At 35.1% G+C, this 53054-nt stretch overlaps 3 protein-coding genes across 4 annotated transcripts; 2 read left to right on the top strand and 1 right to left on the bottom strand.

Annotated features, from left to right (window-relative positions):
• The first annotated feature begins 6559 nt into the window (after positions 1–6559).
• Positions 6560–8314, top strand: LOC132553317 (kelch-like protein 24). Its single transcript, XM_060217551.1, has one exon. It carries the CDS (start codon positions 6560–6562, stop codon positions 8312–8314), a length of 1755 nt encoding a protein of 584 aa, XP_060073534.1.
• A 5846-nt stretch (positions 8315–14160) lies between these two features.
• LOC132553311 (nuclear hormone receptor FTZ-F1 beta-like) lies at positions 14161–26909 on the top strand. Of its 2 annotated transcripts, none has more exons than XM_060217542.1 (6): positions 14161–14240; positions 16527–17483; positions 18837–19016; positions 19218–19696; positions 21363–21621; positions 22298–26909. In XM_060217542.1, exons 2-6 carry the CDS (start codon positions 16529–16531, stop codon positions 22552–22554), a joined length of 2130 nt encoding a protein of 709 aa, XP_060073525.1. In that variant the 5' UTR covers positions 14161–14240; positions 16527–16528; the 3' UTR covers positions 22555–26909. The 2 variants fall into 2 exon arrangements, with proteins under 2 accessions (XP_060073525.1, XP_060073526.1); XM_060217543.1 differs by lacking the exon at positions 14161–14240 and adding an exon at positions 14395–14456.
• Positions 26910–29023: 2114 nt separating this feature from the next.
• Positions 29024–44909, bottom strand: LOC132553306 (dopamine beta-hydroxylase-like). Its single transcript, XM_060217537.1, has 12 exons — positions 44634–44909; positions 34559–34705; positions 34232–34405; positions 33763–33846; positions 32918–33097; positions 32404–32506; positions 31768–31934; positions 31104–31286; positions 30666–30725; positions 30111–30238; positions 29485–29638; positions 29024–29113 (listed from the first exon to the last, which is right to left on the bottom strand). The coding sequence occupies exons 1-12, from the start codon at positions 44907–44909 to the stop codon at positions 29024–29026; spliced, it is 1746 nt and encodes a 581-aa protein (XP_060073520.1).
• Between the last annotated feature and the right edge of the window lie 8145 nt (positions 44910–53054).

The following is a 53054-nucleotide window of genomic DNA, read 5'->3' as shown; positions in this document are numbered from 1 at the left end:
ATCCAATGTGATCGAAGTATCAATCAGATCTAGAAAGTGAGGTGTGCTAGCCCCTAGTTTAATGAATTTCCTAGTTTTCTCACATCTGGCAATTTCTAAAGATTGTCAATGAAGTATATGCGTATATTCTGAATCATGTCGTAATTCGTATGAATTAATACGTGACATGAAAGTTATGACAACCTCGGGGACCCACAATGTTTACTACCTTCAATCCCGAAGATTGTACAAACCACACATTCAGAGAAAATAATCACCGGAAGGATTTAATGTGTTGATACATTAGCGTGATGATTTCTATTCCCTCCTTGTGAATGTTCCACGCAGGATAGCACAACTCCAGTATACCCAACCTACGGTATTTACATGTTTACATCAATATGATTTTGTGTCAGTAGTCGTCAACTGACTGACAAACTCGTAACACATTGTTTCGAAAGATACATGTTGATGAAAGCTCTGGTGAGGTTTTACGGCCGTTGTGGCAATTTCATCGAAAACTATTCTATTTCCTCGAGCAATATATAGCTGGAGATGTTTGGTGCCCGTTAGATTTGACTACATTGTTGTATACCTTGTTCTCATTGAGATAGTAACATAACTTACTTTGATAAGCCAAAATATGCATGGCAGGTGTCGCCGATAATGCGGAAGACGCTTATTATTCTTGAACATCAGGTCTTTGACACCATTTACTTTGTTTCAGAAGTATCCGTGTAAATCTTTCTTTAGTTCGTACTTTGTTCTAGTTTTATTGAATTTGCGTTTGGATTATGACTATGTTAACATGTTGGTATGTTTTAAGTACAAGGTTGTTTTGGAACCAATGAACAGAGAAATGAATACATGTTCTCGAAAACATGACATATTGATGTAACAATGTATCCTATTTAATCCTGATTTGCTGAGAAGTTTCGTAATAAGGTTAGCGGCACAGGTTTATCATATAGTCTTGGTGGTTAAAGCGTTCATTACTGATAATTTGTCGCACGTGTATGTGTTATTTTCTATTCTTTCATTCTTTCAGATAATATAATTTTGTCCAGAACTACAAACTGTATTTTTGAATACACAATAACATATACAAATATATGACATTAAGGATATTTTTTATATAACTGGCATTCAGCCAGATATCCAGTACACAGGTACCCATTTTAAATGCATCAATAGAATAAGTTCATCAGCAGGATTTCCATAATACCCCTAGGAAAAGGAGTTAAATTGTTAATGTAACGACATTGTTGGTGTTTATGCAACCTTGAGGCAAATACTGAATTGTTAGTGGCTGTGTAGACTGTATAAACATGGGATTTCCATCTTTCAAAAACTGCTGTTCGGCGATACGCCCGTCAAAATTCTCCTAACCTGTTTCATTCGAGATGATGACGTAAATAATCCCTGTGTCATTTCCGGAAGGCATATTACATTAACATCGAATGACGTCCATTAAACTCATATAACAAATACGATTTATGTATATCGATTTTTCCTCAAGCCTTTTAGGTAAATCACTGACAATGATTTACCATGAGTAATCTGCATTATGATCATTTTTGTAAGGTATGCTGGTTATTCTTGAAACCATTGATTAGTTCTGATACATAAGTCAAGTATGGTCCAGATTAAACATGATTGTAGACTGTTATAGAAGGTGTGGGAGAGAAACATTCTATTTCAAAGATTTTATTACATCCTTAAGATACTTCAGAAGGTGTTAATTACCTTGTTATATATTAGCTTTTTTCATAATTTTGACACGTGAACTTACTTCCTGACATCACTGTCTCGTTTGGTAACAATATTTCTTTCTGAACAAGAAAGGTCAAAGCTCAAGAAAACACTAAACAAAATATACAAATATATATATATATAACAAATACATATGAAAAGTCCATGAAAAATGCAAAGATAATTAGACCAGGTCGTCTTAAAGTTCCCCGATTTACATATATATATATATTTCTAATCCTAAATTTTCATTTAAAGTTGCTTGTCATTTATACACTTTTGTACAAGACTTTGTAGCGATAGACTTTAAATGATGATTCCAGACACGTTTCGCAATATCCTTCTTTTGACCAGGTTACGAAGCGGCGTGAAAACAAATCGAATATTGATCCATGTACATGCAAACCATGACATCAATAACACATCTATTATTGACATACAAGCCAGGTAAACGGGGCAAATCCGCGCCAATTTGCCTCCCTTCACTATACCATCGAAATAAGCCCACTACGTCCCAAACAGCACACGAAAACAGCAAAATGTGAGTACATATACTTTAACCTTAAAGGACTAATACATTCATTTGAATATCAATAATATCTACTAAAATGTGTTTTTGATGCTAGTTATTTGAGATTTTTTCATTAATAAACATTCGTATCTAGACATGTACTTATGATATATGCACCAAAACAGTAGCAGTTGTAAAATTGTCAACACTCGTTTTCTGTAAAACCTAACTGTATTAATGATAATTTTGAACGCCCAATGTTGGAACAACAACTTCTCCAGAAACTTACTGAAATGAAAAGGAAATCAGTTCATCATTTGAAGAACAACATAAATGTAACAAATGATAAGGTCCGTTTCTCTTTGGATAACATATCATTTTCATTTGTCCAAAGTCTCCGCGTTACAACTACTAAAGCAGTGTACTGCCAGCAGCCTAGAAATTCAATATATGTTATCAACATGAGTCTGCTCTGTAATGAATAGAGGTGATATACGTTAAGTAAATACTCTCCTAACATACTTCAGGTGAATGTAAATATCCCAGTTTCCAATCAATTTACCGTATTAAGCGGGATCTAAGTCTCATCACCTGAAATAATTTTCTCTATACGATTGTTGTGCTGAAAAAGGTGCATATTATATTTGGGTACATTTTGGTATTCTAGTCGTCGGTATATTTCAATATTTTTGAGCATCGATACCATCGAAAAAAAACTAAAAAAGGGAACAGAAATAGAGGACAGAATAGCCCAGTTCATGGAATCCTAACTGTGTCACGGTTTGGTTAAACTGCAAAAATTTGAACCAGTGAGAACACAACCATTTACTGTATTTGATTTATATTATGATGTTGTCATTAATTCAAAACAAAAAGTAAAATGGAAGGTTTCCTGTCCGAATTTTAAAGTTTTGTATGTAGACTAATCATAGATTCAATCGAAAGTAATTTCAAAAACATCTGGTTTTTGTTTTAAGCTGAAATTCATATTTCAAATCGTTTTTAAGTTACATGAATCAATTAAGATAATCTACGTAATACAGTCTCGAACAGAGATTAAGTACAAACTAGTAGTTAAATAAGACCAAGATTCCCATGAAGGTTGTTGTCGTTGAGACATAAAACGCTTACCCTTCCGGGACATCTGTTCTTATTCTCCTTATGTTGTTTCAGGAGTTTCCCTTTGTTCATATCCTGCCCCAGTTCAATCAAATTTGAGACTGAATTAATATATTCTTGCCATGTCGGAATTTCTGCGTTCTTATTGTACAAGAAAATGTAAAGAAAAGACAATGAAAATAGCTGAACGTATATCAATGAGACAATGTTAATAATGGACGGTATCTGATGTTAATTACTTATAATAGAAACATCTAATAACGAGATATCATTACACTATTTTCAGTAAATGTATGAAAGGAAAAGTTTATGATGGTTAACGTAAGATTATTTCTAAAATAAAATGGAAAGTAAATGTACCAGAGGTACGACACAATACATCAAATGCCACGTATTGTAGACAATGGTTTCTCATAGATTTACTCCATAGATTTCCATGGATGTGTGGTATCAGTTTTCAAAAATTATCTAGATGTAGTAAGTCGTGTTTGTCATATCCTCTGTTACATCTTAAGAATCATATTTGTATGATTGGCGATTTATCTCTAGCATTCATCAAAGTAAGTGTATAAAGTTGAATATGTCGACTTGTGGGGGTGTTAAGGCTATGTGAGAATTACCATAATAACAACCCTTTAATTTGAACTCGTGCTTGTGATCAAATCAACCGCAATAACATTGAAAGCAAGCTGTATCTAATGCATTTTAGCACAGATGAAATAAATTGTCTGGGTCGAGACAAAATCTATTTATCGATTACACTGACAATATTGTGTGGCTAATTAAAATAATGGTAACCACCGTGCAATTGTATCAGTAAATTTAATGTTGTACATATATAAATGCCAACGCTGATGTAGGCACCTGTGGGTGCACTTACACACGTCATCCCATATCTCTTAATTGCAATTTGTACTACAATAATACTGTGTCATGATACACCTATAGATCCAATGTTAACAATACTGCGTGTGGTGGTGTAATTGCCGGTTGTTTATCTGCCACTACTTTAACAAGTGGTCCTTTTTTTCTCTCCTTCATTCTCTATTTCATCTTATCACTGAATAAACGTTAATACTGTGTTTAAAACAAGTGTATTTGCATCGCATCTTGTACTAAAACACATGCAATCAATTATCGCTGAAGTTATACAGGCACCTATTCTCTTATCAATACCTTTTTTTTCTTTAAATCTATACGCATTATCCGTTTACGTTTGATCCATCGTTTACAAAAAATGATGAAATTGGTTTGCTTCCCATGTTAATTATATTTTAAATGATTCATAAGTCTAACTTTGTTTGCGGAAACTGTGTCAATGAGTTTGGCGCAATACATGTACATCATACTAAAGTCAGATCTGTAAGCAGGCGTTCCGAATGTTGCTCTGTAAATCATCAAACTACTGAACCAATACTGCTTAGATTAATTATTTAGAAATCAGGTATCTGTTCTCCACCAATCAGAGCATTGACAGTCACCTTTCTTAATCATGTAGATTAGTGAGTTATTCAAAAATTCACTTGCATGTATACTATCAATATTAAATGTCTTTCTACATTAGTCGCCTGCCTGGGTTCAAAATTCAAGCGTTTGGCATCACTGACGAGTCGTAGAAGATGGAACAGCCGTGAGATGCAATTTCATTAATTATTTAACTCTAGCGTAGCTAATGCTAATTGTTCTCTGTTAAAATGTGCATTCCGTACCGTTTCTTTCTTTCTTTCTTTTTTTGTGGAATGTTTGTTTTGAGAGGCGTTCTCTCGGGAATTCGATTTTTTACTATCGATTCATAGTTATTCTGTCTGTTCAGGAACACTTTCCAAAAACTGTTTTGCCAAATTGTCTCAAGACACGAAAATGCGTAATAAGATTCACTTTAGAAAAACAGCCTTTCTGCGTGTATCATCTGTTTTGGATTTTAGGTTTTTCGAACGGCAACCTTTGTCATGCTATTTGTTGGACTTGATGACTGGACGTGAAACCAGCTATTATTTTGAAGCCGTTGTGCTGATTGTGACAAAATGCGACTTTTTGTGTGTTGTCCCTGTATCAGAAGGACAGATAATAGATTTCATATAACCAATATCATCAACAATTATCAATACTTACATTTTAATTATTTCTTAGTATCATACACATCTATCTAAAAGTTTCGTGTATTGTATAAATACAATCACAATTTCTGATACTTAATCGTACATATGTTAGACCTAAACTTATTTTCAGCACCTTTCATGCTGCGGAACTAATTGTATTTTCTTTGTATTGTTTAAATAAATTCTTTATTACATGATTTTTTAAAACATGATAACGAAATAAATTTGAAAAAATGGGTAAATATTGTATTTCATATAAATGTTTTCCCTTGTTTTTCATTATGTTCATAGTTATAATTTCATTTGTAATATTAATTTGAGGTGCAATGTGTAGGTACAACGATTTAACAGTTATCAAAGATCAAAACAAATCGAAGTCGAGAAATTTGTAATTTTTCAAATATTATTAATGAATATTTACTTTATATGTATTGTATATAAATATGATTTATTCGTGCGAGACATCAGTTTCGTGGGCCTTGATAAATACGATTTGTGAAATAGACCCTGTAGATAACACAATGATTTTGAAAATAAAAGCCTATATTGAAAATAGCCGTTAATATGTCATATGAAGTATACATGTGTTAGCTATTAAAAAGATGTGATGTTCGTGACAGATTCCTTATTTTTCCAGTCGCAAATTTCCGTATGTTGATCATCCTTTTGAATAATTGACGTCTCTTTATATATAAAAGCTCTCTTAAAAATTCTGTTTGTAGATGGAACAAACAAAGCTTGTCTAAATGATGACGTAGTTAACCTTCTTCATTGTGTTAGGCATTTCACAGTCATTTGGAGATTTCACGAAGTGAAATAGACGGACAGATTTTAGGTGGAAAGTATGAGTCATTTTAAAGACATTTCAAGGGTTTGTGTTGCTCTGCCCTATGGATTCGCATGCCAGGTTCCACCTTTCAGTTGGTTTTTCAGTTTCAGGCATCCTGATCAGCAGAATCATCCTGCGTGTTTATGTCAAAATCTCTTCATTGGAACTTGAGGCGTAGATTTAATGTGAGATTGAATATCATTTCCTTTACTCTTCCGAGTGACAATTCATTTCTAAACGTTTTCTTATTTTCAATGTTCCAGAGTCGACATGCCCGCTAACTGGAAGCAAGACCTTGCCATGTTTATCCACGCGTCTTTTGAGGACATGTACAAAAGCGGACGGCACACCGACGTGGAAATAACAGTAGAAGATAAAACATTCAATTGTCACAAGACTGTGTTAGCAGCTGTCTCGCCTTACTTTGACGCTATGTTTTCTTCTGGTATGCGTGAGTCTTTGGACGGTGTTGTCATTTTACATAACATAGATAAGAACATTTTTGAGCATATCCTAGATTTCATCTACTGTGGGAAGAAAGTGGTTACAGTAGAAAATGCACAGGAATTGATTAAGGCAGCCGCGATATTTCAAGTGCAGTATCTTCATGAAAAGTGTGAACAATTTCTTTTGGAAAAAATATGTGCCGAAAATTGCATCGGTGCCTGGAAACTAGCCAAGTCACATGAATGTCCTGAACTTTCACGGAAGGCTTGGTCGCTCATTATGGAACATTTCAATGACATATGCCGGTCGGAGGACTTCATGTGGCTTGATGTCGACGATATTGTATCTATTATTGTTGATGACCATTTAATGGTAGCAAACGAAGAGGTAGTTTGTGATGCTGTGTTTCGTTGGTATAATGCAAACCCACAAGAACGAAAAGAAGAAACAATTCGTCTATTCGAACACCTTCGGCTTCCTCTGTTAGGATCGGAATATCTGTTGCATGAAATTGAACCAATGCAGATCGTAACGGACAGTCCACGATGCAGGGAAATCGTCAAAGAAGCCATTAGTTACCAAATGCTTTTGGCTCGACGACCCGAATTCAATTCCCCAAGGATTGCTTTTCGACAATTTTCAAATCTGGAAGAAGTGCTTGTCATTATAGGTGGATATAATGCCGTAGGCGACAAAGTGGCAGATCTGCTAGCTTACAGCTTTCAACAACAGCGCTGGTGTACGCTCACTCAGCTCCCTATAGTCCTGGGTCGCGAGTTTGCGACCTGTGCATACGGAAATGACATTTTTGTGTCAGGTGGCTCTCAGAGACTGGACATACTTCTTCGTTACAGGTCAGAAAATAACGACTGGTATCGATGTACATCGATGATTCAAGGAAGGCGACGTCACGCCATGGTAGCAGTGGGTGGGTCCATCTACGTCATCGGTGGCTATGACGACAATGTTAAAGAAGAAACCCATCGAACATTGTCATCTATCGACGGATACAATATTCAAACACGTTCCTGGTCATCTGCAGGAAGCCTTCAGGTAGCTGTTCGGTCTATGACAGCAGCAGTATCAAAGGAGAAGATTCTTGTCTTTGGTGGGATCCTTTCTGAAGACAAAGAAACTGATGCAGTCCAATGTTTTGATACACGACTCGGTGTGTCAAGCTTTTTATCAGGAATGCCTTCGAAATGCAAAATGGCGAAAGCAATTGTGTTGGAGAAACAGTTATATGTCGTGTGTACGGACGGAAGTGTTGTAGAAATGTCTGATGACGGAAAATGTCGGACTATTGAAACACTTAGTGATTTCAACAGACGGCGGTTTGGGCTGGTCCACCACAACGGCTCAATACTGATCATTGGTGGGGAGAGTTCTGGTAATGTGCACCAAGACATTATATCATTTAACCCGGAACGGAAGCAGATTCGGGCCCTCGCGTCTCCCACTCTTCCATCCAGAGCGAACTTCGGTGGGCTCAAGATAGTAATTCAGAAAAAGTTCCTTACCAGGGATCATAAGCGTGAAAGAGAACCTACTCCTCGGACCCCAGCAAACGACAATTAGGAGAATCCAGAGAGCAAGGCAATTAGTGTCTTCGCCAGCAGCTGACTAAGTGCAATAGTAAACTGGTTGATTTAACAATACACAGCTCTTACGAAGAGAAGAGGTACAATCATATCCCTGTGATAATGAACACATAAACATTATACATATATCAAAAGGAAATAAACTACATTTGTTCAAAATCTCAATTATTTTCAAAGCGTCAGACTTTTCTAGTCAATAACATAAAAGGAATCATATTGTATGATATTGCTTATAAAAATGCATGTTATTGGAAATGTACTATAAACATATCCTTCGTGGTGTTTTCTGCCATGATTACTCTATATTAAAAGAAATATACTGATTGAGACGTTCTTTTATGATATTTCTCAGTATGTCGTAGGTTTAACATATCGCCGTTTATCTAGTCATAACATTGATGACCCTTATAATCACTTAGGCGTGACACTGATAGATTGTATAGGTAAGTTATTTACATCAATACTTCATACGAGGTTAATGGAATAAAAAAATACGATGTAATAATAGATGCTCAGTTCAAGTGTAGACCTAGATTTTTTGAACTTGAGATGTTTTTTTAATAATGCATTAAGGATGAAGAAGGGGTCGACACTTTATAGATTACAAAACAAAACAAACAAAACAACAAGATGTGTTTATGAAACACTATGCCCCCGGTTGCAACAAAATTCTGAAGTGGGACATTAACACTGTACTGTGTAAGACATGTGCTAATTGCATACACACTTAGTGAAACACTTAGGTCTTCATTGTAGTAATGATTTTTTTTTACTTTCAAGTGTAGCTCAAAAGTCACGGTAGAGGTCATATGGTCATATTACCACCGGAAACGCCTTGTTACAAGGAGGACGAATGTCAAATATGGAAGTCCCACCTCTTACGGTGTAATAGTTATGGACAAAGCTACAATCAACGACAGACAAACAGACAGACAAACAGACACCACAAAAACAATATACCCCGATCTTTCAATCCGACGGCAGAAAAAAACACGTGTGATTCAACTGATAAAGATTATTTATGTTAAAATTAATTAAATAAATAATAAGCTTATTGAATATTAAACAAGGTACTGGTGAGTAGCAATTGTTGTGATTAGCACGTTTTTAATTGTGAGTGCAGATGATATTGTTTTGGTTACAGGATCACCTTAGTCTCTGTATGTTACATGCGTTGTTTATATACGATAGTGTTTGGAAGCTTAAACTTAACAAATTAGGGTTTTTTTTTATCGGAATGAAGGTACATAACGCGAAAATGAAAAAAAAAGTTTAATATAATGCTGATGTAGAAGCCTTTAATGAGTTTGATTATCTGGAAATGTTATTTATTTACGACGGGAAATAATCGAGGCAGGAAACTGATTTTACTCTCAATAAAATATGTTAATAAATTATTTCTTTTGATACAAGACACGTTACTCTGCGTTAGATGATATGCTAATATTACATTTTAAGGCTATACAAGTAAATATATCATAAAGCTCCTGACGTACAAAAGGTACTCACAATTTTTTTAGAAAAAATACACTACCGAAAATGATAATTTGTATTCTGAGTTGGAAGGCTCTCCGTTATATGTTACCTGGAGAATGAAAATTTAGAAGTATTGCCTAAAAATAGAAATATTGCGAGATGGCGTGAATATTCATAAACCATGTCATAGGGCATAGGGCATAATCGTTCCAGCGCGTATGTACTCCAAGATATTCTGAACAACATACCAACATCTATCGTTTATGACTAATGATATACAAGTAAGAGAAAGGCTAGCATAGTCCGTGGAGAAACACTCTCTATCAGGATTTAAAATAGTTATCATGGTGTGTGTGTGTGTGGGGGGTCTTTTTAATTTTTACAAAACGTCAACATCAAAGAGCATAATACTGAAATGGTAATGAGTAACGAGACATGTGAAATAATTTCTTCGATCAAAAAGATTGGAGAATAAGTTTCCTAGTTAAGTTCCGCCGAGGAAGATACACCATGTGTATAAGGTGGTGTGTCGTTTATTTTGGTACAAAAAACTAACCGAAACGTATACCTTTGGTAGCGACGCTATTCATACTTTGAAGGTCATTATAAATTGTCCTTGACGTGAACTTGACAATGTCATCCACCCCGGGTGTCACTTGTCAACTTATCGACAGAGCATTTGGGTGATACACTTACATTAATTTACAAATGTACATAGTATATAGCTATAACCAGGATACAAGAAAACATATCTGGCAGGGTGGTGACACTTAAGAAGTGTGTATATATGAGAGATTAAAGGAACTCCGTCTTCAGGTAAGTCTATAATGTACCAGGTGAAGGGGGAGGGGCGGGGTCGTTAATAGTTCTGTGTAGTTTTGTAGATATAAACATGTGTCAGGTGTGTAATATCTTATATGAAATGCATGGTGATGTAAATTCATTATGTCAGATATACCACGATAAATGACACAGAGTCCGAAAATACCTGTCGATATTTCAGGTATTGGTGTGCCCTGAGGACACTGTGTGATATTAACTAGACAACAAGCGATGTCGTATTCAGCTAAAGAAAATTTTAAACATACTTTTGTGATGAAATGAGAAATATAACAGTCAAAATCTTAGAAGTTACAAGAGGTTGACTGTAGATATAACATAAATGTCTTGCTCTTACTTATTGATGTAATATACACCTAACATAAGTAATGGACTAATACATTGTTTAATTTCATTCCTTATATGGAAGAGTAACGTATTAATACAATGCATTTACACGTTATCGTAACATGTACCACAGATATAAAATCATTTATTACAATGTTTAACGACCAACATAAATGTAAACACGTAACTATGATAACAAGCTAACACTGAGGTAACAGTGGCTGTTATGTATACGGTAGACACGTCCGGTATACTGACAGTGCTAAGTAATTAGCATCAATATTACAATGAGGTCTGGCAATAATTCATTCAGACAACAAATAAAAAAAATCATTAAGATTTTATCTTCACCAATTTTTTGTCTCTGTTTAGAATTCAAATTGCTGCAATCATCATCATAGTCTTCACTTCAGTTATGTCGATTTCTTGTCGGGTTTTTTTCAATTATTTAAAAAGTCTCGCCAGCATCAGTTACTTCAGCATCGACAAACTCACTGATGTCTAGATTTTGGAAATGTGTATAAAACTCCTCTGTTGATATATACTGATAAAGCGCTATAGTACCTTACAATACCGTATGTTCTGAGTAAACCGAGATATATTGGATGATAACAACAAGATGATTTATTTCAAGATTAAAGCATTCTGATACAAAACATTTCAGTAGATAAAAGATTATCGTTTCCCTTGTCTGTATTTATCAATAACGTAAATTGTCTACGTTGTACGTACCTAGTCACGACCGTTGTCATGATCAATAATACATATCAGTAAATAGCATGTTTTGACAACTTTGTGTACAAGTAAGAAATTTTATTTCCCCTCCAATAGTCAGGGTCATTTTGAGTCGGGGTTTGTGGTTATTACCTCACTGAACAACGTGCGAGAGGTCCGCCGAATGCCATCCAAAGTAATTACTGTAAAATGAGCACAGACTGGTCCATTTCGCGACTTCTTGAGAAGCACAGACCACCACAGATAGAGAAATTCGAACCATGCACCTCTGGTTTTCAATTGAGATTACGTAAGCCTGCACTTTCGTTACCTTTACGCTAGATTATGTGTGATTAGTCGAGCTTAATTGGGTATCAAGAAATTACACAGACGTATCATGAAATTTGCATGAGTCAAACGGAAAATTACCCGAGTTTTAAAATTATATCTGTATAAATATCATTTCCTCCATATTTCGGGCTAAACATCCTCGTTCCGAAGTGGAAATCGCACTATCGCATATTTGCGCATAGTTCACTTTTCACTTGCAGCCGAGGATGGGGCTGGTAGTGCTATAGTGTATAAGGTGGTATATCTGGTTAAAAAATGTTAATGATGAATTTTGTTTTAAAAAATATCAAAAGAAATATCAACAGAAATCGTTTGTTTCAAAAGTTAGCACTATCAATTTGAAAATGAGTAAGTTCCTACAACTGTTTGTTCTGACATGATTAGTAATTAAAAACTGTTTATAAACACATCAAGAACCTCTTCACTGAAGCGTTAAAAAGAGATACGTGTAGAGGCAGTTTCTTATCCCTCTGTATAAATTTAGCATCAAAAACATCAGTACAAAAAATGTACTGTAAATAAAATTAAATGTGTGTCATTTTTTTTCTGTTTGGAATGAACTTATCATGGCGTCAATTTGTCATTATGATATAATGTCATACATCTTATCATTAATCAAGGACAACAGACTCCAACATGGAAGTTATTTTATAGGTAGTTTTAATAGATACGTTTCTGCACTTTTGTACCGTAGAGCCACCACAGTATAACTTTTGATTGTTAAATTTCTGACGCGAAGTGTCGCTACTCAAAGAGATGTGAAATAACTCTTCTCACTGTAGAGAATATAAAATTCATTTTTATATATGATAAAGAAAAACAATTCTTGAACAACAGTTTGGAGAGTTATTCTGTTTACTCTTCCTAAAAATAGTTTATTCAACAAATTTCTTATCAGTGCAGAAACTATACCAGCCTTTGTTACCCTTAAGTCATTGAAAGGTTTCAGTGCAACTTACTATCTCAAAATGTTGCATAATGTTATCGTCGAAATCATTGGTTCATCAGAACTCAGCATGATATGGATTTGCAACCTGATGTTGCATATCATGACTGTTCTTGACCTCGCCTATTCCTCCCATGGTAGTTGCTACAGTGGTTGAACTTCTAACGTCACAGTCGATAGAGTCCCATTCAGTGCGAGTTACGCTAATTGCTAATTACATGAAGTAACTGAAAAACAGACTGAAATCGTTCGCTTTGAAAATAACGTCAATATCTCGGTACTGGTCAGGTCGATTTTGATGCGGTTTTCAACCATTTTGGATCATATATAATGAAAATAATACATATATTATTTTATTTTCGTTCAAAGAACGCTCTAAACCCATTCTAAGAATATCTTTTATAGCATGTACCTTTTGTTTGAAAAATTTGTCTTCTCAGTTCTGCATATCTATAATAAAAAACATTGGTGATTTGCTATGCTATATTTGTTGTAATTACTCAGATGAGTTAATGTTCTTTGTTATATGTATACAGCAATAAAAAAGTTTTTTATCGATAATTTTAGAATGTACACAAAAGTCATTGAGTCTATTTTGTTAAAGAGAAAACAACAAATTTATGATCACTTCAAACATCTGATGACGTTACCTCAAACTGCGTGTAATTATTTACTATTTCACTTCTTGTGTTAATTGTCGTGCGCATTACTTTTCAAATTTGTTATTGGCTTTTTTCCTTATTCCATTGTTGCAATGCTGTTTCTAAATGTTTTAACATTTTGCTTCATTCTGTCAACGATCTGTGATTTGTAAGTCCATGTATCTTACCAACACTATGACCAAGTGATCAGAACCGGCGTATTTCGGTGTCTAAAATAATTTAATTCCTACCGAAGTTCCGATGAGTCATAAACTAAATCGATATAGTTTATCTTTTTCAGTGTCAGTCTAAAAAAAATACCGACTTATTTAATGTTCGCTATAGAAAAAATAAAAGAAACATTTAAAACTAAAATATGAAATGTGTTGTTCCAAATTTATTGAAGACCAGTTTCAAGCACAGCGCACTGTCAGATAACGTTATAAGGGAGGTAACTCGTTGTTCCAATAAATTACAACCTTCGCGGAGTAATACTCTCTACGTAAAAATTGATTTCAGTCATATGGCGTCCAAATACACATAAATGGCCGCCATTGTGAAAATCTGAAAAATCTGGAAAGAAAAATTGAAAATATCAATTGATTGTGGTAAGTAGTTAACTTAAACAATGTTAAATTTGTTGCCAAACTAGAGGGGCGTGGAGAACTGAAAGAATCAGTGAAGGACGTTTCAGAGGGTGCAAGGTCATGGCCGAAGAGCATCGAAACCAAGCACGGGTACCTAGGCCTAGAAGCCATCTATAAACTTACAAGCCATATGAGTAGCCTATACCTCACGGAATATTAACAGGGACATCTCAATCAGTATGTAGTGATTTCCTCGTTATTAAAGGATAATCGTGATGCCAATATTTTGGGGATTTAGAAATTTGCTACAGCTTTGTTTTCAAACAAAGACCACATGTGCGCGGTGATATTCTGACAACACAACGTGGGAGGGTCCATTTTTGTATGTCCCGTTTAGATACACAGGGAAGTACGTTTAATTGTCTGAACGCTTACGGGGTACGGTTGATTTCCTTAATTGCATATTGATGTGTGGATGTGACGCACACACTTCATCACGTGTCTGGAGTGTTTCGATGGTCAGTTTGGACACCGGCATCCCGACCTTGACAGCGACTCCGATATTCGGCCTTGTAATGAAAACAAACGATCACTCTCTTGTTTTACACGCTAGGAAAGTTCTAATAATCACCATAACGAACTCGGAAACTACTACCATGATTTGTAAACATGTTAAATGGCCTACATTGTTAAGGATTTTGTTTCTGCCTAATATCCGATGGCGATGTATTACAATAATGTCAAAATGTTATCAGAATATCGTCAATAACGTATGGTAATTTATCGACTAATTTTGCATTGAAAATCTTATATCCCTGAAAATTTCTTGTAGATGTTACACTGAATGAAGTTTGGTCACAACACTGTTTTTTCGTTTTGTGGTAAAATGTCACAATTTCCTGTGTGTAATACAATCATCTGTATTAACAAAGTGACCAGGGCAAATGCCGAATTTTATTTTTTGTTAATTGAATCGGTATTTATGTTGTAAATTTTTACACTAATATATTTGGAGTTTCAAGTTATTAGTTTGAAATTTCTACTTGATGCTTGTCAGAGCAGACAGTAGTCAGAAATGTTATAGCTATCCATGATTTTAGTTCTGTTTTGGTCCCCACAGACTCATAGTATTCAGAACCCTTCAGACTATTCAAACCACTTATGACATTCATGTATTGTAAAGCAAATAGTGACATTCATATTAATCATTATCATTAGGGATGTGAAATGTCCTGTAAAATATATTCCAAGTGTTTATGACAAACATTTAACTGATGGTGGGAGTCATTTGAATAGTTAGGACCTAAGTCTTTCATTGGTTAAGGGGAAAATGTACAATCTTTACTTGCAAACACATCAGTATTTATTTTGAACAGTTCCTTGGCATATTTTTGAACTCAAATAAAATTTTCAGAAAAAAAATAACAATTTTTTCAGACCCAGTTCACTGATCATGAGTGTCCAGTTACAGGTTGTGCATGTTTTTTTCACTTTCAGTTAAGTTTCTATGCTCTCCTGATATTCACAGTGGATTTTCAATGTCCAACTTGGCCACTTCTTTGGTTTGGGAAACCTTTATCAGGGTTTTCCATAAGAGCCGGTCGCCGGCCAATTTGACCGGCTACTTTGATCATTTGGCCGCCTACACCAATCCAGTTCAGTAATAATGTTCCGTACACGACTGCATGTACACGGCAGGCCACTGCCGCGTTGCGGCTCGGGTCGGCTGGCTTCGCCAGCCTCCTACTTTCACAACACAGTCTACTACTAACAAAATTATGGAAAACCCTGCTTTATAAAATTTAGCACTGATAACATTGTGCGATAGTTTTTAAAACTCGGCAGTTCATTTTGTAAACACGAATACATGATGGCGGGTAGAAATGACAGCCAAAGTAGTGATACAATAACTAAAATACTGTTATCAGCACAGGATTTTGTTACGGATGTTGCAAATGTTATTTGATAACTCTAAGTCAATTCAGAATTACATATTTTGTAACATTTATTACTAATATTCTACTGGCTGGTTCAGGCGGCTCGCCATTTTATGTATAAAGACGACAGTGTTTGTGTCCATGGGTTATCTTATATGACACAAAAATCTACATATCCAGATTGTTGATCAACAGATAAGGATTTCCATTTTGTAATTGTTAATTAACCTCATTATGTCTATATTTCAGCAAAAGTTTGTGAAGAACATTTGATCTAGTGCATTTTGTGCATTCATTCGTTGATCATTACTTTATTTTACATTCATTAATCTAGGAATACTGTAAGTAATACAAAGTATTTCTATTGCAGACATGAGTGGGCTTAATGAGGTGACCATTTCTCCAGTGCTCCTACAGGCCATATCACAGACTCTGACCTCCACCAAGGACCGACATACTGTCAGCATGCAACCCAACATCAATGTCAAACAGGAGATGATTGATGACCTCCAGGCCTCTGGAGGTCACTCTGTCAATCACATATTGCAGGGTATGAATGAACCTGTTGCTGATCATTCTCGTCTACATTCCAGATCAGTATCATCAGATCTAGAAAATACTGCTGAAAGTTCAGGCCAAGTGTTTCCTTCTGAAACCATCAACATCTCAACAGAAAACATTAAGAGCATGTTAAAATGGAAAATCGACCAGCTGCAGCAACAGAATGCATTAACCAGTGCTGTACATCAGGTGCAGGACGAGACCAGACTGCAGGACCAAGAGAACACATCTGACCGGGAAACCATCATCATAAGCTCAAACTCTGGAGGGGACTTAAGTATGGTCAATGTGTTATCTGCCCTTGCATCTCACCACTTGAAAACAGGTGGAGATAAAGAAAAAGAAAACAACACAGTGACAGAAACTGTTTCTCAAACTGCTGACATTACTCAAATGCACTCGAAAGGCACTGATGTGCAGGAGCAGGAAAAACAGATGATTCTTTGTTATCAGGACAACAATGGTCAGGTGAATGTGCCGTCACCAGTTAATGACGTGGTGGTGTCCGACGCTGGAGGCCAGCCAGTTGGCATGGTGATTGAGCAAGATGGACAACGAATTTACATGCCTAATACAGACAAATCCAGCAGTGTTGGTCTGGACCGTTCATCAATCATGAAACAGTTTCGTTATTCAGAGGATGGCAATTTTACAGTGATTAATGAAAACGCACCGGTGGAGGTGATATCTACTATGCCAAGGGAGTCGGGGCTACCTCCAGACCCCTCCATGGGACCATGTCCAATTTGTGGGGATGCAATTTCAGGTACAGTTGATAGAAATTTTTGGATTCAGTCCTTTGAGGGAGAGATAGGGGAATCACAATCTGATTGGGGAGGTTATTAGGTTGTAAAACATGAGTCTTGCCGAGTGTTCGTAACTTAATAATCTTTTCCTACTCATGCCCTCAAAGGGATTACATAAATGATTATTTTTCTCTTACTCTGCTGGCACTGTATCTCATTCTGAATGCGTGGCATTATTGAAATGATGTCAGTGTTATGAAAGGGGAATATTCCCATCTGGACCCTTAATCTCCTACAGACCACAGTCAGCTCATCCTTCCATATACTGAAGGAAATGGATACAACAAGTACATATCAGATTTCTGGGTGGAGGATCAGTTACTCTGCCAACGACAATCACCTACTTACAACAATTAAGTGGTTGTCATGGTCACCGTCATTGGTACAGTGTCAGCCTAACAAGCTACGGCCAGTATATAGTGATCGTAATTTACCTTTCAGTGAGCAATTACCGAAATAATAGTTATAACACTCTGAATACACGAGAAAGCATACTTGTAAACAAAGTGTATATGTGCCCTTATTAACCGGTCACACTATACATGCTTAAGCTGTTCTTGACCATTTAGAGGTTCTAGAGACATTATGAATTTACTATAATTATATAAACAATGACAAACAGGCAAAGTGATGAAGTAATATTGAGGTAAACTGGATAGAAATACTTGCCCTAATCTGTAATGTGAGGGTATTATTGAGCTTACCATCCACTGTTTGTTGTTTACTGGTCTGTCTCTACTGGCATTTACCAGTCCCACAATCACACTTGTAGACTAAACAGATTAGAAAAGGTGCATTAATTTAAAACTCCCTCAACAATACAAAAACACTAAATTACACAAACAATCATTAATACATACATGAAATGTGGTTCTGTTATCATTGAAAGGTAAATCCATGCTTTTTCTTGGTATGAGATTCCCTTGTGTCACCTTAGAGTTGACACAAGATACGTGAGCTCTCTGCACATTTAAAAACAATTTAGGTGATGTCCTATTACTAAAATTTGAACATATCTTTTGCTCTGCTGGCTTCATAAGGTATTTGTATGTCACAACTTTACATCAATGACATGAATTGTTACTGTGACAACATATAATACCCCCCCCCCCCCCCCCCCCCCCCCCCCCCCCCCCCCCCCCCCCCCACGACTCATTTTCCATGTCATTATATTTCTATTGTTCACCTTTCGTGACAACCTTCAGAAAATGCTTATTTATAAGATATAGATAACTTCTAATACTGGTCAGGAACTGTGAATTTTACACTGTGTTTTAATTAGTTGTACTTGATCTGACAATTTTTGTTGACAGGTTACCATTATGGGATATTTACATGTGAAAGTTGTAAAGGATTTTTTAAAAGAACTGTACAAAACAAGAAAACATTCGCTTGTCATCGAAAAGGAGATTGTGAAATAACAAAGCTAAGTAGAAAGAAGTGTCCAGCATGCCGGTTCGCTAAGTGTATTATCCATGGTATGAAACTTGAAGGTAAGCACAGATGTTAATTTATTTAGTTAAATATAATGATTCAATTTGAATGAAGATTGAACTGTTTAAAAAATAAACTTAATATTAAATAGATACCAGGTGATTGCTCTATTTCTGTAATGTATATATACTACACACAAATTGACAGATTGTCTTCAGAAAAAAAACGGGTTGTCTTACTGATTATATTTACTCTATTAGCAATCAGACATGACAGGATGAGGGGAGGAAGGAGCAGTTACGACGGCTGTTCACCACATGGACGTCCTAAAGTCTACCCACTGGAACTTGCATCTACACCTAAACCTCCCAGACGCACCCCAGGTTCTCAGCGTAAGGCAGCACCAAGTGCCAATAATCCCAACACTTCATTAGAAAATGTGCATGTGACTTTGCCGACCGGTGAAGATATTTCTGGGAGCCAGCTCATGGCAATTCTTAATCGCAATGGAAAATCTGTGCCAGAAGAAACTGTAAAGCCATTTGTTCCTCATTTACTGACAGAAATCATGAATGTTGAATCATATTTATGTGACGATGAAAACCAAGCAGATTTTCCAGCAGATCGTTTGTCAGAAAATGACCCAACATTTATGTTGTCCTTGCTACAATTAGCTGAGCTTCGACTGTACAAGCTGGTTCGTTGGGCTCGAAATCTTCCACAGTTCAGTGCAATAGCAGTAAGTATGGAACTGAAGCTGTTATATGATGTTGATTTCAGTATTTACTCAGGAAGAAAAAAAGGCACCTGCCATGACCTGGCATAGCTTTTAAAATGTATCTACAATGTTTGTATATGTATACTCCCATACTATTCAAATCACCCTGAATCTGTGGTCTGTCTTCCTTCTGTCCATTAACAAATTCTGTTATCCCTATTTCTTGAGAAGTAACTGGTGAATCTTTCTCGGATTTCTTGTGTAGGTTCCCCTTGGTCACTAGTTATGCACGTTTGATTTTGTGACTGATCAGAAAAACAAAATGGCTGACAGATGGCCATCTTGAATTTTTCAATGATTATTGACAATAACAGAGAAGAGAAAAGAAGGGAAAATATTCAACTTTCAAAGAGCAAATAAATATCAAACAGTTGTGAGCGTCAAGATCACTCTAGGTTTTCTTGCCTTCACAATATGTATATACCATGTTTTTCCCAGTTTATGCATATGTATACACCCATGTTTTCCCAGTGTATGTATGTATACACCCATGTTTTCCCAGTGTATGTATGTATACACCTATGTTTTCCCAGTGTATATATGTATACACCCATGTTTTCCCAGTGTATGTATGTATACACCCATGTTTTCCCAGTGTATGTATGTATACACCCATGTTTTCCCAGTGTATGTATGTATACACCTATGTTTTCCCAGTGTATATATGTATACACCCATGTTTTCCCAGTGTATGTATGTATACACCCATGTTTTCCCAGTGTATATCTGTATACAAAATGTTCTTCCAAGGCGAAGAGAATGTGTTGTTAGGGAACATGTATATAGCATATTGACTTATATAACAGCTATTTACATCAAATCATGGTGTTGTATAATGTACGTGTAGATAAATATGAAATGTGTCAGTTCAAATTGGATGTGACAGACAATAAACCATTCTTTGATTAGAAAATCCCTACCTTATTAATATCATCTGTTTGTTCTTATAATACTTTATATTTTCATTGAAATTTAATATCTGATGCTGCTAAAAGATTTGAAAGAATTTTAAAGTCTTTAATTCATGTACTGCCTTCTCGCTTTAATTCATGCACTGCCTTCTAGGTAATTCTTTTTATAAATTGCCTGAGTATGCATGTATTAGGTATGGCGTTATTTCCCATGTCTTACGTTGATTTTTGTAAATTTTTCCTTGTCCGGGCCATAACTTTGTGAGTCCTTGTTCTATTGTCACCATACTTTGTACACATATATATCTCAAGGTGACGGAGTGTCACATATAAAAATTGCCCGCCTCACATGCATCGTGTCTGAGTTATTCCCCCTTAGTTGATTCTTTGTAAACTTCCCTAGTTAGTATATAGCATATGTAAATCATAAATTCACATACTGTATTAGCAATTGGTGGTATGACATGGCTAAAACTTCCCCAATTGATATTTAAATTATTCCCAGACAACTTAATTATTCAATCAAATACTGCTTCTCCATCGAAGACTGGCGACGGGCATATATTGTGCCTCAGTTAGGCCCTTGTTAACAAACTTCACTTGCATATTAACAACATAAGGAGTGTGCACTTGAATTATATGCATTGAATGTACAATGTAAGTTTCACATTATTTTCTATACCCCTCATTCAGAAATGTATTAAATCCTTTCACAGACAGACGATCAGATCCTGCTGCTTCAGAACTGCTGGGCTGACTTGCTGCTCTTCAACTGTTGTATGCGTTCTATACAGAGTACAACAGAAATATTCCTACCAATGGGCAAATCCATTGACATGGAGAAGGCCATCAAATTAGGACACGGTGCTGACGATATTGTGTCCAGACTGCTAGCCATCACAGATCAGTTAAGACGTCTACAGGTTGACCAGTATGAGTTTGTGGCCCTGAAAGTTCTCATGCTTATCACACCAGGTATGTGTAACATTTAACATAACAAACAAATTTAAAGTACATTTTACACGTTTGCCATTTAATATTGGGATTGGAGGGCATATAGAGATACCATATGTCTAGTCTGTCCCATTTCATATATTCCCTTTGAAATCAGCATACCTGTCAGCAGAATTGGTGCATACATTCTACACCTGATTAAATTTGGGTTTGCATTGCATTGGGAACATTTATGTCTAGATATTTTCTGGTTTTGCACATGGTACTCTTATTGATCAGATACATTGCTGATATTACTTATAATTTTGTTTTCAGTTCAGAATTTGATAGATAACCACAATTTATTACTAACAGGACTTATAATTACCATGTGCACTCCTTTGATTTGTAGGCAGGGCTTTGTTTCCTATATAGAGTAATAATATATATTTATATATTTATAATTATATTTAAAGAAAGCATAATCTCCATAAAATTTCATCTTAATATTTCCTACAATGTTCAAGAGTTTTCAAAAATGGAAAATTCATTGAAAAATGTATTTTGTTTCAGTTTGGTATTTGACATAAATAACCTAGTAAGATTTCTGTTCTGTATTTGACATAAATGAACCCAGAAAATCTGTCTGAGATGTGTAGATAAGGTGCTGGGAATGTGCGTTTCACTCCTTTGGTATGTTGGTTATCTCTGTTTCTAGATGTGAAAGGTCTGAAAGAGCCAGGGAAAGCCCAGGAACACCAGGACTCCATCTGTGAAGCCTTAGGACTTTACACTAACTCTCATTATCCACAACACAACAACAAATTTGGTGAAATGCTGCTACGCCTCCCTGAGATCTCTCGTGTCAGTATGATTGGCAAAGAGATTCTCAACACAGTCATGCCGCCAGAATTCACCTCCTGCGGCCTCCTGTTTGAACTCCTCAAGGGAGATGGTCTGAAGGATGAAACATAAACTTGACTGGAGTTGAAACCTTTGTGGCCTCATGTTAAAACTTACATGTACCAGGTACATTACAAACTACACAGATTTTATATCAAATAGGATTTGCAAAGCTGCAAGAAAATCCAGATGGCAAGCCTTCTGGTTTAATTTCTTTTCTTTTTTTTTTTGTTATGAGGTCATATATGTTATATATTTAAGGCATTTCTTACAACAGCAAATCATTTTGTCATTGCGTCAGTATCAAAGAATTTTATCCACAAATTTACAGCGAGCGGGACTGAAAAATCAGTATGTATCACTATATAACATAAAAAGACACTTGTATTATGCTAAACAATTTAGAGGATATACTTCAAGATAACAAGACCAGATTAATTTTTCAATCATAATTTTTTCTTGGAACAGGCATATCTTATTCAGCCCATATCATCATTGTTCAATCATTTATTTGATACTGACAATTTATAATTACCAATCAGAATACGATACTACTATTAATTAATGCTCAATGTACGTGTGGAACTGCTGGCTGTTGAATAACTTAAAGAATAATGAAAACAAATTACATGATTTCCAATGTCAGTGAATTTCTTTTAAGTTTCATAGGAGACCCTGTATTAACTCGTTACTGATGTAAAAAATGTGAAGTGACCAGCTGATTATCTACTAGACGTCATATTCGTGTTAGATTCAGTTGTTTTGCGAAGAGAGCTATTTTTAATTCATTAAACGTCATTTTACAAAAATTACCAAACACGTTATTCCAACCTATATTTGTCACTCTTGTTGACTCAAGGGTTCTTACTCTGGGAGGAAGCAAGAGTATTATGCTGAAATGAACAATGACGTCTGTTACATTGATGCCCCTTTAGGAACTTGGGGATAATAGTGACCCTAAAATACTCGATGGACAAGATCTTTCCAATGTATTGCTCAGCTAAAGTGATGTTCCTTTAGCTTGATCTGCTCAGCGTCAGACTAATAAGATGGAGGTCCCAGTTTTGAATAGTATTTGAGGCGTTGAAATAAATGATGACCTCGGCTAAAAGAAATTTTTGCTATTATTCTTGGCTAAATCAAAACTGATTTTTGTTGCAATGCATTTTATGCAGCATCGTTTTTAGAGTACATCTTAAAGTCACATCATAAATATTAAATATTTCCATACAGATTTTGCAAAGTCTTGATTCAATCCCTCTAAAAACCTGATTTTGTTAGCCAACCATCATTAGATGGTGGGTTATTTAAATCACCTTAGCTCCATTGTTCGTTATTCATCAATAGGCAATTCTTGTTATCACAATTTCTTGAGAAGTACTCAATGAGCCTTTGTCAAATTAACATATGTAGGCTCCCCTTATTCCACAGTCGTACCAATTTGATTTAGGCTCCCCTTAGTCCACAGTCGTACCAATTTGATTTTAGTCTCCCCTTAGTCCACAGTCGTACCAATTTGATTTTAGTCTCCCCTTAGTCCACAGTCGTACCAATTTGATTTTAGGAATGAGCCAATGAACAACAGGGGTGACATGACCACCTTGGATTTGATTATAAAAGCTTGTTATTGCTATTTTCTGACAAACATTGGTTGGATCTTTTTTATATTTTATATGTAGGTACCCCTTGGTTGCTAGTTGTACCTATTTTGACTTTTGGACTCGTCAGAAATCGGCAACCATCTTAGATGTGACAGTTAAAGACTGTATAGCTATTTTTGAGGTATTTTTAAAATTTCATATAATTAACGGAAAGAGCACAGAAAAAAAACCCAGAAAACAAGGGAAAACTCTTAAAAGAAAATATAAAGACCAAACAATTGTGGACACAAAGATCTCACAAGGATCTTTTTTATCAAACAGCTGGTACAAGAATTATGCTTCAACAGAGCAGAACTTGATATTTGCATAAAATAACATTGAACTGGAATAAAAACTTTTATTCACTTGTTCATGATTGTTTTGAAAGACTCTGTCATCAGTTGGAAAGGATTAGTAAAAATTTTCTGTAAGATTTAACAGGAAATATCTCTAAGTTCTCTGTTTTGCTTATCTCATTTATACATGATGCAATTTTCTTTAAATTTTGTGCTTCTCGTATTAGTCCTAGAAAATGTTACTTTGTATAAAAATATTTGTAAATGTCACCAGATTTCTATTTTGTATGATATCACAGTGCCATGATACAGTCCCCTGGTGTCATCAGTGATCAAGTGACCTTTCATATCTGCTCTATTAAAACATGTCATGTGCTCAGGATATTCTGTATGTATAAAGCTCAGAAAAAAAATTACCAAATTTCGATGATGTGGTAATTGGAATGGAAAATGAGACAATGAAAACTCCCCATGTAAATCAAATCCCTATGGAAAACACTTTTACAGATAAAGTTAAGACATGCCTATGGATCAAGATTCTAACAGGAAAGGTCTCTTTCCCTTTTTGAAAAGGAAAGACGTTTATTGACTGCTCATTGTTGATCAGTGTAAGAGCTGTGGATTATTAATAGAATTTCTGTATTAAATCTTAAACTTTGATCTAGTATCACCATTTGTAATGAATTATTTCAATTTTCTGAACTTTACTGTTTTCTATATGTAACCGCCATCATCAGAACTTACTTGTAAAAAGTCTTATGTTCTTGTAATGATAAATCAAATTAAGCTCAAAGAGGAGGAAAGATGGAAGCTGTGTTGCTCAATAGCAAATTGTATGTTTCTGATTCATAGATGCCATGTACATCAGGTTATTATGATAATTTGTTGTTTAATCATGATTATAGTCTAATCATAAGGATCATGTTTCATCGTAATCTAGTTTAGCAGTATAAAGTTTTTTCCTGGCTTTGACATATTGCTCCAAAAGAAGAAATGAAAATAATATTGTAGTCTACATATATATACAAAATTATTTGATGGAAACTAGAGTCAAGCACAAATGAAGGTCCTTCATATGTACAAAATGTATAAAGACTTAGATGAATTTTAATATTAAAAACCGACCAGGTTTCAATGGCTGATTTTTTTAAGGTTAAATGAATTTGAAATGACTGATGCAGTAACACAATTTTTTATTGTTTAATTTTGTCAAATTTTCCTTGATTTATTTAGTGTTTGTTTTTGAGGTTATATTGAAAAAAAATAATGTTAAATACTTAAGAAAAGGAGGTTACAATAAGTTCATATATTTCAGAAAATGTTATGGTGTTTAGTACATGAAATAATGCCTTAAATTTTTAATTAAATGTTTTATATTTGAAAGAAAATTCTGGACTTTTGCATTTGGCACTATAGCTATTATCCTTCTCTTATCTAGAGCAAGGATGCATGTATTCATTATAGAGCAGTTACTTACCACTGCTACGATTTCAACAGATACACGAGAAAATAACTCGTCATGTAGGTGTATGGTACAGCATTGTTAATGTAAGAAATAAAAAGACAGAAAAGTGCTTTTAGTATAGAAAATTAGGCAACTGCTGAAACATGGTTTTATATGTTAATGTAATTTTGAATAACTCATCTTACTGATGTTGATTATTCTGTTCCTCGTCAATCAGATAATGAAAGAAAACACAACTTTTGTAGCCAGAATTGTACATCTATTCTGAGAACGTTTGAGTCCCAAGTTTTAGTTTGTTTCAAATAAAACTAGTAAACAGCCTGGCATTGGTGATATCAGCACTATTTTGCAGAATTTCTCTTGAAGGATGGCAAAAGTAGAGCTCTCTTTTTAATTAGAAAAGTGTAAAAGAAACATTTGGAGAAAATATGAGAAAAAATTTGGTTGTGATTTTTTTCTTATTTGTTATGAAGCCAGTAAATGATAATTTCCCACTGTTGTACATGTACATAATACAGTGTAGTATGTCTTGTAATTTTAACGGAACCCTTTCATTCTTACATCTTATTTCTAACTGGGGTAGACTTAGATACTGTTGATATATAGTGTAGGTTTTTGTCTACATATAGTATCGTTTGTACGTCATTCTATGAATCTTTCAGGGTTTCATAAACTTGATGCCTATTGCTTATAGATATATTATGTTTATACAGACCAATAATGTGCTTGAAAGCATTTAGATGTCTTGTACATTAAGAATTTGTGAAACACAATCTTCTATGTTGTGATTGTATGACCAATGTATTTTATTTTTTATTTATTAGGATCAATGTGTGGTACAAATTGTTGACTGTATGTCATTATACAGTAACTGTATATATATACAATGCACTACAAATCTCCTCCTTTTCACAGATATTTGAGGCGATTCAGTACCATTCGGAGAAAGTCCGTTTTATGTGGTATCATATTAACCCCATAGACAAACTTGTTATCCCTCACAGGAATAAAATGTAATACATACTAGTAAGCTGTTTCTGTTGTTACATCTGTTTAAGTAGATTTATTAAGTTTGTTTAGTCAGCACAAATGTAAGCAGTATCATGCATAAGGATTCTGTCCGACATGTAGGGACTCTGTCCCACTTGTAAGGATTCTGTCCCACATGTAGGGATTCTGTCCCAGATGTAAGGATTCTGTCCCACATGTAGGGATTCTGTCCCAAGTGTAAGGATTCTGTCCCACATGTAGGGATTCTGTCCCACGTGTAAGGGTTCTGTCCGACATATAGGGATTCTGTCCCACTTGTAAGGATTCTGTCCCACATGTAGGGATTCTGTCCCATGTGTAAGGATTCTGTCCCACATGTAAGGATTCTGCCCCACATGTAGGGATTCTGTTCCACGTGTGATCTTAAGAATTCTGTCCCACATGTAGGGACTCTGTCCCACTTGTAAGGATTCTGTCCCACATGTAGGGACTCTGTCCAATGTCTAAGAATTCTGTCCCACATGTAGGGATTCTGTTCCACGTGTAAGGATTATGTCCCATATGTAGGGATTCTGTCTGTCTTAAGAATTCTGTCCCACATGTAGGGACTCTGTCCCACTTGTAAGGATTCTGTCCCACATGTAGGGATTCTGTTCCACGTGTAGGGATTCTGTCCCACGTGTAGGGATTCTGTCCCACGTGTAGGGATTCTGTCCCAGATACAAAGCAAAGATAATAAATTTAGAGCATTTTACTGTGAAATTGATAGCGGAATATAAGTGCGACAGACAGAGCCTTGGGGATGACGCCCGTCCTGGAAGGCCTGTCACTACTGCAACCCCAGAAATAGTTGATTGCCTATTTGGAAGCTTATATTTTCATTGTCCTAACTATTAAAAGTTTCTAAGTGACTGAATGCAAGTCGCAGAATATGTAGAATTGTGATAGACTACTATGAAGCAGTAACGTTTGAGTATATTACAACATGTAAAAATTGTACAGAAGTTGGAAGAAAAAACGGGCAAAGTCACATCACCGGTTGGGCAACTCAAAGGTTAACAGTTTAGGACAGGAAACGCGAAGAAATGATAGAAGAATCACCAAGGAAAAGAATGAAATCTTAAAAAGAGAAAATATCCCCTACATTATAGGATTATCAGAAATGAGACACTACGCGGTCATGGCATTGCAATCAGCCTTGAAACTTCACACGTCATTCTGTTATATCCATATGTCCATGCTAACGATAAAACATCGAACCATCGTAAGAGAACGTCGCGGAAAGTGTAAACAAGGTTGAATGAAAGAACTGCCGCGTATTGTAGGTTGGAGAAACAAGGAAGATAATCGGGGTCCGACACCAGAAAGATACGGAAACCCAATGATGTAGGATATTCATCACATCGAAACAGAAACAGTCTGACGCTGAAAACGGCACTAGCACGCCACACAGCAAATTAATGTGATTGGTTGAATAAATCCAAAGTAGTAGATAGGGAAAACAACCATTTTAAGCAACAGGCAAAGGAACCCATCTGGATACGATGCGATATGACAGTACTTAGGCTCATATACTATCGCACCTCTTGACCAGGTTTTTAGACAAAGCGTAGCGAAATCGACTTTCTTGCACTAGTACATTGCAACCACCTAATGGATTTGTGTAAGATCACCGATGCAACCTGTTTTTACTATAAACTTATCACCATCTTGTCATGCTAATTTCTATTATACTCCCGACTACTACACACTCGTCATTTGTCTATTGGTGGTGACAATGTAATTATCAAAACTAGAATCACGAATTGGAAAAAAAGTTTCTTATTGGAAAATCTTAAAGTTAATCAAGTTTGAAAACGTTAATTAAACGTTAACATTGCTGTGAATAAATCAAAGTAAGGATTGTACATGTAGAAGGATCTATTGTGATGTCACATAATTATCCTTCATCGTAACATTTGCTATTTTGGTGCCTACTTCAGGCTCCATTTGACTTTGGTTCCATTATTGAACGAAACATAAACATATGATATACAAACAACAGAAACACATTAATCGTTGTCCTATTTTTATTCCAGTAGAATTTGCGTTGTATAGACATTGGGTGCGTGGTCTTGTGTTCATCAAGTAATACGTTCTGATGTCAGATATCAATGGAACAGGCGTCTTGAACGACATCGCGACTTTGGCTTCGGGAGAGGTAGATTTATGCGTGTCTTCTTTGCTTGTTCCCAAACTCCCTGGATAGAATATATAATTTTTGAAGGTGTGCGTTAATTTTAAGTGAATAGAAAAATACAGTTTTGATATCTCTTGATATTTTAATATCATTACTATAAAACTATTTTCATTGGCACACCTTCATAGCTGCAAGTAATGGGACCATTGTAGAGCGAGAGAGAGAGAGAGATAATGTATAAAAAGGAATGCTAAAGTTCCTGTGGTATACAACAAATGATATCACAGCACAGTGTCAATAAAGATCTATAAAATCTGGAACAGGAAGTGTTCTATGTATTACATATGTCATCCCTCTTTTCTTATTTTATCAATACTCGTAGAAAGTGATAGGGAAAAAAACGTTTGCTCTGTGATAGGCGAGGAGACCTACCGGAAAGCGTGTGCCATCAGATCTGTTGCACTGCATCGAGAGTGGTGCCATGTCGTACAGTGACAACATAAGCTTTGTGGTGGTAGGTGACCAGCGGATTGAACTGTAGTTTTCTCTGTCGCCCTTCCTCCTCGATGTCTTGTCATTGTCCCACCTGGCCATGAATTAATCAATACGAATGATATGTGACTTGTGATGGTAAAATAACCCATAACAGACCGCTAAATGTTATAATGACATAAACCGTTTAATGTTTTTGTAAATATAATGCTTTCGAAGTCAATCGAAAACGGAAGTGTGATCGTATTTCATGCCCATTCCATTCATTTAGTTTCGATTTTATCACGTGTCCTAGCTTGCAGCATTATGATTTATTGACGAACGATCAAACGCCTTTTTTTAAAAACTTGAATAGTACCAATACGGGGGTGGTTACCACGAATGGTAATGTAAGTTATATTTCATTACTTAGAACGGTCACTTTAAACGTGATGAAGTGATAATGATAGTAATATTTTATTCTTTCTGCTTTCCTCATCAGTATATAAACAAACTCTGCCTCCTGACCAATTCCTACTGCATGCCAATATGATTTATCAAAGAGACATCCATAGACGATGACTTACATATTGAGGAAGCTGAAGAACTTATGAAGACTTGATGTTTGTACTGAGGACTTGCAGACCTCAAGGCTTGTCCGGGGGTAGTATAGTATATAGTTTACACACATCTCGTCCTTGATAGAAAACCCGCCCTGTCAACACACATCAAGACTGTAATACAGGAAAGCGATACACGAAACAATCAATATTTCACGTGGGCACTAGAATCAGCAGATCATATGAGGATTTAGTCCTGTCTTACTTAAATATTAAAATGATACATGGAACTAAGGTTAATGAATTTGAAAGGAACAGCATGTCGAATCAGGCAAGATGTTAAGGCAACCTAGGGATATGAGAAAAGAAGTTTGATTCAAGGGCTGTGTCAAAGAAAACTCTAAAAGGGAGATTGTCTCTGGAGCTGCTTGAGACAGAATTTACATTGGATCTAAATGAGGAAAAAGGGTTGACTGCGAAGCTATATGGGAAAGAATGTATCAATTTAGAGCCGTTGAAGAGCAGGTTTGCTTCCATGGTTGTGTGAATTCAGAGATTTAGCCCGAAAAAGTATTAGCATACCACTGTAACGTTTGGTCTGTCTTCAGTATGGTAATCACATGTAGTCACCAAGGCGTCACCCTACCAAAACAGAAAATAGTTTTATTTTATTAAAAACCGACAAGAAAATAATCCATAGTTAGAGTAGAACTGTATATGTTCATGTGTAGAAACTCGATTTTTTTCTACAGCATCAGTGATAAAGAATGTGTGCTTTTTCCTAGGCTTGTGCATCCAAAGTGAAATTGATGATAACATTGTCGAGGTTTTGAACACAGAAAAATATATATCATGCGATCACTCAACCTTTTTGAATATATGTTAAACAGAATGCGAATAAGAATGACATTATTTCATTTTCCATCATTGATTGGACGAAAGTCCTAACATGATTGTTCTGTGTTATTAGGACAACATTTCAAATACATCTGACACAAGGCAAGACATAGAATACCTTACCGGACGAATTTCGACTGGAACAGGAAGACGACGGATTTCTTGGAAATGTGGACTGTAATGATTGTCTCGATTGAGTTCTGGAAGCTCTACTCCATCACGAACGTGTTTGGTATATACTTTCTTTCCAGTCAAATGAGTATGTAATTGTGATCCAAATATGTGAATGCTCTGATGACCAAGGCCCTTTAGTAAACAATTGAAATTATTTTATAAGAAAGTTTAGAAGTCATTTAACTGTTTACATACTTCCTGTATTGATTAACCTAATTCTTGTTATTGAACGAAGACTGTAAATTAATGATGTCAAAAATTCTGATTTCATGTATTTGTTCACTAATTCCACTGTTTCATGAGCAGTACAAGGATGACACGACTTGAAAAACCAGAAAATATATTAAATACACTTTCTACATATAAGACAGTAGCATTGAATGTTAACGTATATATATATATAGAAAAAACTTGATTTGACGAGATGCGAGTAAATTATAAATAAAAATGATTTTTGACAAAAGAAGAAAGACGTTACATTTTGCGTCTTTCTTCTTTTGTCAAAGTGCAAAATGTAACGTCTTTCTTCTTTTGTCAAAAATCATTTTTATTAATATATATATATAATATGTTCAATCAAATTGCCCACGTTGTTTCACTTGAAAGTTCTCACCACAGATGTGCACTCAGCGATACAATAACCAGTAAGTGGAAAGGATGTCTGACCCGGAGGTATAGCCATTTTGTTTGTGTATTCCAATCCAAGTTCCATAATGCCAGCGTCATGGCGACGCAAATGACGTGTGACATAAAATCTTATTCCTGACGAATCCACCATGCCTGCAATTGCAATGCGTAATTTGATTTATTTAGAATGTATTTATTTATTGTAACGAAAGTAAGCTTTTAGTATGATATGTAAACAGACGAGAAGAAAGGGAAAGTATGTATACATTTACTGTATGGAGAAAGATGTGGATTAAATAATTTTTTGCAAAATTGTCTTATCAATATGATTATGTAAAACTGATAACGTATACATAGGTATTGAAAATAAAAATATCGTTTTGATATATGATAGTTTATGGGTCAGATAATACCAAATTATTGATAATTACTTAACCATTGTTGAAACATTAATATTTGAGAGAATTTGGCTTCTAATTATTTCTAAACTTTTTTGATGCATCAAGAATGCCTGCATTGATACCAGTAAAGTTTCTCTTGTTCTGGTGCTTCTTGTGTAATTATCTGGCAGGTTTTTATTTGATTTTTATTTCATTGTCGAATTTTTTATCTTGTATAATACCTCTGATCATATTAGGGTTGTTGTAATGTATCTCTAGGAGGATGAAGGAGGATGTAGACTTCTCGCCTATTGGTGTTCCGGCTTCTGGGGGCAGTATAAATGGCTACAAATGAAAACAATAGTGGTAAATCTGACATCATGATCTTATTTCTTAACGAAACACATTTATTATGATATAGAACTTAAATGTATAACGTATAGTCGGTTATATCCGCAGGATTGATATTTTCGTTATTTCGAGGTATAATAACGTAGTAGCGAAAATTGAATCCGTGAAGTATATCCGTGAGACACACGAGTATTCGGTATCATTAAATTGAGATCGCAAAATTTTGATTTATTCATAAATTATTCGACCGTTTTAATAACAAATAACGAAAATGTTAACCTATGAAAATTACTAGCTGTACGATATTAGAAAACTATACGTTCAAAAATGTATGGATTCATTTTAAAGAACATTTCTATATCTACATCCTTCCATATCATACAACAACACAACAGTACTGCCTACCCCAGCTCCCATTGCCCAGGCTCCGATAACATTCCGACATGCGGACAGTCCTGGTGGCTTCCCTTCCGCCATTCCGGGGCCGTTGTAAGGTCTGATGACGTCATTGGGGCCGATTTCACACTGAAATACCTCCATGTGGTGTACTAGGTGCTCACTTCCGGGTTGAATGACACTTTCGTACTACATTGGATAAATTGTACAGGTAATTTTGATATGTCTTTTACACATTGATACTTCGGATTTTGTTATTTCTTTCATAAGTAAGTGATTGCCCTAAACATAGGTGCTACTATATCTATTATAACAGAATAGTGTACATAACTGATTCAATAGCGTGTTTACATGTATTACTTTATACATGTTTATAGCTAAAACTAAATATTACATCTTCGATATATGTAATGGTGTGGTCTTTGATAGACACTGGTGAGGTTTGTAGATATATTTGTACTCATTTCTAACGATATGTAAACATGCTTTTCTGTTACCAAGGTTTTCTGACAGACATATAACGAGGTTTATACATACATTTGTAGTCACCTTAATGACGTGTTACCATGGTTTTTTCTTATACATTTGCTGAGATTTGCTCAAGTTTTTATATTTAACTTATTAACGTGTTACCATGACATCTCTGATATACGTGTGGTGAGCTTTGTACAAATATTTATGCTTACCATGATGACGTGTTACCATTGTTTTTCTGATATGTTTTTGATGATGTTTAAACATATTTGTGCTCACCTTGAAGATGTGCGACTGTGTATTTTTCCGATATATATTTAGTATTTGTATTCTTAGTTAATATATGTGAAGATATCTGTACATATATTACATATACTCACCTTGATGATATGGTGTTTTTCAGACAGGTGAGGAAGCCTTGTAAGATACCACCAGTATGTAGTATCCTTATCGGGAACTGTGATCTACAAAGGAAAACACGGTTTTTAACATGTACAATTCTATTCAGTCTTGTTAGAAATAATGAATATACAATTAAAATAAAGCTTGTTGTTGCCTGACAACGGGTCAAAATATTTATTCAGTTATATTTACATAGAAATAGTCTAAACTGGTAGGACTCTGATTCAGAAAGGAGCACATTTGATGATTACATGTGTAATAGCTGGCCAATTTCAGATTATCTTTGTCAGGTTAAAAGTATGCAAATGAAGTCGTGGATACAGCAAATTCCTGAAACATCATCCAATGAATCCCAACTATGTCTTGGATGGATTTATTATTTTACTGGTTGTAAACTTAATCCGAATTCTGACACCGACGAATATTTATAGTACAAAATTTACCTACCGAAGGAGCAGTGACGTCAAATGTCCATGTATCACTTGGGAACACAGGGGCGGGGATGTCCGGTTTTAGAAGCTGTACCCGTGTGACTTGAACTCCTACGCCAGACAATGACACACCCTCCAATGTACGGGGACTGGATTCACCGAAGAAAAACAATATATGTGTAGTGCCATTCTGCAATAACAAAGCGTTTATACATTTACACAGAATTGATATGTTTCTCTGCAGTCATTCACGTAGTGATAGCGGTGTTCATTGTGTCCAGTTGTTGTCTAATTTTACCTGTTAAAGACTTTGACACAATTAAAACCAGCAAAACCCTCATACCTCAATGACATAGTCGTGTGTATCACACGTGTCATATCGTCTTTGGAACTCCAGAATGCGCTTCTGTCCCTCAATAGATGATGTTACTAAAATAAAATCCTGGTGCCTGTCAACGTGTAAACGCCCATGATCGTCCGTCCAGCAATCCTGTTGACAAAGATGTAGAAAAATATCTTAGACGACTCTTCTCAATAAACTTAGGATGTTAGATATATCTCTTAATAGCTTTACCATAGTCAGTACTATAAAGCCCGACTAAAGAGCCGAACTATGATCAGCAACGTCAATCTCAATAACCTGACCGTGATCAGTAACGTCCGTTTCAATAACCTGACCGTGATCAGTAATATCCATCTCAATAGCCTGTGATCAGTAACGTCCGTCTCAATAACTTGACTGTGATCAGTAACGTCCGTCTCAATAACCTGTGATCAGATACGTCCGTCTCAATAACCTGACTGTGATCAGTAACGTCCATCTCAATAACTTGACTGTGATCAGTAACGTCCATCTCAATAGCCTGTGATCAGTTACGTCCGTCTCTATAGCCTGTGATCAGTAACGTCTGTCTCAATAACTTGACTGTGATCAGTAACGTCCATCTCAATAGCCTGTAATCAGTTACGTCCGTCTCAATAACCTGACTGTGGACAGTAATACCCATCTCAAGGGCCTATGATCAGTTACGCCCGTCTCAATAACCTGACCGTGATTAGTAACGTCCGTCTCTATAACCTGACCATGATCAGTAACGTCCGTCTCAATAACCTGACTGTGATCAGTTACGTCCGTCTCAAACCTGACTGTGAACAGTATTATCCATATCAATGGTTTGTGATCAGATACGTCCGTCTCAATAACCTGACTGTGATCAGTAACGTCCGTCTCAATAACCTGACTGTGATCAGTTACGTCCGTCTCAAACCTGACTGTGAACAGTATTATCCATATCAATGGTTTGTGATCAGATACGTCCGTCTCAATAACCTGACTGTGATCAGTTACGTCCGTCTCAAACCTGACTGTGAACAGTATTATCCATATCAATGGTTTGTGATCAGTTACGCCCGTCTCAATAACCTGACCGTGATCAGTAACGTCCGTCTCTATAACCTGACCATGATCAGTAACGTCCGTCTCAATAACCTGACTGTGATAAGTAACGTCCGTCTCAATAACCTGACTGTGATCAGTAACGTCCGTCTCAATAACCTGACTGTGATCAGTTACGTCCGTCTCAAACCTGACTGTGAACAGTATTATCCATATCAATGGTTTGTGATCAGATACGTCCGTCTCAATAACCTGACTGTGATCGGTAACGTCCGTCTCATTAACTTGACTGTGATCAGTAACGTCCGTCTCAATAGCCTAACTGTGATCAGTTACACTCCATCGTAATAGCCTCTTTGGTCAGTAATACCCGGCTCATTAAACTTATTTTATTAAGTAATATTACATCTAGTAACCTATCTATGATCATTACCATTGCTTATAATAACCTACATGTAACAACGGTTAGTAATGTTATCTCAATGCCTGACTATAATCAGTAACAGATGTCTCACAATCCCAACTTTGATCAATAAATCCTTTTTCAATAGAATGAGTAGTTTCCTTTTTGTTAGTGGTGTTCATTGTATTCAGTCGTTGTCTAATTTCATCTGTTAAAGACTTTAATAAAATAAAATCCAACAAACCGTCATACCTCAATGACATAGTCGTGTGCACACACGTGTCATATCGTCTCTGGAACTCTAGAATAACTTTTGATAATCTACTTGTGACATCGGTTAGTAATATTCGGCTGTAATGTTATCTCGGCTGTAATGTTATCTCGGCTGTAATATTACCTCAAAGCCTAACTTTAATCAGCAACATCCTTCTCAACAGATAACGTTAAGTTATATCCTTTTTAGCCTAACTATGATAAGAAATGCATCTCACAAAGCTAATTTTCATACGTAATATCCTTTTTAATAGCCTTACAATAACCACTTATATTTCATTCAGTAACATGAAATATAATTCTAGCAATACGACATATTGATTTAGGATTTGTTTATAACATCCTCGCCATATTGTTGTCAGAGATATCCGTGTTAATTTTATCTCTATGAACAGTAATATTCCTTCAAAATTACCTTCATAAATTCAATATCACTAGACAAGCAAAGTTTAAACTAAGATTATTCAATCAAATACTAATTACATGTCTCCTATTGAATTAGACATGAAAACTTGTTCAGTGTTTTGTTCACTGTCAAACTGTTAATACCACTGGTGGCCAACAGCGATACATCATGGTTGTATTATTATTACGCGGGTCCGAAATATATTACTTCATTTTGAATTTTAATGTGCTTTGAGGCGGCTGTAACAATGACAAGCGTGCATCGTGGTGATTTAGTATCAGAAATACAATATCACTATTATCTCATAGTATCTGTTTAACTTCATCGATCGTTCGAGGCCAAGATTGGATTAATTTACAAATGCACTTGGTTTGTCTCGGTATGATTCAGCACGAGTTGACATGATTAAGAATTCATAATTTCATGGTTTGGTTTGGCTACAATTTTAGATGTATAACTATCCTTAACAAATGTCGTTGTCTTTATGTCGTTCTATCGGAGAACAGTTAATGTTTATCAATGATTGTTATTCAAAACTGTTTTAAAGACGGCTGTTAAAGTTGAATTTCATAACGCTTCGAACCCTTATCTGTAACGTTAGTCTGTAGGAATATTAGCTGTCTGGTAAAAAAGAAAGGAAAAAAAAAAAAAAAAAAAGCAACAGATCTTGACGTGACCTCCAAATCATTGACACGACGGCAAAATCTGGAAGGAAAACTTCCCATGGAGGCTGGAAATGTACAAGGAAAGTTTTATAAATACACTGTCCTTTCCATTGTCTCTTAAACTGGCCAAGGTGTTGTGTAGCATACTATTTTATTCATGTGCAATCATTTATAAACTTTCTATGATCAATAGAACAAAAAGTTTGAAGCAAAAATGAAGTGTCGATAGTTGACATTTTTGTACTGCACCACAAATAAATACAACCCTTTAATACTAAAAATCTTCCTATAGTTGCTTCATTCTGTTAGGACAGAAAAAAGAGATAAAATCTACGATGAATATGTTTCAATTTTTGATGTAAACACCTATATCTTGTCCGGCAGTCGTTCTGTGAAATAGATCTTCGCTGATATGTCAGACTAGAACACGTTTCATGATCAATCCTACTTACCTTCTAACCAACCAGCGATATGATTTTCATTGACATAACTGCTATGATATGTGTTAGAGTTTCACACATGATATCTGGGTATACATATCACAAAGGCAACATATGGCAATCGCGCCAGAATATCTCCTTCTATATCCTATGACAGTATAGGATGTGAAACTTGAACCGTCGTATGATCGTTGCTACTGTCAATATTTATCACACAGTGACTTTAAAATGTCATCCATTGCATGAAATATGTTAGCAAAGACAGAAGGAGATAAAATATGCAAATACATGTTATTTTGTTGCAGTTGTTTCGAAATCAATTAGTTGTAATAGCCGGCATACATTTAACAAATGGGAAGCTACTTGTTGTAAGTAAATAAATTTCGTAATTTTCATACATCAAATAATTTTAGAACGGCGTCAAGTACATACGCATTTTCTGAACCATGCCACAATTCGAATGAATTAAAGCATGGCAAGCAGGTTACAGGACACCTCGAGGACATAAAGTCCACCAGCAGTGTCTACCACCATCATTCTTTAAGATCGTTTAAAAGACACACAAAGTGAATAGTTACTACATCAGCGTTAGTTCCCAACATTTCAACTAAGGGAATCGAAGCAAGTAAGCTTAAAAACATATTAAACTTTAATTTGAAAAAAATAAAGTGTTGTGGTAATATCTGACATGATGAATTGTGAAAACAACTTTATTTGTATATGAACGAGGAAGGCAAAATTGCTCACGAAGTCGTACATTACCGCTTCATTATATTAACAGGATATCAATGTAGTCAAGGGAAAAATTCAATTCGAGTGGTCAATTTGTTTAGGAATGTACTATGTCTATGTTATTTTAAAGAATTGACACAACAAGAGAAAATAATATTTGGAAAAGATAGAATAAGAAAACAAACTCGAGAACAAATTTGACATTTACTAAAGAGGACATGCATAAAAAAAACATGATTGGAAAATGAATCATCAAATGGATAATCACTCAACGTGTATATTATAGAGAGAGCATTATCAAGATATAGTGAATTAACTGTTATGATGGAAGAATGCAATGCGCTCTGTAAATGTTTTACAGAAATCAGTATTTCAGTAAGCTATGATTTAAAACGGGTCATATTAAGAGGAAACAAATACAAAAAAGAACGCAAGCCAAGCAAACAAACAAACAAAACAAAAAAACGCCCTGAATCAATGTCTAGATTGTCGTTTGATCTTCCAATTTTTCGAGTGTTTTATGAATGAAGATAAAAAAATAAATGATAATGATAAACACCACCCTATTAGGTTGTTGAATGGAAACTTCGACTGATCTATCAATCTATTAATGAGTAGTGTTACGTACAGGAATAGGTCACCTTACATTCTATTAACACATTTATTTAATTATCATATTAGATTGGACATTTTGTCTTTGATAACGAAACAAATATTGACCATCTTTCATCAGATATTCTACTGACGTCATCTGTACATCCACAATGGTTCAAGTGTCAAAGCCCATTACAACCGATCTGTGTAATGGTAACATGGTACAGAATAAATGTTGAATGGGTATTATCATTGTGAATGAGTGTTGTCTCTCTGTACTCAAACAATCTCTTATAACAAAACATTGACTGACACAGAATGCACTCAATGGACTGTATTTTGATAGCATTCTGTGTATTTGAATAAAATCGTTGAAGAAATTGTATTTTAGTTTCATTATTATTTATATGATATGTAACAATAATTCGGTCGCTTTGTTTGCTTAAACTACACACAGAACACCGTCAACGTTTCGTTCCGACCATAAGCGATTAGAATGACTGGGGGAAAGGCATAATACGACATTGTATGGCAAAATGGATTGTCAAGTAATATTACATTCATACAAGTTATGCTACATTCATTCATTATCTGAATTTCGAAATACGACTCCCGTTCAAACCGGCACTCTGGCCTACGCTATTATCATGTAATTTAAATCACACACGCAGTGCCTGGGAGTTACATTTTACTCATGACGAAAGAAGATAGAAAACCAAAACTAATCAAATAGAATGCATCATATCAAACTGTTCTGAAAACAGATATGATTTCTGAAACTCTAAATAAAGTCCATATTTCTGTTTTAACCCATTTGTCTTATTGATAATATTAAGAAGCTGATACGTAACAAGGCAAAGTATATAACTCGACCGGGTTATAAGATATTGGACTTACATAATAATGTTTATTACATAACAAGATAGACATGGTGGGCGACACTTGCTATGTAAACCTTAGTTACTCTCAGTTCCAAACACTGAGGACAAGGTAAACAAGAACGTACCCACCAGGAAGCTTCAAACACGTTCGACTTCCTTTCGAACAAGGCAGTTAAGATTATTTATGACGACTGCACAGATACTCCAGTGATCTTCATCAGCCTGCATCTCTTAAAACCCTGTTTTTGTAAGCTTCTATATTAATTGACGACATCTTGTCCTAAAATCGTGACATTGGAAACACGCCTTTGAATATTAAATCAACTGCGGCTTGTTAAATCTTTAAGTTGGAGATGAACGGATGCTGCTGTAAAAAATAAGATTCATATATCACTGCCATCATTTAAAATTACATATTGTGATTTCAGGGGTGAAAATGAAATGACGTGATTAATTTGCTTTTGACATCACAATGAAGATAATACGATTTCTGTTAAGTTATCGTTCGCGATTAATTAAAAAATTCAATTTCGGATAAGAGTTATGAAGCCCGTCACATTGGTTTGATTTTAGAAAACACCTGACAATTCATAGACTTTATTGTGAACTAAACTGAAGCGTATTTTTAAAAAAAAGCTAAGTAATAAAAAATACGGAGGACAAAATTATAAAAATGGAGTATCTGGTTGACAGCATTTCCTTATTTGGGAATGTGATATATTTTTTACCAAGATTGATATTTTTATAGAATTTGGATCAGGTTGTCATGTTGGTAATTTCTTGACGTTTTCATAAAGCAAATACGATGCCCGAATCAAAATAAGATCCTCCGTATGTGTGTATATAACTATTGAAAATATGGTCTTTTATCACTCTTTTGTTTCGTCATTCTTAATGCCTATATATAGTGGCTATTTCTGAGTTCTGGCCAATGTGATAAGTTACAACCAATGAAACATATTCTAACTCAAGTAATCAGATATTTGTTTTCCTACAGCTGTTTCAGACACTCTAACAAGCGTACATGACTCTTGAATCAAATTCTGTAATAAAATATTAAAAGTTTTATTAATCAGGAAGTATAAATTTCAAACTCTATAATGAAAATTGTATTATGATAATGAACTTGTGTAATGATTTAAATATGATGTTGTAAACATGTGGTAAAAATATCCTTGTCAATCATTTACTGACTGTACACATCAGTTTTGTTATACAGTAATACTACAGTTGTAATTTTACTTCAGTATAGTAAACATGTATATATATAAACACAGTATTATTATTTGTATGATTTACAGAAAAGGGTATAGTTATATACTTATATACTCTGGCATAACATTTCTCTAATTTTTATGTCAGGTTAACAAGGCTTTCTTCACATTAATTTTGTTCTCCATGAAGGGACAATGTGTCCTATTTCAGTACAATAAACTCAATTAAACAATAGCGCAGTGAATACCAAGGCAGGATGAATTTCATATTAATTATGGTAGTTGACAAACGAATGGATTGAAACAAGACACTTCGTAAATATTCAGCTTAATAATCCTGTGAGAGTTTTAGTAAAATCAGGTTCTCAAATTACCTCCCTTTACAGGCAATTAATTCACTGGCATTGTCAATTATGATTGATAACATATCAAATTTCTACATCGGAATAATGATCTCTTATCATTACATCTCGACACATCAGAGTCGATTTGTTACATTTGTATACATAGTTGGGTCATGTAGGTTATCGATCGATCATCTTAATACGATTTGAGTTTTTATGTATATATCGCTTTCCATAATTGTTCTATATGGTATCGTGCTCTTTTAGCATACACTTATACTGATGTGTCGGACTACATATCCTTGCGGACATATATTTCCCTAATCTTACAGATAAAGGATATGATACTTTAAAGTAGTACCGTAATACGCAGCAATTAAACAAGATACAGCTATGTTGTGGTTTGTTTCATTATGTAGAATTATATCGGTATATCTTCATGTTTTCGTGATTTTCAATCATTTTACAGAAGGTGAATAGGAAATGTTTATGTTATATCGATCCTTATTTTGACATTGTCTGTGAAAATTGGTAAAAGTAGCGAGAAAATCAACAATTTACCAAAAAATAAACGTCTTTATTTCTATATTTTCCAAATATTTTAACTAATGTGTACAATATGCTTCCGTAGATAAAGGAAAACAACATGATATCGTATATTCTCAAATGATCAACTGCTAGGAGATGTCGTGTAGCACTCGCTACGAATCTTGATGGAGATAATTTAATTCGTACGCATTGTGATAAGCAACCGTTTTCAGGTAACGATTCCATCGATTATCACCAGAGAAGAATATTCGCAGCAGATCAGGTAGTTACATATGTAATAGATCTTGGTCAGTTTACTAGCAACTCTATACGATCTAGCGGAGTCATGGACAAAGAACTCGTCTTTAACGAGAATCGTATGGTCAGTGATCGAAATAGGCCTATAGGGCTACCTCGTCAGGTTCATACGTCCATACGAGCAGTGCGATTGCCTCCAACATTGAAATCCTGTGAGCGGTACTATCAAGTTCCTCAAGTTAAGCTCAAAAGCAAATACCTTGTGACGTCACGAATAATAACGTAACATATAGATAATTATTAAAGTAATCGGATGTTACAGAAAAGATTTATGAATCAAACACACTCTGCACCATCTCGATCTATAACAAAATATCAAGCGCAGAAATTCTTATAATTTAATTCACTTAAACACATCTCTTGACATTTCCAACCCTTGTAGCACTGATATTTATTTCGTCTTTGATGGCACGTTATTTCATTGTTTACATGCTAAGAAAATAACTCATTTTTTAACTATAGCACTATCTCCTAATCGAAGCATTCACATCGCTGATTATATTATCAAACGTTATCGTCAAAAATGCGAAGAACACTCATGTTGCAATTTTTTTCGATATAAAATCTTTCATACTTTTTCAGCACCGGGTTGTAAACGAGGGTGAAATCAGAACAAAGAGGCATCTGTATAGGAACAAGCTACATCTTTCACATTAACGCCGATAACATATATCACATTCCTTATGTTAACGTGTCAAGTTCAAATGAAAATCATATTTTTATGTTTGTCGAGGTCATATCACTTGCGTGTACAGAGATTTCTTTTAAATAGGTTGATCAATTTTAAGGAAAACAATCGTCTTTTTTATAGTTTGAAATTCCGTAATATTAATTTGCGGGGACAATATGACTGTATTCGTTAAGATTGGACGTTGCAACGTGATATGTCACTTATAGTCATGACGTGCAGACAGACAAAATAGTTTTCTATTCAATATTTTCAGCATGTAGGCGTTGATAATGGCCATTACGAAAAATCGAGTTTATGACATTTTTTCTACACAACACAATGATAAGTATACACAAATAACTGTTTAACTGTTTCTAGATTATGTGATTCAACTAATAATGAATTAAAATGTTTCCATTAAATGACATTCTTTATGTCGCCAACCTGCACAGAATAAATGATACTTGGTTATTATATTACAATGCAAAAAAGAATGATAAAACATCAGAAAACGTCATTTAATATTCGATCAACCCCTAAAAACAAAAGCGTAGACAGAAAATCGTTATGTATGAAATTTATAGAATAACCAGGATGTTAATATTCACAATATTTCATGTTTATGAGGCTCAAAGGACAATTAAACTTGCAAATAAAGCAAAACGAAAGCAGGAAGGTGTTATGGACCATGTCAAATGGGAGGACAGTTGCAAATCCAGCACGATAACTCTACGTAACAAGGGAGAACAAATGACGGCAACTAGATGCATACAAATGGATTGGTATCAATGAAAATGATCTAGTTTTACAGCATGTTTAGCAGTGATGCTTGATTTTAGTGTTGTCTGTCATTGTACAAACGACAGAAGCATTACAGCAGTTATCAGTGTTCTAACATATCACAATAGAGACATTCTGTGTTGAAACAAACGAAAGGCAAGAAAGGACACCGGTAAAATTATTTGTACATTCTTTAACGTATTCCTCATCTTCAGAGGAATGCGAATAAAGCTGTACACTAATTCTACTGTTCATTGTATTGATGACTATATGTGTATAAGTTATGTATCGTCAAAAAAGAAACTAACACATCGTTAACACTTAAACACACAAGGCTAAAAATTCAGACATTTGTTGTTGAAAAAACTAATTCAAAACACATCAACATTTCAAATCTATACAACTATATATATATCAATGTCACATTGTAGTTAAAGTAAACTGCACATTTTGGTAACAATTTACCTTTAAATCGCTCCTCCCTCCCCTAACACACCTATCAAAACTAAAATGAAGGACGAGAACGATTCCCGTTTATCATTGATAATGGATGTACGTAAAGGTTACCAGAGCATATTCAGTATTTTCAGTCGTTATCATATAATATTTATGCAATAGAGGTTGCAATACATGTAACCTATAGATCAACCTCAATTTATATATTTATTTACTTATCATTTGTTCATGAGACTTGAACTCTATTTTTCGTCTATGTCATTTCAATACACACGTTTATAATGAAGTAGATTTCTAATATTGAGAATGACCACTCACCTGAAAGTGGTGAACTCCATTGGCCTCCCAATAAACAGCGAGGTCGGCATCGTTAGTCATTCCGTAGTCAGAAAAACCCAGACCAAACCAATTGTTTTTATGATTGTTCACCATGGCGACCAACTGGAACTTTACCAACTGTTGCACACCGTCCACATCCCAGTCCAAGGACAGTTGTCCATTTGGGTCCAAAATTGTGTGGTACCGATATATTGGCAATGACAATGCAGTCTGGAGCATCCAGATGATTGTCAGCGCTGTAGTCAAAAAGTTCATATTAATGGTTGACAAAAATGCTTTTACTTCAAATGTTTTATAATGGTTTTATGTAAGTTATACTCCAGCGTACATTGCAAAGGCATTGTATCTCACTCGGATACTTGTATACTCAGTGATGCATTAGCAACTGATCATTTTCTATACTGACAGGTTGTACAACGCTGCCCCACACGAGACCTGCAGCATTGTTCGACACACTGACTGCTGCTGCTGCTGAAGTACCAGTATTTATTGCTATCAGAGCACCTGTCATTCACTGCTGACGTAGCCTGGGACAGGATGACCTCAGATAGATCAACGAGATCACTGGTTATATTGTCCAGATGAGTATTTCTATATCGCACGACTGGTAGGAAATTCGATGAAGCGTTTGTTCATGCAGGTAAAAAGGAATTTATAGATTAAATTAATTTGATAGTTAAAATTTGTAGAATAGAATAGCTTATCGGACGTACTACATATTGTTTACACCAGCAATGCATAAAACAGGAACATATGGGTAACATATTGAAGGAAAAAGAAACTGGCAATGACATATACTTAAAAAGTCCAGAATTTAACACCGAATATTGCTAAAATTATATCTTGAATTATTGATAAATTGTACAAAAGACACGCCAGTGAATCGCATCTTTCAGTAACATTTTAGAGTTGGATACAGCAGAGCAAAAATAAACATTAATCAAATTGCATCATACAGCTGCATCGTCCTTTTAGGACTCGTCAGTGATGTTAAGGGCTTATATTTTGAAGTCTTGAAGGCGACTACGAAAACTTCAAGTAATCAATAGAAAAGTCAAAATATAGATGGGGACATGTACTAGACCCATAATTCAACGAATTTTGTAAGTTTCATATGTCTGATGATTTAATAACAACGCCAAGCACATGTGTATATTCTGGACTGTGCTACCATTTGAATGAATTAAAACGCAGCATGCATGTAACAGCTGACATCACGGACTAAGCGTATTCCAACAGTGTCTACCACGGACACTCAAGAAAATAACACCTTTAAATGCAATTTTAGAGTGAGATACACTAGAGCCTAAAATACATTTAAGTGCATCATACAGCTGTTTCGTCCTTCTCGTCAGTGATGCTACATCATACAGCTGTTTCGTCCTTCTCGTCAGTGATGCTAACGGTCAAAGCTCGTTCTATTGGTCAGAATTTTAATTTGCTTTCGGTACATTTTAATGGCCAGAATACTTTTTAATGAACCTAAGCAACGCATACCAAGAGAGTTTTGTCTTTCCATTGATCAGTAGTGTTTTATGCACTGTATTATTTTACTGCGTGTTGTTGGGGGCATATTCACCAAAGCAGAACGTACCCGTGTTACCTTGGCCTGCAGTGTCCCTAGATTTGTCTCATGGCGACCATTTTTGGGATGTAATAGAGAGGCGTCTGTCCTCCTTCAATGTTGAACGCATTTCGTCGTACATGATCAAACATATAGATAGCAGAACATTCCCCAAGTATTTCACCGTCATTTGATTAGTTACATTTGTAATATATATGTGGCATGCATTAGTGCGAATGTTGGTCACACACAATATTGAACTTTTTACACTGGATTTGCACGCAATTCTATCCGTGGCTATACATTGCATTCCCGATTGACCGATTGTTTGATTCATTTTGTCATTGTGAAGGTAATGCACTCTAATGAAAGATTTAAGACAAAGCTAACATATCATTTTGATTGTGAATTACGAATAAGTATATTTTGTCAGTCGTTGCTTCGATTTTCTGACCCATGACATCTTAAACCTTTTGCCTTACACCCGGACATAATTAGGCATGTCTTTATTGAGCCTGAGATTTTAACAATATTATATATTTACATCTCTCTTAAACTTTACTGTTTTGAACTTTGCATAATTGAATAATTATTTTCACATGAAGTTAAAAAATAACAGGAAGAGAATAAGTTCACTGTTTTAACATTTTGTTGGTAAAAAAAGTCACTGAGAACTTCTAGCCGGTGATACATATTGGAAATGATATCGACGATATGTATAGCAAAAGGTAAATCAAAAATTACGAAATATAGTTAGTTATGAGACTGCTCTTTCTCCCCATCTCGATTTTGACTTTTCTTTCGATCACTTTGGGTATTCCTCAGTCTCCTCCTAGGCTTTAACATTTAATTTGGGCCCTTAGCATCAATGACGTATCCTAGAAGGATGCAATAGCTCTATGATGCAGCTTACTTCATTGCTAGGCTCTACTATACTTAACTCTAAAGTATTGAAAGGTGCTTTTCACTTTGGTATCCTTTGTGCAATTCTTGAGACACACTTATATATGTTTTGTTACCAATAGTTGCATCCTGTTTTCAAGAGGTGGAATACTTAAAAGGAAGTTCGTTCTGTAGATTTTCACCCTTGAATTATATTTTTGACGGCGTGGTTGACGTCGTGATTCAACAATTCAACGTTTCATCGTTGCTAGGGACTTCATAGGGCACCTCTCTTTGGAGGTTTGGGAATAACTTTGCAAGAATTATTACAAAAATTACAAATTTAAAATACTTAAATGCTGACTTTTTTATTTCTGATTTTTATTTTGAATTTAGAACCCAAACATTTTTTGAAGGTGAAAGTTATAAAAAAAAAAACCAAAACAAAAAAGAAAAAAATTCAAACACAACGAACCCTACTTTCTATCGTGAAAACAATTACTAAACATTTCCTTGTCAAACCATAAAGTCTTGAAGAATGTTAAGATACAGAAGTAAATAATTGCAGCAATTTTTGAAACTTTACATTTTGTCGTTGCAAACAAAATTGAAAGTTAGCATTTAGAGATCATTTTTGTTTGTAAATCCAGTATCCCTTTATTACATTTTGACGAGAAAAGAAATTTGCTGGAAACATAAATCGCTTCGAAAATAAGCATGCATGTCGATTATTCACGAAAATAAATATAAGCAATAATTCGTTTTTCCTATGACACAAATTCTGACGAATGAAGCGGTAAAAGAAGTGCGACTTGATATTTGTTACTTTGTGCTTTTACACTACTTTCTATCTTTCTTTACTTTTCATAAACACCAGTTAAAAAGCGAAATTTTATAATTATTTGGCGTCTGTATTTCACACATTCCATAACATACTTGAATTCGGAATAATCACTAGTTTTATTTGAAAATTATTTGCTATAAATCTCTTTGTTTATTGACGCCTCAGCTTTTACCTAGCACAGCCTCGATGTCTATGAATAATCTTATAAATCTGCAGAAGGCGATAGCGTCCTGCCTACACAAATATTCAGATTAATTAAAACGAATTTCTTTTGGTTCCCATTCAAAATCAAATGAAATGAACGCGATTATCGTACATCCGGAAACTCTGGACACAGAATGTATGTTTTGCACGGTACGTGTGATTTCACTTCGTACATTCAATAAGTCGATATAGCGCTCCCGGAACAATGGTGCTCCGTGACAAACTCAATAGGGCCTAAAACCGAAAGCACACCCCTGATCAATTATTAAGTTCAGATGACATTAGAGGGATGAGGAGAGCATTATACCGTAAAACGAAATCTATGGCCGATGGATGTGCACTGTCAAAGCTTCCAACAAATGGTAGAACAGGAAAATTGATGGGTATTAAAGGATACAGAACTTTTAGGTCTATTGTCGGGTCAACGTACAGTACTCAACGGAAAGGTTTGAGCTCCTACATGCCGAAAAACATACTACAATTGATTATATTATTAGTAATGTTCTCATTGCAACGGTAATTCATATATAATATTTCACTTCTCGGAGAGAAAAAATAACAATAAGAAGAAAGTTTTGAAAACAGAAAAGGGAAAAGATATGATTCTGTTGAAAATTCTGATGTTTATTTCAAGAAGTCTGCAATAAATGTTATCATGTATTCAAAAATGGAACCCAAATCGCTATGAAGATTAATCGTTCCCAACTCGCTCTCTCTCTCTCTCTCTCTCTCTCTCTCTCTCTCTCTCTCTCTCTCTCTCTCTCTCTCCCCCCCCCCTCTCTCTCTCTCTCTCTCTCTCTCTCTCTCTCTCTCTCTCTCTCTCTCTCTCTCTCTCTCTCTCTCTCTCTCTCTCTCTCTCTCTCTCTCCCCCCTCTCTCTCTATATATATCATTATATCTGCGTACCGAGATCTGTTTATTGACATATTCTTTGCTAACATAAGATGATATCGAAACTTTTCATAAAGACGAGGCTCGTATTTTGATCATTTAGTTTATACTCATTAACTTCTAAGGAACAAAACAAACAGAGATGTAATGACTAGTATCACCTTTATAAATAATCTCTTCTAATCAAAAACTTAATATAAAGATTACAAATACTTGTGATATTTTATTCGGAATCAAAATAAAACGATTCTCGCAGTGTTCGCTTAGCTTCATTTTAAATACATTAAAATTACATATATATATATATATAGAAAATTAAAACAAAAACTGCAACTTAGTCTTCAATCATTAAAGAGAATATACAGTTGATATGTTTCATCGGAGTTTTGATAACAGCATTATTAAAAGATCATTTTACGTTAAGGGTAAAACATCAAGCTTGGTTTCCTCATCAAGTCAGCATTTCATTCCTTTGTCCGACATTTATAGTCACGATATGTTTTGATGACCCTAATCAGTAAAACTTCGTACAACGTCGCTTGATAGAAAACCTATCCATCATGTCATTTTCTTTACCCAATTGCTCTGTTGTGGCTTATTGTTTGACTGCAAGAAGAAATCCATTTTTCAGACATTGTATTTTTCGTTCTAACCTTTATTGAACTATCACCAGCCAGTACCCCTTACTATATGGATTTTAAAAAATGCATATAAAAAGCAGTTTAACGATATTTTCTCAATTCTTTGTTTAATTTGTTCATTCTGATTTTGAAGCCACATTTATGTATTTCAGTACTTACAGAATTTCATCATTGCAACTAATACTCGTCCTATAAAAAGCAATAGAGAGTGAGAAAATCAAAGTTTTTTGCCTTATCCTTGCTTATCATTTTAACAGAAATTACAAGAATCTACAGCAAATACTTGCTAGTCAGGCTGTAACATATGGCGATCAAAAATTACACTAGGTAAGCTTACCGTTTGGAGTGAGGCGGACTTTTAATGTACTATTTAATTCTTGTGTGTTATGGTGTAGTGTTAAGTAACACATAGGTTCACATATCAAGATATAGATATTGTCATTTTAAGCAGACAGAAATATCGTATTTATCAAAATAATTACAGATACGATTTGATAAAGCACTAAAAAGCTATTTTTGTTTCGTAAGAAACATGAACATCACATCTGAAGTAACGTTAAACATTCATTTTGTTATATCCTGATGCATACATGTCAAGCAATAGAAGAACCCAGTCGGTTTGTATTCGCCCGTCTGCTTACTTAATCTCGATATCATCTTAACATTTATAGACATCCGTCAAGAGAGGTCTGACGCAGGTGCAATGGGGCCCTTAACCGGATAGAGCTGATGGGAAGTTTTATTCAAGACTGCTCTGAGAGAAAATTGATTTATTGACTGAGATTAGAGATCATTTATTGTTTTGTTGGGACAGGCACCTCGTTTACAATGTCCAGATTGAGTTATTAAACAAGAATGGTAAGATGAAAGGACAATATGTTGCTGACTTGTTCTATGTACCAATCAAACGACATTCACGTTGTTGTCACGTGTTCGTGGAAGATTGCATTTCTATAATTCTAGCAAGTCCAGTTTTTTTGTTCATAGCCTCGTTCATCTAAGGTTAACCGTAAATGGCTTTGTTTGATTTAAATCGGCAACGAAAAATTTTTGTTCATATTTAAATTCTTGATCGCAGTTTATAAGGATACGTCAATATTAATTATTGATAGCTGCGAATTAAGTTAAATGAAAAAAAAAAGAATAACTGAGAACGAATTAAAATTTAATGGATGTGTTGTGCACAAATTGTTATCACGTTTTGAACTGTGCAGCAAGATCAGAAAAAGTCGTTATTGCCTTTGGAAAATACCTATAGATTTAACGTATATACTCTGAATATGTAATTGGATTCACATGGTACGTATGTTGGATTACTATATCACCCTTGTTATAGCTCTAAAGACCCATGTTGTATAACTATATCACCCATGTTATAGCTCTAAATACCCGTGTTGTATAACTATATCACCCATGTTATATCTCTAAAGACCCATGTTGTATAACTATATCACCCATGTTATAGCTCAAAAGACCCATGTTATATAACTATATCACCCATGTTATAGCTCTAAAGACCCGTGTTGTATAACTATATCACCCATGTTATAGCTCTAAAGACCCGTGTTGTATAACTATATCACCCATGTTATAGCTCAAAAGACCCATGTTATATAACTATATCACCCATGTTATAGCTCTAAAGACCCATGTTGTATAACTATATCACCCATGTTATAGCTCTTAAGACCCATGTTGTATAACTATATCACCCATGTTATAGCTCTAAAGACCCATGTTGTATAACTATATCACCCATGTTATAGCTCTATAGACCAATGTTGTATAACTATATCACCCTAATTATAGCTCTTAAGAACCGTGTTGTATAACTATATCACCCATGTTATAGCTCTTAAGAACCGTGTTGTATAACTATATCACCCATGTTATAGCTCTAAAGAACCATGTTGTATAACTATATCACCCTAATTATAGCTCTAAAGACCATGTTGTATAACTATATCACCCATGTTATAGCTCTATAGACCCGTGTTGTATAACTATATCACCCATGTTATAGCTCTAAAGAACCACGCTGTATAACTATATCACCCGTGTTATAGCTCTAAAGACCCATGTTGTATAACTATATCACCCATGTTATAGCTCTAAAGACCCATGTTGTATAACTATATCACCCATGTAATAGCTCTATGGAACCATGTTGTATAACTATATCACCCATGTTATAGCTCTAAAGACCCACGTTGTATAACTATATCACCCATGTTATAGCTCTAAAGAACCGTGTTATATAACTATATCACCCATGTTAGAGCTCTAAAGACCCGTGTTGTATAACTATATCACCCATGTTATAGCTCTAAAGACCCGTGTTGTATAACTATATCACCCATGTTATAGCTCTAAAGACCCGTGTTGTATAACTATATCACCCATTTTATAGCTCTAGAGACCCGTGTTGTATAACTATATCACCCATGTTATAGCTCTATAGAACCGTGTTATATAACTATATCACCCATGTTAGAGCTCTAAAGACCCGTGTTGTATAACTATATCACCCATGTTATAGCTCTAAAGACCGTGTTGTATAACTATATCACCCATGTTATAGCTCTAAAGACCCGTGTTGTATAACTATATCACCCATGTTATAGCTCTTAAGACCCGTGTTGTATAACTATATCACCCTTGTAATAGCTCTAAAGACCCGTGTTGTATAACTATATCACCCTAATTATAGCTCTAAAGACCCGTGTTGTATAACTATATCACCCATGTTATAGCTCTAAAGAACCGTGTTGTATAACTGTATTACCCATGTTATAGCTCTAAAGACCCATGTTGTATAACTATATCACCCATGTTATAGCTCTAAAGAACCATGTTGTATAACTATATCACCCATGTTATAGCTCTAAAGACCCACGTTGTATAACTATATCACCCATGTTATAGCTCTATAGAACCGTGTTATATAACTATATCACCCATGTTAGAGCTCAAAAGAACCACGCTGTATAACTATATCACACATGTTATAGCTCTAAAGAACCGTGTTGTATAACTATATCACCCATTTTATAGCTCTAGAGACCCATGTTGTATAACTATATCACCCATGTTATAGCTCTATAGAACCGTGTTATGTAACTATATCACCCATGTTAGAGCTCTAAAGACCCACGTTGTATAACTATATCACCCATGTTATATCTCTAAAGACCCATGTTGTATAACTATATCACCCATGTTATAGCTCTAAAGACCCACGTTGTATAGCTATATCACCCATGTTATAGCTCTAAAGACCCACGTTGTATAACTATATCACCCGTGTTATAGCTCTAAAGACCCATGTTCTATAACTATATCGCCCATGTTATATCTCTAAAGACCCATGTTATA

Source organism: Ylistrum balloti, unplaced genomic scaffold, assembly GCF_031769215.1.
Source record: "Ylistrum balloti isolate Yb309-2 unplaced genomic scaffold, AGI_CSIRO_Ybal_v1 Utg370316, whole genome shotgun sequence".
Lineage (NCBI taxonomy): Eukaryota > Metazoa > Mollusca > Bivalvia > Pectinida > Pectinidae > Ylistrum > Ylistrum balloti.
Note: the sequence above shows the minus strand (reverse complement) of the source record. Positions and strands in the feature narration are given on the sequence as shown.

Bases quoted from the DNA above. Each gene is read 5' to 3' on its own strand.
- LOC132553317 (XM_060217551.1), top strand. From the start codon at position 6,560: ATGCCCGCTAACTGGAAGCAAGACCTTGCCATGTTTATCCACGCGTCT.
- LOC132553311 (XM_060217542.1), top strand. From the start codon at position 16,529: ATGAGTGGGCTTAATGAGGTGACCATTTCTCCAGTGCTCCTACAGGCC. The intron at 17,484-18,836 runs GTACAGTTGATA...TTTTGTTGACAG, and splicing joins TTGTGGGGATGCAATTTCAG to GTTACCATTATGGGATATTT. The intron at 21,622-22,297 runs GTATGTGTAACA...CTCTGTTTCTAG, and splicing joins TCTCATGCTTATCACACCAG to ATGTGAAAGGTCTGAAAGAG.
- LOC132553306 (XM_060217537.1), bottom strand. From the start codon at position 44,909: ATGAACTTTTTGACTACAGCGCTGACAATCATCTGGATGCTCCAGACT. The intron at 33,098-33,762 runs GTGAGTATATGT...TATCCAATGTAG, and splicing joins AAAAACACCATATCATCAAG to TACGAAAGTGTCATTCAACC. The intron at 29,114-29,484 runs GTAGGTCTCCTC...TATTCTATCCAG, and splicing joins CTGATGGCACACGCTTTCCG to GGAGTTTGGGAACAAGCAAA.